Source organism: Ylistrum balloti, unplaced genomic scaffold (genome assembly GCF_031769215.1).
Source record: "Ylistrum balloti isolate Yb309-2 unplaced genomic scaffold, AGI_CSIRO_Ybal_v1 Utg370030, whole genome shotgun sequence".
In the NCBI taxonomy this organism is placed as follows: Eukaryota; Metazoa; Mollusca; class Bivalvia; order Pectinida; family Pectinidae; genus Ylistrum; species Ylistrum balloti.
The window spans coordinates 232,905-304,993 of NW_026782093.1; the positions used below are offsets into that span (position 1 = coordinate 232,905).

The following is a 72,089-nucleotide window of genomic DNA, read 5'->3' on the forward strand; positions in this document are numbered from 1 at the left end:
AACTTTTGAGGCGACGAAAAAAACTCAAAATTGATCGGAAGAAATGACAGTATCTGAATAGGAGATGCTCTTGCACCATAGATTCATAATTGTGACAATTCTCACATGTCTGATTGATTTCAAAAGACCGTGAAGTACTTGTGACAAAGACAAATCCAGTTGACATCCAGTGCCTTTATCAACTGTCTCTGCTAGCAATATGATATCAGTCTAATCAATGTGCATGCCTGTATATTGATGATTGTGCGATACAATGTGTTCTTTTGATCCTTTTCCAATAAAACTTTTAATAGTATTTGACATGATACATATTAAGCATGAAAGCTTGATAATTTTTCATAATTTCAGGTTCATGAAAAGCAAATTTTTTAACACCGGTACATCATCAAAGACAAGGAAGGTTGATGTTTGTAGTTTATGCTGTTAAACCATGTATGTTGTAGGTTTCCTCTCTGACCTGTCCGACGACTCAAGTTCAGTGTTCTACCTGGCTGGTGCTGCGATTGCACTTGGAGACATTCCATGTCTTCCTCTCCGACGAATTTCGCGATGGGAGATATGCAAGCAACACCAATAAACACATGACTCCATTGGCACAGTAGACACAGATATGTAATAAACTTCTGGCATCAATTTTATCGTATAGATATTAATGAAAAATACACGTAACAGGCGTGAGTCAGGTGTTACTTTGTCCATCTGTTTATATAATATTTTATCACTTTTAAAACCAAAACGACTAACTGGTTCATTCAAAAATATTGAAATAAATTATAATGCCACTAAACAACATGTATACCTTTCACTTAACAGACTATGCATGATTGAATTTCTTGTGACAGTGAATTGTATGTTGAAATAAGTAGTGTAAGTACGTATGTATTGGTTACATCTAACGTAGTGTATAAACACATGATCTCAACGATTTGTGTTGTCTTTTCTTTGACCTTCATGCTTACACTTAAACATGGATTCGCTGAGATTTTCGATTAAAAATACGTGTTCTATAATGAAATTAACGACCTTAGCATTCGCTATGAACGTTACTTGTGGTAGCGCAGTAGTTAAACTCCCTGTTTTATGAAAGATGAAAGGGTCAAGTGTTCGAATCCTCATTCACTAGTCCTAGCTAAATAGGTTCCTTAAATAAAACGTTGATCATTTCACATTTTCTTCGGTTACTTTACATATCCGTCAATGTTATTGATTCTGACTAATCATTTTTAATGTTTACTATATATATTTGACAATGATTTTTAAACTTCGACACAAGTGAGTTTTTGACCGTTAATATCTTGCTTCGTATTCTTACATTTCGATTGCCCGCATACAGATCAATAATTCTTATTGATGTCTTCATTAAAAAAAAAAATTCGATGTGATGCCAAAAAAAAAAAAAAAAAAAATGTCTGTGCTTCGAATTTTATTTTTTGTTGTTGTTTCTTACTGATGTACTAGACAATTGTTTTTAAAACTAATAAATCGAACCACCCATAGGCAAGACAGCAAGAGAAGACAATTTGTACTTCAGAGTTTCGAGAGATGCAGGTGATGAAGATTATGAAAAAGATTAACTGTCGTCATAGTGAGAAATGTGCTATTTCTTTGTGTGATATGAAGCTAGAGGAGTTTAATGCTCGTTGGTTTGCCTGTTGTTTCCGTTGTTGCATATCATGTGCTCATTTGGGAACGTGACATTACTTATCGGGATTGACCAGGATTTATATTGTTGATGTCGTCGATGAAGCAGAAGACGCTTACTCTCCCAGAACACATGGTCTTGTTCTTCCAGTACATTCTCGGGAGTCTCCGTACTGGAATTGTGCGTAAAAGGATCACAAAACGAAACTTAAAAGTCTGAACATTAAAAAATTTCAAACAATGCCAATGATCATTTTCGATATGTATCTGCAGGAATTTGCTTAAAGGCATCTCGAAACTTAAAACAAAATCAGTTCAGTGGGTTAGATTATTGAAGTCGCGGTGATGATTGGGACCCCTTTAGCAGGTAATGACTTCTAATTCTAGAAGGCCTTAGACACGAACATCTCGGCCTCTGTTTCTTATTGCGTGGTATTGATAATGTGAATTAATGCTGAAATATATTCCTGGGTATTATATGATCTAAGTGTCTGCCTAAAGGTCCGCTAGAAGAACGGAAGGCCATAATAGTAGACGAAAAATCCGTCAAATATATAGATATATACATACTTTGGGTATAGAGAGATTTCATACTGGACATTGGACAAAAACCAAACGTGAGAGTTACATTTACGGTAAATCTAACGTGTACTCGAGAAAAGATGAAATTAAGCGCCACCGTTACTTAATCTCAAGTAATGTAATGAATTACATGACGCACGTTTATAGTTACGTCAATATCCAGATGACGTCTTGCCGTGTTCAGTGAAATTTGATCTATCTCTGTTTATCGAGGTGGAGCCGGAAGAAATCGCTCTGATCCACGAGAGTCAGAAATCGACACATCCTCAAGCCATCTCTAAACAGTTTAGTTTTATTATTATTTAGGAAGAAGTTGCAAGATAATTTTCCATTATTGTCCATGTTTGATTGACGAAGATTTACATGGCAGGTGTCGTCGATAAAGAAGAAGACGCATACTAGTCCGCGACACCAGGTCTTATTCTTCTTGTGCTTTTTCCAAGAGTCTTCGTGTAAATCTTCGATAAGCCTAAAATACTAGGGTTAATTATTTCTTTTGACAGAATGTTCTGTGCATATTATATAATTCAGTTTAAACTATTTTTAGTACTTCCGACTACTATCTGAGGTAGTACATATTCCTCTATATACATTGTGTTATCTTCAACTAACCGTACATGTTATTCCGATATTGTATCATGGCATCATAAAAAATCATGTTTTGTATATCAAAATTAATTTTTTGTGATACGTGATACAATGTTTATATGACCATTGATCGAATATGCATTTTATTCTGTTGAACGTGCTCATACTCAAATCAAACACTTCCGGTGCATATCATGAATGTGCTATACAGACCAAAACTGTAGACAACCCGAAACGATGGGGAAAGCTTTTATCACAGGTCGAAAATTGCAAGGTTGATTTAATTGTAAAAAGGAAAATTGTTCATTAAATATTTCCCTGTAGTAACAAAACGATCGTGTAAAAGCGGAGTAGTAACCTGTCTAATACAAAAGAAGAATTAAAAGTAAAAACAACAATTACAATACCAAAACAAAGAATCTTTTTGGCTCACCTGGACCGAAGGGCCAAGAGTGCTTTACAATACCAAAACAAAGAATCTTTTTAGCTCACCTGGACCGAAGGACCAAGGGTGCTTTACGGAAACCGCGGCATTCATCGTCCGTCAACTTTTTCTAAAAATCGCTACTAGGCATGACCGACCCAGCAAATTTTGCCCAACTTTGGTCTGAAGCATCCATATGAGAAGCACGAAGGGTCGCGGCCCAAAAGGGGAAAAATCCTGCTTGCGTAGGAATAATTGGATTTTGCCCAAGGTGGGGTTTCAAAATGGCATAAGAAGCAAATACAACGGCTTGTATGAGCTATAAGGTAGCCTCTGTAGTCATTTGTTTATAAATAGACATTTAAGTCCAAACATGTACCTACGCAAGATTATAACGCCCTTTTTGTGCCAAGAATGAAAATTTAAAAAAAGATATGGTTTGAACGAAAATGCTACAACATTATTTCTCTTTTTTTTTCAAAAAGAAAATCAAACATGAACATGCCGATAATAACATGTTAGATATCAGTTATTCAAAGCAAGAAGTCGCAATTTTGAATACATTGGGGACAGGAAATAAATATGATGGAGTTTGAGAAAGAACATTTCATTAGTACTAAGAAACTGTCAAAAATTAAATGTTCTTACAACTGCTTAATCAATATTCTAACAAGAATGCTTAATTTTAAAGTAAAGTTGGTTACACATTAAACCACTGAATCTAGAATCAAATAAGGTTTCTTCATCCTAGCATCTAATTGGCCATATCGCTGTTGGTCTACATCGTACACTATTTATAGCTCATACAGTAATGTAGTTCTAATTGTCCAATTCGATCATACATAAGACCTTGGAGATGGGATGACGGTTGGTAGCGAAATTTGCGTTACTTGAGGTTTGCCTTGATCCTTTTGACTTTTGGATGCAAACCCTTACTTGCTCCCGAATGCATGTAATACCCTACATAGTACAGGATACTGGCTACGTGGGCACATGTCCCCATGGTTCTCTGTCCAGTAGGACACTGGCAATAATAATCCTGTACGGGACTAATGGCTGCGTCGGAACTTTTATGCTGGATCCAAACTCGTGCTTTACACTGCTCTTATGCCTTGAGTGGATCTGGCATCGTACACTGTCTCGTTAGACTCGATAGATCAAGATCTCGTAATCACCATCATCACTGAGGTGCTTACTTATGTAACTAGCTGCCAATGATATTTGATGTGTGCCACAGGATATTTTCTGAAGGTATTATATGTCTAAATTTAGAAAGTCAAAATTATTCGCAGTAGAAGCTAGTTGGACAAAGAGTGACATGGCCCTTCTGAAAAGATCTGGCGCCGTTTTACACGGTCAGCTAAGTTTTGGCAGTAAGCGCCCTATCTTTTGCGTCTCTCTCTGTTCTAACATATATGGGTCCTTGGATTCCATTGAGGCAGGCTGTTATTATTGACATCAATGAAAATGTTGAAGAAAAGTTGTGTTTTGAAAAACAGCCATTGCTTGAAACGTGCGTGCTATGACTTCACTACCTATTTGAATTTAGTTATGGATCTAACAAGGTTAGCTTGTAGGTCGTCATGTTGAGCCTGCACAGATTTTAGATAAGACGGCATATTTGTTGTCGAACCTTGTGATTCCAAATCTGGCAAAGCATCCCGAACAAAACCCTCAATTAACAACGACGTTGTCATATTTTTCCAGCCAGGAGAGACTATCCATGATGGCTTTGTAATATTCGCATCATTATAGCTCCGAGGAAAAGGTCCAGCTGAGTCCAGAATGTAACAATCAGACAGGGCTATGCTCATTAACTTCAACTTGAAGCGTGTGATCAGAACTCTTAAGATAAAGATATATGTACCGTCAAGTATGACAGTCACCCACTGACCGAGAACTGCTTCTGAGAACACAAAGTTGTGCTTCAGAATATTTTCTCCAAGGAACAAAGGAAAAATGGTTATGTCTAATGCTTTTACTATGTAATGAAATATTTTCGATAAACTGGAAAAATGTTAAAAAGAGTTGAACACTGTTTCCGTGTTAAGTCCGTCTTCATTTTTTCCCATAACAAGCATCAACGTGGTCAGGAGTGTAAATACCAGTGCCAATAGAGGATAAACAATAAGAAAGTGTTTTTTAGATACTGTGTTCTAATCCAACCTATCAAGGATTACAATCTGCATCATCCAGAAACGCAGAGTAAAAGAAGACTCCTGCTTTGATAGCATATGTGATATCTCCAAAAGATCAATGATGATTTCTTTTAATTTGGAAGGTAGCTGAAAATTAACAATTCTTTTTCATCAGTTGGGTTAACATCTTTCCCTTATGAAATGATATGAACAAACACGTGAGGACCAATTTTACTACATCTTGTGATGAAAGATGAGTTGATGTTTTAGCGAGCTTGTGCAACAAGGTCGAGTTTTGATTGAAACTTTATACAGAGTGTGCATTTGCTTAAGAGGACATAAATCTGATCTTCTATGAATAATAGTGGGATGTTTCGTAATGTATCATCATCAACACCAACGTTTTGACCTTCACGCTGTGGCTTTCTTTTCGGATATTTCTTAAAACACTTTCATACCTACCGATATCGTTAGCATCAATAAAGTTATTACCATCTACTTTTAAACCATCAAACAAACAAAAATTGTGCAGAAGTCTTACATTTCAAGCAGATTTCTTAGTTTTAATGTCTCTCCTATTTACAACTTTACTACCCGCACATACACATCTACATGTACCTTTCCTTGTTAAAACGGCACTGTTTTAGGTGTTTAAAGTCCTAATGACGAGGATAAACTCACCCATGAACTCCATGACTAGAAGAATCCGGGCTGAACCCCTGAAAGAGGGAATGGGACAGAATCATCTTCAAAGTTTACTCTATGTTTCTTTATCCCTCTAGTATATAAGGATTTTTGAATGCGATATGAAGTTTGATGCGTGGAATAAGATATCTCTATTTTGTATATCATTACAGTTATAACAACCATGTAATAGAACATTAATACTTAGAGACTCAGACATCCAGAAAATAATGTGAAGCAGTTAAGAAAGATTGGTTGCATTCGCACATTGAATAATTCAAATAAGTGATTAAAACGATCATAGTTAAGATTATTGGAATTCTTTCAAAGTTGGTATAGTATAATGTTCAAATCACAATTGATAGATATATTAAGAAATAACATTTGTTGTAGACGTTGTACTTGATTTTTATTAAGTAGTCTTTGTAACTATGCAGTTGAATGTATGTTGTTAATATCTGGAGTGAATCCATTAAAGTCATTTAACATAGATAGGAAAAACCTACCAACGTAATGTATTATACGGTAAGAGGGGGACCAAATAATCTGCTAGAACGGAGAAGGTGTCTATCTTAACTTTCATCATGAACATATTGTTAAATTGTATCTCTTAAATAATCTGGGGTTTCATTGTTCATTATTTTATACATAATGAAAAGCTTATGTTTATACCTCCTGCAACTCAATGTCTCCCATCCTAATTCCTTGAATACTTTTTTCATATACTCAATAACCCATTATGCGAGAATTTAAAGTCATTTCTAGATCACTGTTTGCGAAATAATGTATTTGTGGACTTCAATATCGGTAACCGAATAAGCTTGGATGTCATCAAGAAGTAGTTATATACAAATAGTCACGAGGGAATTGAATTCGCGATTAGCTCAAATTGTAAAATTAACGCGAACATATATCCTGTGCGAAATACAAATGATTTGCAGGATGAAATTCACGTAATCTCTTAGTGACTACACTTAAAATTTGTTTTCACTATTAGTTTTAAGAAGTAAAAGTTGGTATCCAAATAACAAATTCTTCGTTAAACTGATGACATATTATCTAATTCGTGAGTTATATAATCTATGAAATATACAAAATTTTTATCATCAGCTGTTGCATAGATTTAAAATGATATTTTAATTCGTAATAAAATATGCACGTACATAATAGTTCATTGACACATCGGAGAAATATATATCTTAACAATCAATAAAACTCGAGTACATCTATATGTATAGTTAATATGTATGCAATGATATTTCAAATTTAATTCGTAACCATTGAGGTGTAGTGTAACGTTGGAATAAAATTTCATACGGGTAGTTAACATCATAATACATAATTTTAGTGTATCCTTCATACGTAATAGTCTAGTTTGCTTTATGAAGGATCAATTTAATAGTCATTCTATCCTAAAATATCTAGAGAGTTTAACTACATTTACAGTGGTCACCGACGCTCTCTTAATGTGTCGGTCCTCCTTTGAACAGATTTCGCTACCTTGCAGCATGACGATTTGTCTTAGAACATGCAGTCGCATATAAAACTTATGAAGTAGGATACTCCGAAAGGACCCTCAGACAAGTCTGAAATCGGACAAGTGGGGAGTGCAAAAAGGTTAACATCGATCTCGATAGTTTGGCAACATATATCGTACGAGTCAATCCGAGTTTACCAAGTCGAGGCCTTGCTGAAGGGCGGACAACAGACAGCAACATCGTAGACGACACCACTGTTCACAAAAATGGAGACAAAACAGGTAGTAATTATGCAACAGTTACTTGTATGTAGGATTTTGTTGTTTGAGTGGAAACACGTGTGTATGTCTGTGTGCATCGTTCGTTTATGTCATCCTGACTTCAACATTAAAATACATGGGTAAGCTGTGGACATGCGCGGCTGATTTTTAGTATTCTACAACGGACAGGAGCTCTTTATCGTGTGGGAACTTGTGCGTGAAGCCGTTTTAATAACCAAAGCTACTGGATACCGTGAACACACAGCATAAGTGCACATGTACTTGGCGATCAGTTATTTCTATGATAATCATCACATGCTAGCTATAACACTACACATAATATCTAACTCGGCGATAGGATGGTAGTTAAAGCTTTGTTATTAACCGTTTGTGCGAGACTATGCTACTTTTGTGTGCTAATTACCATTACATCATAGCGTATCGTCTTTCACACAGCACCGACATGACACATATAGCGTTTACGGGAAAGCGTTATAAATATATTGTTGTAAGATTCGCATCTAGTAGAGTAATAGATGATTTCGTATATGTCGCCTTCTTTGAGCTACTCTTCATTTGTACATCGTTAATACTGATTCTTGGTTACCTTGTACTAAATCTAATGCCGATAAAATCCTAATGCTACCGGTCTGTCGCGTTAATCAGTGGTATAGCGATCAACTTCTGTCGCATAACGTAAATAAATGTTTACATCACGAGACGATTTTACATGTCATTAGGATGACTCGATCCATATCTTTAAAAATTTTTAAATGATCGAAGCAAATGACTTTTTCATTGAAATTATTGGTCCGTGTGCGATCGACACAAATCAGTCGACTGTAACAAGCATAATTAATGTATGGTGGCTTACCCGGCACTTTGAGTTATAGTCTGTATTACAATTGTCCATAGTGTATAATAATGGTGCCATCGGCATGGAAACTATAGCCCGTATCATAATTCTACCTATACTCTGTAGCATAATGCAGTAAGATCACGAATTATTGAACACATGTTCGTGCCTTAATTTGCAAATTTGGACCATCGTAAAAACATTAATTCCTTCTTACATTGATACCCGTTGACATACTCAACTTTTGCAAGCTCATTTTTTTCAAAGCTTTGGTTCCCCGTCATGATATCGTATATGTGACAGTGTTTAATAATGTTACAACATCTCTCCTGAAAATTACACCGATAACTCTATCTTTACTTGTATCCGATCGTCCATGTATATAGAAAATTATTTGAGTTTCATTTCCATGTTTGCAACAAATTCTATTCAAGGTACATAATACAAGCAGTTTGTTCAAATAAGTGTTTGTTCTACGTGTAGTGAATATTGTATGCCATATTTCAAATGATCTTCCGAAATTGTATCATATTATAGCTGTTAAAGAATACAACAACTATGCAAGTCTTGTAGTATTAGAGAATGGAAGGTGATTTTCGGTCTCTTAAAATTGCTGACTGATAAATTCTCACCAACATATGTAACATTAAGAAAAATGTTAAAAACTAAAGGAAAACATCGTTCCAAACGAAGAATATCAAATATAAGCATCTCCATCATCTGTGTTATATTTCAAAAGTGTTCAATTTTTAAAAATATTTTTGTATATATCTTGAGTAAAATTGAAATAGACTAGTATTGGAGATATGCTCCACCTACACACCTATAGCTAGTCACACATATGATTGCCTGTCAACTCATTGTTGTCTATTTGCATTGCCACTGCATCACACCATATTTATTGAACTTTTTGACGCATGGTTGTCTATGCCCCACCTTGTTAGCGAAGCATATCATTGTCAACACATACTGACGACGGTGCTCATGCATTAGGCGACTGTGATGTTGTTGACCACGGCCTGTCCCAGCAAGGCACTCTACCTATGTTGACTAACATATTAATTTGTTTAAATATATTACTTCATAGCCAGATGGTAACTTATTTCCATAATTTCTATTGTCTTTGACTAGCTATCACACATTCCATTTAAACTGTGTCAGCCATTTAAATAAAGGTGATATGTCCAAAATGTCAAAAAATACATTATTATTATAATTATTATGTGCCACTTGTGTGTCAGTCTGTTCACAATATACGCTTGTGTTAGGGGAACGTAACATCGAGTTCCGTCATTGCTTTACACGGTAAGTGTGATTTTATTTACATAAAGTTATTGTTGTTGATTTGAATATTAATTCATGTAAATCATTGCGATTGTGTAAACACAAGTGTCTCGATTATTTTGTTTGTGGTTTAAAGGGAGTTTTGGATACAGTAATAGCACGTACATGTAATACAGGCGATGTGCAGACCTTGTGCCGAGGTGAAACAGACCATCGTACAAACGACGAAAAATTATCTTAATAGAACTTTTCGATGAAAATGAGAATTATCTACAGTAGAGTCAAGTAATGAAACACTCTTGTTGACGAAAACGTTTATACAAAAAAGTAAGATACGTGTTCGCTGTTCGCTTTCATTCTACAAAGGCTACAGAACGTTACAGCATTCTGAAGGGATTTCATTTCTCAAAATAAGATCCAACATATGATCAAGACTATATCAATTAGAAAACCGGACGGATGGTTGAGCATAAAAACCTAAAAAAAAACATAGTCTTCCCACTGTCTTCCGAGACATAAGTGAGATTTGTTGTTTTTATTGGGCAACATTTGCGAGATAATCTTGTGTTGGAGAACAAACAATGTTAGTTGAATATCTAACACAGTAACATCTCTGAAACAGGAATCCGGATGTAATTAATAATATTTCTGAAACAGGAACCCGGATGTAATTAATAAACAAGATGGAGGACGCATTTATCATATCTGAACAATACTTAATCCTTCTATACATTTGAGTACAAGAAAAGTAATGTTTGTAGAAAGATTGAACCTCCACAGAACTTCTATGAATCATCTACATGAAATTAGACAAATTGAGAAATTGGACAGTTTAACAGGTAGAACGAGAAAGCGATAACAGGAAATGACGGCAGAGAAAAACAAATTTTAAGGTCCTCGTTACGATAGGGGTCATATGGAGACGGAGACAAAAAAAATGGAAAATAGATATCAACAACAAAGACAGTAAGACGGAAATTTACGAATATCGTATTTGTTTTCCTGGATCCTGGAGTTATACGGTTTCCATACACAAATTATAGATTGCATCTTTACCACTGGGCCATATGTAGGATATAAAAGCATGGTTATTAGACGCAGGCAGATCAGTATTTTCATAACAAACATAAATTGCCGATATGTGCAGTTCATGTCATTAATTATTTGTTCAATTAATCGACCGTTTGTGACGTAGCAGTGTTCTTTCAACGTTTTTAGTTTTATTGAAAAGCTGCTGTTGCTGCAATAAAAGTGACCTTTCAAAGGTGACACATTGACGAATTGATACTGACGGAATTTCAATAAATTTTGTTTATTTTTTTTTTTACATATAATGGACATACAGTATGATTAAAAATAACATTGATGTTCTTTTGTATATTGTACAGGAATATACCATGGTACAAACAGATCCCGAAAGGGCAGAAGCCCCAAGGAAAAATAGCCAAGTGTCTAGCAATTTAGACGGTGGATGGGGTTGGATTGTCACGTTCTCCTCCTTCATGCTCAACTTTTTGGTAGATGGAGTCTGCTATACAATTGGTGTTTTCTTACCAGTATTCATCATACACTTCAGGGGTAGTAAAGCAAAGACAATGCTTCTTAGCTCTGTCACCAATGGACTGTCTTTTCTACTAGGTATAATTTAGTTTGCTTTGACACACATTTAATCAGTTAATTGTCACAGGCGACAATATTTTCCTCTACATATATTTAAAAGTTCATATTAAAGTCTAAATGTGTCGCAAAATTCTTTTGTTTTCGTCAGCTTGGAAAAGAAGCTGTGACTCTGCCTTAATATCTAATTAAACCTTGACCGACGTGTCTGAAATTTATTTGGGAATTTTTACTTTTTCGTGTCCTGTTTAATGTTATTTATAAAAACAAGATAACCAAAGCAAATTTTAAATGGATCCGTCCTGTCATTAAGTGACAACCATCACAAGGACATTTTCTTTGTAATGGATTCTATGTGTGGACTGTCAGATTGACGTCAAGTAGTCAACGCTGATAAACTTGGTCAATTCATTGTTATGACACTTAAACAATTTTTGTAGTAAGTAAGTTAAATTGTTTGACAATAGATTTTTTGCGTCATTATCTTATATTTTACATTCTGTGTTGCACTAACATATATTTCATTCTTGCCAATTATATGTTGTAAAACTATTAACTTAAATTAACAGTGATTCGGTTAGGTAGATGTCTCTTGTGTAAACAAAAGTGGGCGTTGGCCACATTCAATATTAATATACAGACATTTCATTATTATCATTATTACTATTACTACATTCTTAACGGCCCGTCAGTTCATAAGTCTGATATCGATTCATTCAGTTGCTCTCATATGTAGTTGTTGTTTGTCTCGGTCCTGTCTTATTTTTATTTTTGACCCTAAGGACCAGTGGCTGGAGTGTCGGTTAATCGGTTTGGATGTCGGAAGACGACGATTTTGGGAATTATGATTGCGAGTAGCGGACTATTCCTGTCCACGTTCTCGCCTAACTTGGACGTCATGATTGTTTTGTACGGTATCATCGGAGGTACGTCATCATTTCTACTGTTGAAAATTATATAATTGAAAATGTTATAAATAAATTCCGTTATTTGTTTGAAACGTATAACATTGTATGTCAATATTACTGCATTTGAAAACTTTTTATTTCGGTTTTCACGTGACGACAATTATGTCTTTCTACTCACGTTGTTTCTGTGACTAATTGTGCCCTTTTTAGATTTTTTTATTCCTATTTTGAGGTAAGAACGACATCTATCTTTTGAATGTTATTTGAACACCTGATATTATTCTCCTTGTACATTTTAGGTGTCTCCGACTAAATTTTTCGTTTGTTAATGTTTTACCCAAGTTTAATTGAATTCGAGTTCGGATTATGAGTATGTTGACATGCAGGTACTTTCTTGTTTTTTTTTTTTTTTTTTTTAAGAGAAGAGAAGAGAGTAAACGATATATTTAATTATTTTATCAGAATATGAATGGCAAAATTTCCTTCTGCATTTAACATTGTTTTGTCTTCAAACCCGATATTTTGACAGTCAATTGACATGATAAGATATCAATGCATCAATAATTCTTTTTATACAAATGTCAGTTTGACCATCATTATTGTGTGATTTAATCTGGGTGATTCTGAGATATCGCAGCAGAATCCAGAATAATTAAATCAGTAACATGTATATTTGTAACCATGTGTTATAGGAATTGGTTTTGGACTTGTATACACACCTACGATAATAATAGTGAGTTACTATTTCGAAAAACGCCGAGCTCTTGCTACTGGGATCGCCACATGCGGATCGGGTATCGGAGGGTTTGTGTTCGCTCCACTTTCCGTACTTCTACTGGAAACGTATGGTTGGCGAGGCGCCATGTGGATCATCACGGGAATTGTGCTGAATGGCATTGTTTTTGCTTCCTTCTATAGATCGGATTATCCACTAACAGTAAAAGATGACACTAAAAATAAACCAAATGGCGAACAGACATTAAAAACCATATTAGCGTCATTCTGGAAGACGTTTGACTGTTCGATGCTGACAAGTCCGTCATTTGTGGTATACACCACGTCATGTTTCTTGGTCTCTGTCGGTAAGATAATCAGCGATATTGTTCTTAAAAAGCATTACTACACGAGTCCATATTTTGTATTTTCATTACCTGTAACAAAACTGAATACCCATTAATCATGCAAGCACATTTAAATAAGTCGACATACTAATAACTATTTAAATGATGTGAAAACCTTACATTCCATATCATAATATCATATCATATTAAAAAAAATAATAACAGGTGCGATGGAATTGATATAATCCAACTGTCCTTATTTCCATGTTTAGTGGTAGTCGAGTGATTTATGAAGCATGACTGATGTATAGGATATATGAAATACATTAGAATATACGCATTTACCTGAAGTTGATTATAGATTAATATATGCTAGTGTACCTCACCTTATAGACTTCCCTTTCCATCACTTTGGAATGTGCTCGGTCTCCCCATGGGCTTCAAAGTTCAGTTCCTCACTATTACTGACTAGAAGGACTAAACAGGCAGGTGATGCAGATTAATTCATTGTCTGTCTCTACTCTATCAAACTTCAACTGGTGTGTCTTTTGTTCAATCTTATTGCAAAAATACGATAAATTATTTGTTGAAAGGTTTCTTTAAAAAAGAAAATATCTTTCAATGTTTCACAAAGACCTGTCGTTGACAGCTGTTTATTTCTGTTTTTCAGGATTTTTTATTCCGTTTAACTGCCTGCCTGCCCTCGCCGGTGACCTTGGTATTTCGGCCAGCAATGGCGCTTTATTAATATCTATCATTGGAATATGCAATACTGTGTCTAATGTTGTGTTTGGCTTCATCATCGACCTTCCCTGTGTTGACAATATTCTAACAAACAATATTGTCCTGATGACTGGAGGAGTGGCTACAATATTGGTGCCTTACTACCATGCATTTGGAATCCTTGTTGTTTATTCCGCCGTGTTTGGAATCATGATAGGTAGGTTTGAATCACCAGATGGAAATTTTTTCACAAAACGAAGGAATACGAAATATTTTTATTGACGTTATACGATAGATATTTTCACATGTAACTTTCGGACATGCTCATTATCCTTATTGTGAACGGTGACATATATACTGTTGATGTTATTAGATATAAATCATATATTTTCGAGGGATTCATTTTTTGTGGTTTAAAAAAAACAATATTTCAGGGCATCTGATTTCGTGAATAAATATCTCTAAATAAATCTACATTTATTGATTTTAACAATTCGAGGGCATATGGATTATTGGATTAAAATTACCCACAAAATCTACAAAAATAAATCCCCCGAAAATAAAGATTTCACAATACACTAAAGAGGCATTTAATTGCAGGTAGTTGGTCAATGATAAGGGGTTTTTTTTTATAGAAATTGCTTTGAAGAATTTTACTGCCAGTAATTAGATACAAATGGTTTTCTTTGCAGTCGAAAAATATCAAAGACACTATGCATTATTAATTTATTAGATTCATCATGTTTCAGTTAAAACGCAATTCTTTGGTCTGGCAATATTAATCATTCTGTGTAGGCATATACAGTTAAATGTTAATTGTATGCAAAACCTTTAAAATGATTTCAATTCGATTATTCCTACGTCGAGTAAGGTCAATATTAAGTAATCTACGTCACTTCCGGTTTGTTCGAACTGATACTTAATATTGAGGACAAATAATAGCATTTATAAAATACTATTCAAAGCCATGCAGTGATTCATAAACAACATAATGTAATCTTATGCTAGGCGTAACATCCAGTGCTTGTGTTATATGTTAATGAATGTGCTAAAAGAAAATAATAACAGTGCCAAACTGCTTAAGTGTGTAGGCTGAAAAAAATAGTGTACTTCTACAAGGCGATTTTTCTTCCACTGCCGTTGTAACCATTGACATTGCAATCGATAAAAAGTGTTAAATGAAAACTATACTGAAATATGAATGAAAAAGAAACCTTGATAAAGATTTCATTTCTTTACGCTACAGGAGCTTTTGAACTGTTGAATTCGATCCTTATGGTGGAAATAAAAGGTATCGAGAGGTTATCTAATGGGTTTGGCCTATTGAACATGTTTATCGGCTTCGCCAGCATAGTAGGTTCGCCTATTGCAGGTAAGTAATTAGCAAATTTCTAATATTTTCTTAAATTACCGTATCAAAATAACTTGCATTGATTCCTTTCTACATGACTCTGTTAATGTCATGTCCTATGTTATGACGTCACAATGTCCTTTTTCCCCACGTAATAATGAATAATGGAAAAGTATTATGATCGCAATTCATAAATATCTTATTAGATATGCCCAAAGGAATTCAAGTCAAGCTATCGAGAATCATATGATATTTTCTTTTGTGAGGGAAGTAATTGTAATATTAGACGATAAAATGATCTAAAGAAACACCCTTTAAGATATTTCAAAGGAAAATATCATAAAGTTTCAAACATTATATTTTTCTTATAATAGTTTTATTATTAGTTGACCAGTATCAAAAAACGCTTCAATATATAACAAAAGTAAGTGAATTCAGTTCCAGTATATATAAAGTATACATATAAGTTGCGAAAAGTATGATTGATTTGTAGGGGCACTGTCAGATGCTTCAGGAAACTATGATGACGCTTTTTACTTTGCTGGAGGTGTGATAACTATAGCTGGTGTTATATGTTTACCGCTTAGACGAATCATCACATGGGAGAAAAAAAGACTCGCGAAAAAATGTAAAATGAAAGAATCTGATTCATCAATAGAAAAATGACGAAGACATTCAAACTGTTTGTTTCATGCCAAACTTTATTTACATCGATCGATATCAATAATATCATATCTTCCACGAAGAGTCAGGCTTGTCAACACTTCCAATACTTTGTGTTGTATAAAGAATATTTTGTAATGTTCAACAAACAATGCTGAAGGACGTATTATTTTTACTACGTGTTTCCATTATCTTCTTAATTTTTCTTCTGATTTCTTTCGCCAAGGATGTTTTCGTCGCTTTTTCTGATAACCATAATGGAACTTGACAATAGTGTGCATAAGAAATATCCGATTTCAATACCATTTGATATCTATATTGAAGTGTGAAGTGTGTATCATGAAAAATATCGAAATCAAAAAAGAAATGTACGGAGAACTACACCATGGCAGAAATTCTGGTTGACAATATCTTGATGGAGTTTGGTGGTTAATTCTTCCTACAGACTACAGGTATACCTATGTGAAAACTTGTGACCCATCTCCTGACTGACTTGTTTTTTTTTTTTTTTTTGTTTTCATATGAGGCTAAAGTCATCTAATACTTAACAAAAGAAGGTCACAATGACCTGGCAAAGTCCTTCAATCTCATTTTCAGATATAATGACGGCTTTAAACAAGGAGAGATTTATTGACCATATCCATTATATGCGTCCTCCAGAATTTGAAATCAAGGACAAGATAGACTCTTCTTCAACGGCGGATTACCTCAGTTGTTTTCTATCAAGCTGTATGATCATCGTGATGATTTCAAATTGAGTTCAAATTAAGATTGTGTTAATATATCAGTTACTGCTATGTTGTGGCACTTTGAACACAGCCGTAACGGCCGTAGAGCTCTTTTAAGACTACATGGAGAGTTTATGCTTCTTGTTGTAATCACTATTTGTCTTTCTCTTCTCTTTTCGATATGCTATCATTTTCATTTTTATGTGTTGATTGATAGTATATCCATAATGATAGCTATTATTTGATAATGTATGTAAACTTCCTTTCGTGACTGAATTTGGTATTTTTCAAATAGCATATATGGGACCTGAAACTCTGTTACTATATAAAAACTGTTAAATGATATATTTTCGATTTTTTCAAATAAAATAGATAAATTTATAAAATAAAATAAATAACCACCAAAATTGCGTGGACACATCATTTTCTTATAGCTTCTTATAGCTTTTTATAGCTTCAGTACCTTGATATAGTTACTTATAAAAATCACAGTTCTTGGACATACGAGTTCCCATGAAATTGATGAAAATAAATTCCACAATAAAATTGGTTTTATATTTCCGCTTTAGTACAATACACGAGACTTGCATTTGAAGTCTACTGATTATATCGTTTATTGTAGAACACAGATCAAAATTTAAGCGATGTCACAAGTAAGACTATATTAATGGCACCACATATCGTCGCATTGTGAATTAAACCCTCGAAGTTGATGTTTCAGTTTACCCTGCATAATGCTGATTTTTTTATTAATCAAAATACAGAATATAACGTCTGTGGTGCTTTTGATATAGCTCCTCGCACTAAAACGAGTGTAAATCACACACATACATTCCTTTTTGTTCGTATTTTTTATGTACATGTACAAGTATATGAAACACATTTTATCGTGTGAACTATGGACATTGGTTATGCTATTTGAATATTATTGAATACATCTATCCAAATCCAACATATGTCCTTTTGAATGGGAATGCGCATACAGATTCCTTCATAAACTAACAGATCATCTATTTGTTATCATCGAAAAGAATTAACCATTTCATGTTACAGTTAATAACTTGAAAGTTAATAACAATTTTTGCAAAGCCATGACTTAAAATAATTATTTAGGTATGACAATTTGGTTATTCTGGAAAATGATTGTTCTAATCCAGGAACATGATGTAATATATTCGTATGATTTAGATTATATTTCAAAACGTTTATTACACAACTAGATACATATAACTGTATTATTAACCATGAACGTGTGATGTCCTTGTATACAATATCGTTACTCGCCAGTTTCTTACATGTACTTAGGCATCGTCTCTCTCTTGTAATGGTTTAAGTTTCCTGATGAGCTTGTTGCATCGAGAATTACCTCCTCTCAAACCAAACTCTATTTTGTGATATTCTAATGTTAAAATCACAGAAAGTCGGGAATGTCTTCATTGAAAAAATTTAGACAATATATGTCGATTGACATTACTTTGCAGCACAAGAAGAACAACGAAGTCCTTTGTGTCAAATCAATGCAGGATACGTTGACAATGACCCAAGGTGTGTAACGTATATGAAGCGTAAATCTCCTCTAGTTTCAGTTAGCCTTTTGATCAGCCTAAACGCTTGGATCTTTGTTGGAGTTTTCACATTTTGCAATTAGGCGTAGCGGGAACGAAACAATCCCAGCGATGGTGATGGTAGCTCCAGCGAAGTAGAATGCTGCGTCATAGCCCGCTGTGACGTCGGAGAGAATTCCTGAAATCGATTGATACAGTATTACATAAAGTATACGATTAATTCATGTTAAATCGACATAGTCACTAGCACAAGCATGGCACGATGTGTACATGACATTTGTACGATGTCTGAAGGTAAAAAAACCGAGGCGTCCGAACACGATGGATTAACGGTGTGCAATATTTTTAATATTTAATTCTATGTCGCCCATCGCATATTATCTGAGGTAAAAAAGGGGTGTGGAAAAAGTCCAAATACGTAATCAACTATCAACACTATTCTCTATCAACAGTTTTGTTATCAGATTGCATGATACTTTCGTGATTCACTATCATGATCCTGTAATCAAAGAATGATATGCTCTACATTTTGGACGACTTACCAATAAGCTGGGTGGTAAGGGTGTGTAGGTGTGTGGATTAGCTTTTTCTTGATAATAAAATTCCAGTTTCTGTCAAACAAAATTCTATATATCAATGCCATTCTTTGATCATAAATGATGGCATTATCATATCTGCATCTTTTTATTTTGTAAACATGATATTCTTTATCTTGTATTTTCACATCACATCTCGTCAATGAAACGGAAGACGCTTACGCACCTGCAACGCCATGTCTACATTCTGCTTTTGTCATTGTTTTCCTCACTACTTACAAGTGTTTTAGTTGATTCGTGGGTACTATGTTTCATATGATGAAATCACTCACCTGCAATTGGTGATCCAATGATGGAAGCAATCCCGATAAACAAGTTGAGTAGTCCAAATCCATTGGACAACTTCTCGATACCTTTCAAATCTATAATAATAATGGAATTTAGTGGTTGGAAAGCTCCTGAAAGTAACAGAAAGTGGTAAGTGTCAGTTTTGTTGAATTGATATCTAAAATGTAGACGATCTTTATTAGGTGAATGATGCTTTTTTAAGACGTAGTTTAAAATGTCCGCTGGGGTTAGTGCCGAATGCGTTTAATGAGTATTTTACTACATGTTAAGCCTAGAAAGAAATTTAAAAATCCACAACTCTTGTCAATACTACTTACAGGTTCAATTATTCCTAAAATGAAAAAAATCAATGTTACCTCCGACCGCGCCAAATAAAGCTGAATAAGTGGCTAAAATTGCGAACTCTCGACAATAGGGAACGAGACACGTGGTCACTCCTCCAATTACAAGCACGACACTGTTCAGGAGAATACTGTCGACACAAGGAAGGTCGATGATGAAACCAAACACAACATTTGAGGCGGTGTTAGATATCCCTATGATGGAGATAAGAAGAGCTCCTTCATTTGCAGACAGATTGAGATCATCCGCCAGCACAGGTAGAAAATTGAACGGAATATACCAACCTATAATGATAGCGTTGTCCTATGTAATTCAACGTCGTGCCATTTCAGGATGAGATAATTAAAAGTTTTTATCCTTAAATAACAATATATTTGTTTTACATCTATCTTTAATTAGCTCTTTTATTTCAAAATTAATATATAAACAATATCAAACTTCTACATGCCTGTTGACATCAGGAAACACGACAAGGAAAAAACAGCAAAACATGGACTTTTAAGCAAGGAACAGTCGAACTTCAACGAAACAGAAGAACAGGTTCTTCTACAGTTCGATTCATTATTCGTCCCTGCTCTGTCTACGTTATTAAGCTCTTTTCCTGCTCTTGGTGATTTCAGCTCTCTGTAAAATGCTGCAAACACGACACCATTTAACACGATGCCTGTGATTACCCAAAACGCTCCTCGCCAACCGTACATTTCCAGTAGAAGTACGCAAAGTGGAGCGAACACAAACCCTCCGATACCCGATCCGCATGCGGCGATCCCAGTAGCAAGAGCTCGGCGTTTTTCGAAGTAGTAACTTACTATTACTATGCTGGGTGTGTACACCAATCCGAATCCAATACCTGCCATATGCAAGTTATAACCATTAAACAATTATCTTATAAACAAATAATTCAGTCATTGTATCTTTTATCAGCGAACGTGAAATTGGATATTTAAAGAAATTTCTGATATCGATTAATTAAAATGCTATCCATATCGGCACAATATCACTCAACAAAATATAGATAAGTTCTGGGATATACTGGCTGCGTCAATATATGATTATATTATTATTCACTGACCTCCCATAACGCCGTATAGTAAAATCATGACGTCAAGACTAGGGGAGAAGGTGGAGAAAAAGATTCCGACGCTGGCTATGATAATCCCAAGACCGGTTGCTGTCCGACATCCGAATCGGTTAGCAAACGAACCAGATATTGGACCTTCAGAAAAGTAATGAACGTATATAAGAAGAAATGATAACAAGTAGGGGGATTGGAATTGTATGATCATGCGAATTAACACATTAAGTTAAAAAATCTTCTAATTCAATGTCTTTAATAACCAAACATTATTTGCATGAAGAGGGAACTACGCTCCTCTTCTGTTAAAAAACATTGGACATGATTTTTCGCAATTCTACATTTTTAGCTCATGCGATGCCACGGTAGCTGTAATTCACAAGACGCCGCTATTCCCCGTGTCTACGTGAATTAATGACTTAAGAGGTAAACCACAATAAAACTGTGTGCTCTGAATATGATATTGCATGAGCGAAAATGAGGCTGATCGACTTGTGACTTCACTGGTGCACTCCTGTCGATATTCGGCTGCTATAATGTCAGTACATATAGCCATGTATCAGATTAAACGTCCAGTTTACTCCATATTTTTCAAACATTAAATGTATTTTTCGATCATCACTGAACCAGTAAGATCGATTCTTGAGATGGAAAACTGAAACAAAAGAATACAATTGTAATTGTCTGCTTGCGGATGTAAAAGGTCCCCATACTATGATGCATGTGGTTCCTAACTAACTCACGTATATATATTATATGGTACATTTATAGATAATTAGGGCACCAGTAACATCACAGTGTCACGTGACCTCGCATGCTGAATAAAATTTTAACTGGTAACATTGAAGGCCTGAAATAGGTAACGGGGTATTTAGGAATAACCACAAGCACCGATATTGTTTTTAAAAACGAAACCTGAATTTTATTTTTAGAAAAAGTTTAAAATCATGTCCCCTGTCCTTTTAAATAGTAATGCATTTGTTGTTTTAACACATTTTAAAAGTACATAACCCTGCGGTCATAACTATTTGAAAACACATATTTGGTACAAATGCTTCATTAAGCAAACAAACTGTTGCAAGACAGAAGGCGGAAATTAAAATTCATACCAACTATGTATGCCACGCCATTGATAACAGAGCTCAGTAACTGTGTTTTCCCTTTGCTTTCTCCAAACGTTGTCAAAAATGTATTGAAAAAGATGCCAACAGATAAACTAACGCCGTCCACCAAAAAGTTGAGCATGAAGGAAGAAAACGTGATAACCCATCCCCATCCACCATCCGGTGCTGTTGGAGGCTTGTTTTGGGAACGTGTAGATGAGATGGTCACGTGATCAATGCTCTGCTGCTGAGCACCATTAGACACCACAAAGACATCACCATTGGTTTCCATTTTGCTGAAAATACAACACCTGTTGAAAGAGTGCAATCAAAATAGAATTTGTTTACAAAGCTCCATTGAGAACTAGTATTAGGCATTATAGACAAAATATGCAGTTTTTTTTTACAACGATCAAACATATTTATTACAATCTGTATTGTCCGAGCTCAGTGTGCTGATGGACCAGCGTTTCCCTGTAATTAGTACTCATATGGGCGATCAGGTTGCGCAAAGGTAACACATTCGCCTTTCAGCTAGACGTTAAGGGTTTGATTCCCGGAGCGCACGTGAAATGACATGAGGGTCCCGATTATGTGAGTTTTCTCTGGGTACACCGCTTTCCTCCTACAATAAGACCCCACGGGCACCAAATAGAGTGATTAACATAAGCTGCTAGCTTTTTCAACCCTTGTAGCGAAATAAAGTCTATATTTATATATTTCGTCTGAACTTGAAACATCGTTGTACATGTAAGTCATATTCACAATTCCTGAACTACAATCGTAGGTTTTCAAATACTTTTAAAAGTTTAGATATGCCTAATTTAGTTACAATTTCAAAAATATACATAACGCAGTTTCTTCCAATGCGCAGTCACAGAATTAATATACTCAGGTAAGTTGATTTATTTTTAGATTCGTTTTCATTGAGTAATATTATGATTTTTTAATTGAAGTAAAAAACGAATGAGCGTTATGATATAGACTTTACAGTCTGTAAATGCGGAAAAAATATACAGTATTTTACTTACCTGTATACCAACGAGTTCAAAGCCAGCTTTCGACAGTTTTTGCTTTCCAACCCCACCCATCATCCCAACCCATCATCCCCCCACATTTGTGTTCAGTTTAGATAATAGAAAATATGTCCTGCGTGTGATCACTAATATAGATACATATGTACAACAATATATTTTTTTCTGTAGTTGATATCGTCAAGCTAACCCAGCCGCATTCCGCAGAAAGAAAACAATGATAATGATTAAATGGAGATCGTAATAAATAGACTTATAATTGGCGAGCATCTTGCCTACCTGTTTTTCTGACAGACAATCATTGTTACATTTGTATCAATGGCAAGACTGAGTAGTATACTTTATCAATTTATATAAAACAAATCTGACGAATATTTCTTCGAAAATTTTGTTCCCAATTTTTTTCAAATTATGACCGCCATTGACTTCTCAGCCTATAAAAGAGAAAATGATATTTTGTATTTTATAAAGCAGTTGATGACCTACCTCCAAAAGTAATGTAAGTAAATTCACCCTTTATTTTGTCCAAGTTTCCGTTAATCGTGGTCGGTTTTGATATAAAGATATCCTCCACGTATATTCCGGTAAAAGAATAACAGTGAAACTGGAAATGAAGATTCGGCGTCCTGAGAACCTACTATCAACATTGAGAATGTGTTTACCGATCCGTGCTGTTCTGAAGGTAACTTTAGGTATATGTCACCGTTTGTATCTGTGGATAAAGAGGTAATAAATAACGTGACAATGCCAAAAAACCATCTCAGGTTAAGATTACGTAAGAATAGGTTAACATGTTATTGCAGTTTATATAATTCGTACGTTGATCTTTCATTTTCACATTCAGCGACCAACAATTGTAACAGGTCTTTTTCTGGCACTCAGAGAAAAGCAACAATATAGATTTAATGCTTTGAACAGTTTTAACTCTTTGTTGGTGTTTTTCGCGCACTAGCAAAATTGATGTTGTCATTGGTAGGGAAAGTTGATCGGAGCGATATAAGTTACCCTTACTTGTTTTCAGGTCTAATTTGTTTTGAGTACTTATTTGTTATGTTTACAACATGTTCAAAATAGTATTGAAATAAAGTTGATATCAAACTAACAATTAAAGTGTTATTCAAAAATGTTTTATGGAATGTCAATACTAAAAGACCATATGAAGTAGCCCTTTAATCATCATTTATGTTTGCATCGCATTATATTTTCAGTCACAAATGGTAGTATTGAAAAAGAAATTTAATGACCATGTCCTTCGTATATATACCCACAGGAATTCAAAATCAAGGACACAGCTGACTCTCCTTCGCCAGCAGCTTTCCACGTACATACATTGAAACAAGTAGCATGCTTTTGATTACCAGAATATGAACCCTCCTTTTCTAGATAGTAATTAATCTTCCCCAGCAATGTTTTCGAAATCTTAATAAAATTTATTCCGATGTTGTGAATTGAATTTCTGTTTGATGAATTTCAAATATTTTTATCATGTATTCCTTTATTCATAGACTCATACCAAACAGACGATCACGAAAAAAAAATGAACAAAATAAGTAGTGAAATAAATACGAAAATGACGATATAACCAGTGTATTTCTCATAGTGGCAGTCCCATTAAGTCAGCGTTGAAATACGAATCGCCATGATGGTTTCCCTGGTTGCTGATAGTATATCGAATATGTGGTTACCCCAGTACTATCTTGTAGTTTTTTTATCAATAAGGCATCGCTGAGAAAAAACCGACAACGTTACTTAGTGTTTTCCTTACCGACTCCAAATCCGATCAAAAATGTCCGAGGGAAAATATCACTAGATGTACAAGCACTTTCTACAATGAAGTAAGAGACTTTGACAGCCATTCACAAAACACAAGACAGTGATTATTGGTTTGTGTAGAGTAAGTCAGAGCGCAGGTCCCTGGATACTTATGAGACGTTTATGAGTAGTATTCTATTCAGTTCTAATTAAATATTCTTATAAAGCTTCGTTGAAGAGTGGACGAAAACTCTTTGAAGTTCATTAAAATCTACATACTTATTCCACTTCTTTCGTAAACAAAGTATCACAATACGACTGAAACCTAGATTTGATAATACTTAATAGAATGATAAATAAAGACATACATATGTGATTTCAGTTACATTCCTCTTCATTGCCTGCCACAAGCATTTCAGAACTAAGACTGATTAGTTCCAGAACGGTGCAAAACCGATTGCGTAGGCCTGCATCCGCCCGCGTTAGCCCGCTGTTAGTCCAGATTTATTATCGATTCACAAATAGTGCCTGTCCTAAGGTACTGTTAACAGTCACATATGAACCCAGATTTCACCTTGCTTGTAGTGACGGTCGAGTGCTGGAGAATACATGGAATAGTCCTTTTGATTATAATGGAAGTCACCTTTACCAATGTACGCTACAGAGACGAAATTATTCATCATCACATTCTTTCATTCATCCCGAATTATTTTGTAGCATGACATGTTTAACGCTTAGCATATATATATATATATATATACACCCAAGGGATAAAGAAACACAGGGTGACATTATTTGCAATATCATGCGAACGTGTTGTTCAAACCAATGAAAATCGGTCAAGCATCTTTCTAGATTACAGTGCACGTAGTCCTGTAATGAATGTTGCATTATGGTATTACATGAAGATGTCTTCCGCAGAAAACACGAAACGTAAACATCTCTTTCACAGCAGTGTTGTTACATTAAGTTACACTGCTCGTCGTACCATTAAGTAGTTTTCATAGAGACACATCATTTTCCGATATTTTGGTTACTTTCTGATAGCAAATACAGGTTGCCAGACATTTCGGTGTCCATATTAACACTCTAGAATGTCGTCTTAGACGCATAATGGTAACTGGGCAGATTGCTAACAGATCTGGGTTTGGGGGTCCGCGCGTGACGTCACAAAATCAGGACAGGTTTATTCGTCTCGCGCATTAGTGAAATCGTCACCTTACTGTCACAGAATCTGCACTTCATACCATTGGTACTCATCGCCGTCCTATTTATGGAAAAACTGTAAGGAAACCGATTGTGGGAATTTGATCTGCGGGCTCGTCACCGGTTTGTAGGTCTGCTCCTTACCGCTGCTCGTCGCCAGAGTCGTAAGGTTTGCTTACTGATGAGTCCCGTTTTACCCTGTTTCACCCCGAGCAAACGTTCGACGTCGTGTATACCGACGTCATGGAGAATGTTATGCCGACTGCTGCGTAGTAGAGACAGGTAGATTTTGGGGTGGATCGGTTTTGGTGTTGGGGAGGAATCTCACATAGAGTTAAATCACTATTGGCTGTGGCAGCGGGTAGTTTAACTTCCGCTAGGTATAGAGATGAGAGATGTTATATGTTTACCGGTTAGACGAATCATCACATGGGAGGAAAAAAGACTCGCGAAAAAATGTAAAATGAAAGAATCTGATCCAACAGCAGAAAGTTGACAAAGAAATTTAAATTGTTTGTTTCATGCAAAACTTTATTTACATCGATCAATATCAATAATATCATTTCTCTCATATCCCGCCATATTGGATAGAGTTTGCCCATGTAAGATAGCTATGTAAGAAAATTCTATCTTACATGGGCAAACACGTGCGCGGATTAATCTGTGTTCAGGAGAGACAACTCTTACAGTGTCATTTTTTATGTCACGGGTCATAAAAACACACAGTCGCTGAATACTTACAAGACACTGAATGACAGACAGAAGTACATAATTTCCAATATCTTGTCAAACACAAAAAGCTCCGAATTAATTCCATCAAACCGAACACCATCCTCTGCCACCATTTCATCAACTTCAACAGTTACTAGGCCTACATCTGATGTCACAGTGTGTTTACCATCGTCATCACAAGAAAACACGGTTAACACCTTCAATCCTGTATCACGGAAACAATCTGAAACTCGCATCGAATCCTTGTTTGCTGGTTCTCACATTGAAAATTGCCAAATCACCGTAAATATCACCACAAATGTTCCACCACCCAAACGTCGTCGAATCATGGTGATCGAGAGCGACAGCGACTCGGAATAGGAGATCGTGTGACGTCACGCCTTGAATTTATGAATGGAATTCCTTTGATTATGGTGACGTCATGTCAGCGTCACAGTAGTTTGAAAAAATGTCAAAACAGTAAAAAGATACATTGATTTATTTCTTAAAATGGTCAAATATGTGATTTTGATCATACACATACTATATAATCACACAGAGCATTTTTGTTTTTTTTTCATCTGCGAATAATATATTCATCCTGCAATATACCGAAAAATGGTTCGAAATTTGACAGCAAACTGAAAGTTTGCAAAATATGGGTATGCTCGTTAAGAATATCCACTTCGTTTTTTTTTTATAAAAACCTCGGATAAAAAAAATGAAAAAAAAAACAAATGAAGATAATAGCCGACCGACTGTCCTTTTCCCAAAGTTTTGGTAAAGATATGAGAGAAAAAGACTCTTTCATTATGTGTGTATGTAAAATAGGGATATTCCACCCGAGGCTCTGCCGAGGGTTTTACCATATTTTGTAACCCCGAGGGTGAAATATCCACGCATATGAAAGAGTCTAATAATCTTCCACGATGAGTAAGGTTTGTCAACACTAAAGTATATTTTGTTATGTTCAACAAACAATGCTGAAGGACGTATTATTTTTACTACGTGTTTCCATTATCTTCTTAATTTTTCTTCTGATTTCTTTCGCCAAGGATGTTTTCGTCACTTTTTCCGATAACCATAATGGAGCTTGACAATAGTGTGCATAAGAAATATCCGATTTCAATACCATTTGATATCTATATTGAAGTGTGAAGTGTGTATCATGAAAAATATCGAAATCAAAAAAGAAATGTACGGAGAACTACACCATGGCAGAAATTCTGGTTGACAATATCTGATGGAGTATGGTGGTTAATTCTTTCCACAGACTACAGGTATACCTATGTGAAAAAATTGTGACCCATCTCCTGGCTGACTTGTTTTTGTTGTTTTCATACGAGGCTAAAGTCATCTAAGACTTAACAAAAAAGGTCACAATGACCTTGCAAAGTCCTTCAGTCTCATTTTCAGATATAATGACGGCTTTAAACAAGGAGAGATTTATTGACCATATCCATTATATGCGTCCTCCAGAATTTGAAATCAAGGACAAGATAGACTCTTCTTTAACGGCGGCTTACCTCAATTATTTTCTACAATAAAACCAACAGGAGTTGATTTCTATGAAGCTGTATCATAAACGTGATAATTTCGAATTCCCTATTGTGGATTTGCTATGTTTAGAAAGCAACATCATTGCATCTAGTTTCATCGAGCTTTTAGTTTTATTTAATATTATGTTAACATATCAGTAATGCCTTTGTAGTGGTACCTTGAACACAGCCGTTACGGTCGTAGAACTCTTTTGAGACTGTATGGAGAGTTTGAAAAACCTAGGTTATGCTTTCTATTGTAATAAGTACTTGTCTGTCTCTTCTCTTTTCGATATGCTATCATTTTCATTTTGATGTGTTGATTTATAGTATATCCATAATGATAGCTATTATTTGATAATGTATGTAAACTTCCTTTCGTGACTGAATTTGGTATTTTTCAAATAGCATATATGGGACCTGAAACTCTGTTCCTGTATCAAAACTGTTAAATGATATATTTTCAATTTTTCAAATAAAATAGATAAATTTATAAAATAAAATAAATAACCACCAAAATTGCGTGGACACATCATTTTCTTATAGCTTCTTATAGCTTTTTATAGCTTCAGTACCTTGATATAGTTACTTATAAAAATCACAGTTCTTGGACATACGAGTTCCCATGAAATTGATGAAAATAAATTCCACAATAAAATTGGTTTTATATTTCCGCTTTAGTACAATACACGAGACTTGCATTTGAAGTCTACTGATTATATCGTTTATTGTAGAACACAGATCAAAATTTAAGCGATGTCACAAGTAAGACTATATTAATGGCACCACATATCGTCGCATTGTGAATTAAACCCTCGAAGTTGATGTTTCAGTTTACCCTGCATAATGCTGATTTTTTTATTAATCAAAATACAGAATATAACGTCTGTGGTGCTTTTGATATAGCTCCTCGCACTAAAACGAGTGTAAATCACACACATACATTCCTTTTTGTTCGTATTTTTTATGTACATGTACAAGTATATGAAACACATTTTATCGTGTGAACTATGGACATTGGTTATGCTATTTGAATATTATTAAGAAAATGACACACATCTATCCAAATCCAACATATGTCCTTTTGAATGGGAATGCGCATACAGATTCCTTCATAAACTAACAGATCATCTATTTGTTATCATCGAAAAGAATTAACCATTTCATGTTACAGTTAATAACATGAAAGTTAATAACAATTTTTGCAAAGCCATGACTTAAAATAATTATTTAGGTATGACAATTTGGTTATTCTGGAAAATGATTGTTCTAATCCAGGAACATGATGTAATATATTCGTATGATTTAGATTATATTTCAAAACGTTTATTACACAACTAGATACATATAACTGTATTATTAACCATGAACGTGTGATGTCCTTGTATACAATATCGTTACTCGCCAGTTTCTTACATGTACTTAGGCATCGTCTCTCTCTTGTAATGGTTTAAGTTTCCTGATGAGCTTGTTGCATCGAGAATTACCTCCTCTCAAACCAAACTCTATTTTGTGATATTCTAATGTTAAAATCACAGAAAGTCGGGAATGTCTTCATTGAAAAAATTTAGACAATATATGTCGATTGACATTACTTTGCAGCACAAGAAGAACAACGAAGTCCTTTGTGTCAAATCAATGCAGGATACGTTGACAATGACCCAAGGTGTGTAACGTATATGAAGCGTAAATCTCCTCTAGTTTCAGTTAGCCTTTTGATCAGCCTAAACGCTTGGATCTTTGTTGGAGTTTTCACATTTTGCAATTAGGCGTAGCGGAAACGAAACAATCCCAGCGATGGTGATGGTAGCTCCAGCGAAGTAGAATGCTGCGTCATAGCCCGCTGTGACGTCGGAGAGAATTCCTGAAATCGATTGATACAGTATTACATAAAGTATACGATTAATTCATGTTAAATCGACATAGTCACTAGCACAAGCATGGCACGATGTGTACATGACTTTTGTACGATGTCTGAAGGTAAAAAAAACCGAGGCGTCCGTTCATTCGCGAACACGATGGATTAACGGTGTGCAAATATTTTAATATTTAATTCTATGTCGCCCATCGCATATTATCTGAGGTAAAAAAGGGGTGTGGAAAAAGTCCAAATACGTAATTAACTATCAACACTATTCTCTATCAACAGTTTTGTTATCAGGTTGCATGATACTTTCGTGATTCACTTTCATGATCCTGTAATCAAAGAATGATATGCTCTACATTTTTACCTTACCTCAATACCAATTTTCAACATAACCAACGTGGACGACTTACCAATAAGCTGGGTGGTAAGGGTGTGTAGGTGTGTGGATTAGCTTTTTCTTGATAATAAAATTCCAGTTTCTGTCAAACAAAATTCTATATATCAATGCCATTCTTTGATCATAAATGATGGCATTATCATATCTGCATCTTTTTATTTTGTAAACATGATATTCTTTATCTTGTATATTCACATCTCATCTCGTCAATGAAACGGAAGACGCTTACGCACCTGCAACGCCATGTCTACATTCTGCTTTTGTCATTGTTTTCCTCACTACTTACAAGTGTTTTAGTTGATTCGTGGGTACTATGTTTCATATGATGAAATCACTCACCTGCAATTGGTGATCCAATGATGGAAGCAATCCCGATAAACAAGTTGAGTAGTCCAAATCCATTGGACAACTTCTCGATACCATTTAACTCTACAATAATAAGGGAATTTAGTGGCTCGAACGCTCCTGAAAGTAACAGAAAGTGGTAAGTGTCAGTTTTGTTGAATTGATATCTAAAATGTAGACGATCTGTATTAGGTGAATGATGCTTTTTTAAGACATAGTTTAAAATGTCCGCTGGGGTTAGTGCCGAATGCGTTTGATGAGTATTTTACTACATGTTAAGCCTAGAAAGAAATTTAAAAATCCACAACTCTTGTCAATACTACTTACAGGTTCAATTATTCTTAAAATGAAAAATCAGCAATTTGAGATATATTCTTTACCTCCGACCACGCCAAATAAAGCTGAATAAGTGGCTAAAATTGCAAACTCTCGACAAAAGGGAACAAGACACGTGGTCACTCCTCCAATTACAAGCACGACACTGTTCAGGAGAATACTGTCGACACAAGGAAGGTCGATGATAAAACCAAACACAACATTGGAAGCGGTGTTAGATATCCCTATGATGGAGATAAGAAGAGCTCCTTCATTTGCAGACAGATTGAGATCATCCGCCAGCACAGGTAGAAAATTGAACGGAATATACCAACCTATAATGATAGCGTTGTCTTATGTAATTCAACGTCGTGTCATTTCAGGATGAGATAATTAAAAGTTTTTATCCTTAAATAACAATATATTTGTTTTACATATATCTTTAATTAGCTCTTTTATTTCAAAATTAATATATAAACAATATCAAACTGCTACATGCCTGTTGACATCAGGAAACACGACAAGGAAAAAACAGCAAAACATGGACTTTTAAGCAAGGAACAGTCGAACTTCAACGAAACAGAAGAACAGGTTCTTCTACAGTTCGATTCATTATTCGTCCCTGCTCTGTCTACGTTATTAAGCTCTTTTCCTGCTCTTGGTGATTTCAGCTCTCTGTAAAATGCTGCAAACACGACACCATTTAACACGATGCCTGTGATTACCCAAAACGCTCCTCGCCAACCGTACATTTCCAGTAGAAGTACGGAAAGTGGAGCGAACACAAACCCTCCGATACCCGATCCGCATGTGGCGATCCCAGTAGCAAGAGCTCGGCGTTTTTCGAAGTAGTAACTTACTATTACTATGGTGGGCGTGTACACCAATCCGAATCCAATACCTGCCATATGCAAGTTATAACCATTAAACAATTATCTTATAAACAAATAATTCAGTCATTGTATCTTTTATCAGCGAACGTGAAATTGGATATTTAAAGAAATTTCTGATATCGATTAATTAAAATGCTATCCATATCGGCACAATATCACTCAACAAAATATAGATAAGTTCTGGGATATACTGGCTGCGTCAATATATGATTATATTATTATTCACTGACCTCCAATAATGCCGTATAGTAAAATCATGACGTCAAGACTAGGGGAGAAGGTGGAGAAAAAGATCCCGACGCTGGCTATGATAATCCCAAGACCGGTTGCTGTCCGACACCCGAATCGGTTAGCAAACGAACCAGATATTGGACCTTCAGAAAAGTAATGAACTTATATAAGAAGAAATGATAACAAGTAGGGGGATTGAAATTGTATGATCATGCGAATTAACACATTAAGTTTAAAGAATCTCCTATTCAATGTCTTTAATAACCAAACATTATTTGCATGAAGAGGGAACTACGCTCCTCTTCTGTTAAAAAACATTGGACATGATTTTTCGCAATTCTACATTTTTAGCTCATGCGATGCCACGGTAGCTGTAATTCACAAGACGCCGCTATTCCCCGTGTCTACTTGAATTAATGACTTAAGAGGTAAACCACAATAAAACTGTGTGCTCTGAATATGATATTGCATGAGCGAAAATGAGGCTGATCGACTTGTGACTTCACTGGTGCACTCCTGTCGATATTCGGCTGCTATAATGTCAGTACATATAGCCATGTATCAGATTAAACGTCCAGTTTACTCCATATTTTTCAAACATTAAATGTATTTTTCGATCATCACTGAACCAGTAAGATCGATTCTTGAGATGGAAAACTGAAACAAAAGAATACAATTGTAATTGTCTGCTTGCGGATGTAAAAGGTCCCCATACTATGATGCATGTGGTTCCTAACTAACTCACGTATATATATTATATGGTACATTTATAGATAATTAGGGCACCAGTGACATCACAGTGTCACGTGACCTCGCATGCTGAATAAAATTTTAACTGGTAACATTGATGGCCTGAAATAGGTAACGGGGTATTTAGGAATAACCACAAGCACCGGTATTGTTTTTAAAAACGAAACCTGAATTTTATTTTTAGAAAAAGTTTAAAATCATGTCCCCTATCCTTTTAAATAGTAATGCATTTGTTGTTTTAACACATTTTAAAAGTACATAACCCTGCGGTCATAACTATTTGAAAACACATATTTGGTACAAATGCTTCATTAAGCAAACAAACTGTTGCAAGACAGAAGGCGGAAATTAAAATTCATACCAACTATGTATGCCACGCCATTGATAACAGAGCTCAGTAACTGTGTTTTCCCTTTGCTTTCTCCAAACGTTGTCAAAAATGTATTGAAAAAGATGCCAACAGATAAACTAACGCCGTCCACCAAAAAGTTGAGCATGAAGGATGAAAACGTGATAACCCATCCCCATCCACCATCCGGTGCTGTTGGAGGCTTGTTTTGGGAACGTGTAGATGAGATGGTCACGTGATCAATGCTCTGCTGCTGAGCACCATTAGACACCACAAAGACATCACCATTGGTTTCCATTTTGCTGAAAATACAACACCTGTTGAAAGAGTGCAATCAAAATAGAATTTGTTTACAAAGCTCCATTGAGAACTAGTATTAGGCATTATAGACAAAATATGCAGTTTTTTTACAACGATCAAACATATTTATTACAATCGTTTTAGATACAAAGTGGCAGGATCTGCGCCGTATTGTCCGAGCTCAGTGTGCTGATGGACCAGCGTTTCCCTGTAATTAGTACTCATATGGGCGATCAGGTTGCGCAAAGGTAACACATTCGCCTTTCAGCTAGACGTTAAGGGTTTGATTCCCGGAGCGCACGTGAAATGACATGAGGGTCCCGATTATGTGAGTTTTCTCTGGGTACACCGCTTTCCTCCTACAATAAGACCCCACGGGCACCAAATAGAGTGATTAACATAAGCTGCTAGCTTTTTCAACCCTTGTAGCGAAATAAAGTCTATATTTATATATTTCGTCTGAACTTGAAACATCGTTGTACATGTAAGTCATATTCACAATTCCTGAACTACAATCGTAGGTTTTCAAATACTTTTAAAAGTTTAGATATGCCTAATTTATTTACAATTTCAAAAATATACATAACGCAGTTTCTTCCAATGCGCAGTCACAGAATTAATATACTCAGGTAAGTTGATTTATTTTTAGATTCGTTTTCATTGAGTAATATTATGATTTTTTAATTGAAGTAAAAAACGAATGAGCGTTATGATATAGACTTTACAGTCTGTAAATGCGGAAAAAATATACAGTATTTTTACTTACCTGTATACCAACGAGTTCAAAGCCAGCTTTCGACAGTTTTTGCTTTCCAACCCCACCCATCATCCCCACCCATCATCCCAACCCATCATCCCCCCTCATTTGTGTTCAGTTTAGATAATAGAAAACATGTCCTGCGTGTGATCACTAATATAGATACATTTATACAACAATATATTTTTTCTGTAGTTGATATCGTCAAGCTAACCCAGCCGCATTCCGCAGAAAGAAAACAATGATAATGATTAAATGGGGATCGTAATAAACAGACTTATAATTGGCGAGCATCTTGCCTACCTGTTTTTCTGACAGACAATCATTGTTACATTTGTATCAATGGCAAGACTGAGTAGTATACTTTATCAATTTATATAAAACAAATCTGACGAATATTTCTGCGAAAATTTTGTTCCCAATTTTTTTTCAAATTATGATCGCCATTGACTTCTCAGCCTATAAAAGAGAAAATAATATTTTGTATTTTATAAAGCAGTTGATGACCTACCTGCAGAAGTAATATGAGTAAATTCACCCTTTATTTTGTCCAAGTTTCCGTTAATCGTGGTCGGTTTTGAAAAAAAGATATCCTCCACGTATATTCCGGTAAAAGAATAACAGTGAAACTGGAAATGAAGATTCGGCGTCCTGAGAACCTGCTATCAACATTGAGAATGTGTTTACCGATCCGTGCTGTTCTGAAGGTAACTTTAGGTATATGACACCGTTTGTATCTGTGGATAAAGAGGTAATAAATAACGTGATATTGTCAAATAACCATCTCAGGTTAATATTACGTAAGAAGTAGGTTAACATGTTATTGCAGTTTATATAATTCGTACGTTGATCTTTCATGTTCACATTCAGCGACCAACAGTTGTAACAGGTCTTTTTCTGGCACTCAGAGAAAAGCAACAACATAGATTTAATACTTTGAACAGTTTTAACTCTTTGTTGGTGTTTTTCTCGCGCGCTCTAGCAAAATTGATGTTGTCATTGTTAGGGAAAGTTGATCGGAGTGATATAAGTTACCCTTACTTGTTTTCAGACCTAATTTGTTTTGAGTACTTATTTGTTATGTTTACAACATGTTCAAAATGGTATTGAAATAAAGTTGATATCAAATTAACAATTAAAGTGTTATTCAAAAATGTTTTATGGAATGTCAACACTAAAAGACCATATGTAGTAACCCTTTAATCATCATTTATGTTTGCATCGCATTATATTTTCAGTCACAAATGGTAGTATTGAAAAAAAAAATTAAATACCATGTCCTTCGTATTTATACCCACAGGAATTCAAAATCAAGGACACAGCTGACTCTCCTTCGCCAGCAGCTTTCCACGAACATACATCGAAACAAGTAGCATGCTTTTGATTACCAGAATATGAATCCTCCTTTTCTAGATAGTAATTAACCTTCTTCACCAGCAATGTTTAGAAATCTTAATAAAATTTATTCCGATTTTCTGAATTGAATTTCTGTTTGATGAATTTCAAATATTTTTATTATGTATTCCTTTATTCATAGACTCATACCAAACAGACGATTGTGGAAAAAGTTATCGAACAAAAAAAGTAGTGAAATAAATACGAAAATGACGATATAACCAGTGTATTTCTCATAGTGGCAGTCCCATTAAGTCGGCGTTGAAATACGAATCGCCATGATGGTTTCCCTGGTTGCTGATAAGAGATCGAATATTTGGTTACCTCAGTACTCTCTTGTAGTTTTTTTTTATCAATAAGGCATCGCGGAGAAACAATTGACAACGTTACTTAGTGTTTTCCTTACCGACTCCAAATCCGATCAAAAACGTCCGAGGGAAAATATCACTAGATGTACAAGCACTTTCTACAATGAAGTAAGAGACTTTGACAGCCATTCACAAAACACAAGACAGTGATTATTGGTTTGTGTAGAGTAAGTCAGAGCGCAGGCCCCTGGATACTTATGAGACGTTTATGAGTAGTATTCTATTCAGTTCTAATTAAATATTCTTATAAAGCTTCGTTGAAGAGTGGACGAAAACTCTTTGAAGTTCATTAAAATCTACATACTTATTCCACTTCTTTCGTAAACAAAGTATCACAATACGACTGAAACCTAGATTTGATAATACTTAATAGAATGATAAATAAAGACATACATATGTGATTTCAGTTACATTCCTCTTCATTGCCTGCCACAAGCATTTCTGAACTAAGACTGATTAGTTACAGAACGGTGCAAAACCGATTGCGTAGGCCTGCATCCGCCCGCGTTAGCCCGCTGTTAGTCGATTTATTATCGATTCACAAATAGTGCCTGTCCTAAGGTACTGTTAACAGTCACAGATGAGCCCAGATTTCACCTTGCTTGTAATGAGCGTCATCTGTTCTCAGGTACTGTTAACAGTCACAGATGAGCCCAGATTTCACCTTGCTTGTAATGAGCGTCATCTGTTCTCAGGTACTGTTAACAGTCACAGATGAGTCCAGAGTTCACCTTGTTTGTAGTGACGGACATCTGTACTCAGGTACTGTTAACAGTCACAGATGAGTCCAGATTTCACCTTGCTTGTAATGAGGGTCATCTGTTCTCAGGTACTGTTAACAGTCACAGATGAGTCCAGATTTCACCTTGCTTGTAGTGACGGACATCTGTTCTCAGGTACTGTTAACAGTCACAGATGAGTCCAGATTTCACCTTGCTTGTAGTGACGGTCGATTGCTCGAGAACTGAAGGCCCGGAGAATACATGGAATAGTCCTTTTGATTATAATGGAAGTCAACTTTACCAATGTACGCTACCGTGACGACATTATTCATCATCACATTCTTTCATTCATCCCGAATTATTTTGTAGCAGGATATTATACTGAACATGCTAAGGTGGCAGCAGAACGTGTTACTTTTGCCTGCTATGTCAATAGTTTTATCTCTAATCGAGAATATTTGGGATAAAATGAAGTGATGTCTACATCAGGAACCAAACTCAACGCAACGCAATGAGTATATAAATCTCGTGTGATAAGCAGTAAATGGTACAAATTATCCCAATATTTCGTACATAAGATTACATGTATACTGTCTCGCATGTTTAACGCTTAGCAGATAATACATTCTTGGCTATTTACCTACATCATCCTATATATATATACCCAAGGGATAAAGAAACACAGGGTGACATTATTTGCAATATCTTGCAAGCGTTGATCACAAACAATGAAAATCGGTCAAGCAACTCTCTAGATTACAGTGCACGTGGTCCTGAATCGAATGTTGCATTATTGTATTGCGTGACGATGTCTTCCTAAGAAAGCACGAAACGGGAAAATCTCTTTCACAGCAGTGTTGTGACATTAAGTTACACTGCTCGTCATACCATTAAGTAGTCTTCATAGAGACACATCATTTTCCGATATTTTGGTTACTTTCAGATAGCATTAAACAATGGCACGGCTGACGGAAGTTCAGGGGGTCAGGTCATTGCGATGTGGTCAGGCCAGGTCAAAGGCTAATATAAGTTGCCAGACATTTCGGTGTCCATATTTACAAACTAGAACGTCTTGTTAGATGTCTAAGGGAAACTGATAAGGTTGCTGACAGACCGTACTGTCACTGAATCTGCCCTTCATACCATTGGTACTCATCACCGTCCTATCCATACAGAAACCGTAAGGAAACGATAACGGGAAGTTGATCTGCGGGCACGTCAACCGTTTGTATGCCTGCTCCTTACCGCTGCTCGTCGCAAACGACGTCTGGCTTTGGTGGCGGTAATAATAATTCCATTTATGCAGTGGAGGCGAGTCTTGTTTACGGACGAGTCCCGGTTTACCCTGTTTCGAGCAGACGTTCGACGTCGTGTATACTGATGTCGTGAAGAACGTTATGCCGACTGCTGCGTAATAGAGACGGGGAGATTTTGGGGTGGATCGGGTATGGTGTGGGGAGGAATCTCACATAGAGTAAAATCACTATTGGCTGTGGCAGCGGGTAGATTAATTTCCGCTAGGTATAGAGATGCTCGGCCCCATATAGCGAGGATCTGTCGCGACTTTCTCACAAACAACAATATCCACCCACTAGACTGACCGCCATACAGTCCCAACCTATCCCCTATTGAGCACTTGTGGGACAAGCTGGATAGACAGCTTCGAAGACGCCGACCTCCCCTGTTACCCTGGCCCAACTGAGAGCAGTCAGTTTTTTCTTCTCGTGAGTTACCTCCCTTGTCACTACAATACATATGAAACCAAAATAATAATAAAAACTACTTAAAGAAATACATATGGGAGCTTATCGAACCAAAATTGTTAAATTATATCATTAACTCACATACGTATTACATATGGGAGCTTATCGAACCAAAATTGTTAAATTATATCATTAACTCACATACGTATTACATATGGGAGCTTATCGAAACAAAATTGTTAAATTATATCTTTAACTCACATACGCACTATATATACCTATATTGTTTAAAGATATATTTTAATCACGCTATACATATGTAATTTTATTGAACCAAAATTATCAAAATATATCTTATATATTTACTACATATGTGAGCTTATGGAACCGAAACAGCAAAAAAGATATATTTTACTCAAATACGTAATACATTGGGAGCATATGGAACCAAAACTATCAGAAGATCTTTTTATTGCTTGCATTCATAATATAAACGGGAACAGTTAGTCATGGACATCAACAGTATGTAATCTTCGTGCCATAATGGTATATTTATGTATTACAATATTACCTAACACACAACAAATATTTAATTGAGCATACAGTTTAAACCATTCCGGCTAGTGACAGGTGATTGACTCTGCATTTATAGTATATATATGTAATGTGATACTTCATTTGTATTTCTTTTAAATATTGAACATGTAGGCGTTTCCTCATCGCACGTTTAATTGAAATGACACCCTGTTAAGGATGTATGGTTGAATAAAAGCACTGATGACCTATTGGTGTCCCTAGATATAACAGCCTACGTAGTGTTTGATGCAGGCATTTTCGGAAGAACTTTGCAGTCTTTCATTGATACAGCTTTCTTGTATCTTCTTCAAGTAAAACTTTTTTAAACTTAAAGTTGGCATCAATAGACACTCACATAAAAATTAAGAGTGAAAAGAGGAATTTCCACTTCATGAATAAAACCAGATAAAAGCTTCAAAGTTATTCATTTTTTTTCCTTTTGCACTATTATTCCAGGTGTACAATCCTGTTCTGAGGTGGAATCTGTTGACAACACAACTGTGATACCTGCACGTGACCAAGAGGAGGCGACTGGTCACGTGGATGTACCACCTGCACGTGTTACCATTGAGTCGATAAAGTCCCCGGCTGGGTTGCCATAATTTTGTCATTTATGATCAATTTTATGGTGGTTTTTGTTACTGCTTCTGTTGGAGTTTTCTTCGAGACGTTCATGGCTGAATTTGGAGGCGGTAAGGGGGGCGACACAGCTACTCAGCTCCGTGATTAATGAAGTCGGATATCAAACTGGTAGGGATCTTGTCTTTTTTCGTCTAATCATTAGAAATAACCCTACAGCTTGATTTTATTCTCCGAATTGTCCGTGGGTGGTAGGGGAAAAGTTCAATCTGTGTTAAAATGTATGGCAAAATGCAACTCGCATACATCTTTTATCTGAAACGTAAGCACTCACAAAAGTTTCGTACTCAGTTTAGAAGAGTAACCATATCACAATTGAATTAATTTCGATGCACACACATTTTATGTATCTTTCTGTTCGCGAATTGGTGTAAGTTCCCAGTTAATTTGAAAGATGTACAGCTGTGGGATCGCACAGCGTTAATCGATGTGAGCACAATGTATGCAAGATGTGCGTACGATAGGAAAATTGGACGAAATAAGCTATTGCACATTTGTGCGCACGTTGTGCGGTTCTGTCGCACAAATATGCGATTCTATCGTGGTTGATATAAATTTAGAAATGACCTATAAATAAGTGTGGAAAAGTGTTTATTTATTTCCTATATGTATAAGAATACAACTAAGTATATTAAGCCATTAATATATAGGTTGAACTTGTAGATTTATCAGATACAAACTTACCTGTATCAGTGATCACTAAAACAACACAGGTACTTTATTAAATACTAGTTCAAAGAACAACAGTCTCTGTTCAAAACCATAAGAATGTACATAAGTGATATATTTGAGACAAAAGCATGACTACATAAAACATGAGAATTCTCTCTAAGTCAAGTATTAGAACTATCATATTGATATTTTGTACATTTTTCTATCTCGCCAAAAAATCAAATAAAACCATTTTCTATTTCAAATCTATTTCAATGTTTCTCTATAAGTACATGCTTTTGTTAGTTTTCGCTTCTCCGATAAAATAATTAACTTTATTATTGTAAAGAGTTCTGACATCTGTCACTTAGCTAAATATTTATGTAAGAGTCCAAATTATGTTAATGCACAAATTAAGTATCACCTATATCATGCCACATTATTTGAATACTAAAAAGGTCTTGCAAACAGCTTTCTTACCAGTCCAGTAATTTGTTCACTGCAGTCAGTCTTTTTGATCACGTTAATCGCAGCTGTCATATCAATTTAGAACTCAGGTGTAGGCTTTACTCTATCGTTTATCCTTTGTTAAGGAATTATTAGCCGTGTCACAGTCAATTAGGACTCAGGTAGGCTTTATGTAACAAACTTCTGAACCCTATCTATGTCTTGACCAATCAACTTGAAAGGTCCCAAGATCTGACCAATTAAATTTATGGAGACTCCTGAGTAAGTTTGGTAGTATCGCGTCACACTGGTCACTTGAAGCTGTGACGCCAATAAAGAACAACGAACTTAACAGGCTGTCTCCATTATATTTTTAGGTGAGACACTTTTTGATTTCATTTCATTTAACAAATATACCATTATGAAAGTGTTCCAGGACATTCAAGCCGCCAACGAAATCAACAGGATACAGCGTGATGCAGGAGGAGTAAGAAAACCACGTGCGAAGAGATATCGAAGCATCGACAACAGACTGGCCCAACATAAGGAGCGATTCCAGACTCAGAGGATCAACATCATGGAGTACGCCGACGCAGCATCACATCTTCTACACCTGGGATGAATTCCTCAGTTTTATAATGTGCAATGTGCTTGACTGATAATAATGTGCAATGTGCTGGACTGTCAAACATCCTTTAAAATACTGTTTTATTTTATTTATATGTACGTAATGACAAACGTTCTACTTTTTGTATGTTTAATTGTATTTATATGTATAAGAAATGACGAACTTTCTGCTTTGGTATTATAATAAAATGAACGAAACAAAATAAAATAAAATGTAAAGTACTTAGTGAAGACTACAGGTAGAATCTCAGGTAATAGCTCACACAGGTAAAACACAGGTAAATGAACTTTATAGTTAATCTGAAACTGAATATAATTGGTTTTCTATTTTCTTCCTAAAACAACACTTTTCTTTTGTTTAAAAAAAGGTGGGCAAATCGGGAACACCTCGATGCAACATCACTGACGAGTCCTAGAAGGACGAAACAGCTGTGTTGTGCATTTTATTGTATCTAACTCTAAATTTTGAACAACTCATGTGTCTATTCAATATTCTTATGCTGTTAAGCCTATCATTTTTGATATAATGAATACTTTGACAACAATGCCAACAGAAAACAAACATTTTTTTTAACTTTCATGCAATACATAAGATCATTTTGAGTGGAATCCTAATAATATTTACATATATACCAGGATATTGATCTAGTATGAATATTTATCATATCGTATGTTTTTTAATAAATAGTCAAATGAAATAGTTCCCTTTTGAAGAGTTTAAGGCTACTGTTCGTCAATGCTATTCTTTCAATTTGAGTATAGATCTGGTATTTCTGCCATTCAATCTGACCTAGAATTTACATCTCTCTATTTCAAATTTCGGCCAGATTTTTATTTTATCGTCATACCTAGTTTCAGAGTCCTTAATATGAATTAATTCCTTGTTGTTTTGTATTACTTGTTAGCTTTTCATTCTGACGTTCCTACTGCGTTTTGTAGACTTAGCATGTCTCGGCCTGATGTTCGCGAGCTTTTTTTCATCTACTGGGATTTGGTGGTTTTATTCACCACTCTAGACAGTTTTGTAGGCACATATCTGTCAACGTCTAAAAATCCTGTTCTCAGATATTTATTAATTTGAACCCGTGTTGCTCGTTCATTAAGCCTCTCTTATATATTCTCTGTGTTCGGAATTCGCTTTGGCATCGTGTGTACGTTGGTCACTCTTTGCTGTTTTGTTGATGAAACAGTGTTTTCTTGTTTGTTATCAGAAGATCCAAAACACTGGTTGTGTCGTTTTTAAAGACATTTTCTAGGCTTTATATTTTCCACGTAAAAAAGTTGTCTGTTAAACAATTATGTTTCATGCTTTCAATCTATGTACTCAATATTTGAAAGTTTCTATAAGGATAGTTAAAGCCTTCCATAATTACGTGTGTAGTTTTTATTAAGGTGCTATTGTTTTCATTCGTTACGCTCTCCGATTAATATATCATTCTAGTAGTATAAGACAATTAATGTTTATTTACACAACTTTCTGCAAATAAAACTATTTTTGAAATCTGTGTCTAGTTTGATTTCTTTTGCAGAAAGTAGATTATGTGTAGCATTGAAAATTCAATTTGAATGAAACTTAATTAATTAATCAATTAATTAATTAAAAAACTTCATTACTTAGATATGTTTAAAATTTTAAGTTTTAAAAACATTAAAATTATATTGCATGTTCGTTAGTAATTAAGTTAGATTGTCACGTGAATGATATATCCAGTTATCAACCAGTAAACAACTTGTTTGGGTATCTGACAAACCGGACGATAAGAGGCAAGGCGATTACATAACAAGAGTTACCTCCCCTGCAACATCTTTCTCACTTACTAATCTTTCGCCATGGAAACGGAACTTTTCCCTTCAATATTTAGACATTTGGAAATAACCCAGCTCTTCCCATATTCAACATCTTTCAAAATATGGTATATATGGTTCGGGGAGCTTTTCTCCAGTCTCCCTGAATATTTCAGAGCGACAAAAAATATCTCTGATCTCTGAAAAAACAAACTTATATTGAAAGACCAGACCCATTTATGTGCGTTTAATCGACTTTGTTTTTATATTACTGGAACAAGAATATCCAGCTTATTCATTAAAAATGTCTGGGAAGTAGGACTAAAATCTACCGATTAGTATTAATAGAGTGGAGAATGTGGATAGGATTATAAATTTCTTGTTCCAGTGTTTTATTACTAAATTTCCCTTTTATTAAAGTTTTCCTTAAAAGTCTGTTTTTAAAACTTGACTGCACTTTTCGGAAATCACAGTGTACACAGTTATGTGATAAAATAAGTGTGTGATTGTTCACTTCGGCCTTTCTACTTGAACATCTTGATGTTGAGTCTTTAGGGTATTTCCTTTACCCCCGCATTTCCGTTGACCTCGAGGTCGTCTAATCATGATATCGGAGTCTGCGTCCAACAAATGCTCTTTTAATTCCGGTGAATTAAAATATCGTGCTGGACTCTCCTATCATCTCCGCGTCAAAGTATGGTAACTTCTCGCAACTACTGCAAGCCAAGTCGAAATACAATGCATAACATATTTGGCGAATTTCTCATAATTAGTGTTAGGCTACTAAAGAATCTTGCCCCAATGGAGATGATGAGATCCCCTTCGTCACCCATTCATTATTTGGGATGATTTTAGGCTCAAAATAACTTGCCTTGGGTTTGTTCAACGGTAATTTTTTAAGGATGAGATCCCCTTCGTCACCCACTCATTATTTGGGATGATTTTAGGCTCAAAATAACTTGCCTTGGGTTTGTTCAACCGTAATTTTGTATATATTGGTATTCGAATAAGTAACAAAATCATTAATACTTATTGGGTTCTTTTATTTGGTTTTTATAATATTCAGGTATCCATGTTGGGTGCTTACAAAAGGTTGTCATAGCAACATTATAAAATACAGCTACATAAACATGCACACACGTGTATACATCATGACACGATGAAGAAACAATATGTCACAAAAATCTAACAAATTAAATATCATATTTAGATTGAAATGCTTGTTATTTTCATGACTGACCTATCTAAGTTCAAAAGTTCAGAATAGCACATGAACTGGAAACTGACATACCTGGTAATGGTCATGTAAGTTTCTATAGGTCATAAGGTCATTCAGTCAGGCGTCCATACTCTGTTAAAATTAATTTCAATAACAGACTGATTTTGTAGATTTCAATTCATATTTTCGGATCGGTCTTACAACATGCTTTGTGATTTTTGTATTATTTCTGTATCAAAGAACCATGTAAAGTGGTAAGGCCTCTGATTTAAACACAATTAAGAAAGTATTACATGTCACACACAGCAATAACATGACGTTTTTTTCCAATAGTTACTGATATTACATGTGTCTACTTTCAGTATTTTTTATATATTGAGTTGTTATCAGTTCCATACAAATGAACATATGACGTTTCTCAGTGTGTTTGTCTGCAGTAAAATTGAAATAACTTGCTTGATATACATATGAGGGAAGTTTGTATTTCATAATTTTTATAAAAATTTTTTTCATCCAAGAAATGGTTTTGAGCATATGTATATTTTTTAAAATTCAATCCCTACATATTTAAAACAAAGTGTATAACCTTAATGAGTCAAATTCCTCTTGAATAGAGTTAATAAATTAACCAATGTAGATCACCTGAACAATGATACTGCACTGAGGAAGTAAAAGTAGCAATAGAAGAAACATTGGCGATATTTGGTTATTTTTGGCACCACCAATGAACACTAAAGTTGATGTACCAAAATCATACAATAATCTTTTATAATAGCAAATAATTTGAGTTCAAATCCATATATAATTTTTTTATGTTAACTAAACATACTACTGTGTTTTTATCCTTTTGTCTATAAACAATACACAATAAATAACAAGGCCTAGTAAGTAAGACTTTCTCCTGCTCAACCTACTGTAGAACAACATAGTGAGATTTTATAAATGTACATGATAATGTATCAGAGACAGACCATACATATCATCACAGACACTCTATACAATTCTCTCTCCAACAATAACTTAATCTAAAATCTATAATAATTAAATTCAACATATTCACATGAAAGATTACATAACAGCAAACCTCTTTAAAAGGTAATTACTGATTATCTCCCTTTATTAAAAACTAGTCATCCCTCTGTCTAAGACAGGTTACAGTTGTGTTACATGTTATAAAAGAACTCTAAAAGGGCAAAAAATATGTCCTGAAGATCTTGACTTTTACTACGTTAAAAAATGGAGTTATCTCCCTTGATAGTTTTCATGCTGTTTAGTTTGATAGAATATAATGCTGCATTCTTATATAAACTAAAATTGTTAAGCATTGTCAGTAATGATTTGCTCTTTAGAACATATAACCAATGAAAGATTATATGAAATTCCTCATTTCAGAAAGGTGAAATTTGTGATTTAAAACTGATCAAATACACTTCATTCTATTGATCAAAAAGGACATATTTCATTTGAGATATGGTAAGACAGGGAGTCATTTACATGATCAAGTGGGTATTCTCCTCCTGAATAATTCCATTCCACCTATGACAGTGATTCATATATGATAAGATGATATATATCAGATTTTGGATATGAGACAATGAATAATCATTTCCATGAAAATTCCAAATGTTGATTTTTTGAAATTTCATTTAGGCTAAAAATGTAAATCTCAGGAATATTTGTGACTATTTTTAACAATTAGATAAAAATACTCTTAATTACTTTCATTTTCATATCGCAGGTGATACTAATTAATCACAGGTTCTTGCAATTCTATACATTAGGAAGAACAGCAACTTGGCTTTGATTATCAATGTATGGAAATGGGAAGAACTGCTTTCAGGAGTTGCCAAGGTTACAGAAAACAATTTATTATGTAATAGATGACTCATGCATTCACAAAATACATTCCTGGTTACCACAACATCAAGACATAAATATATACGTCTATACATATATATATCTCTCAATAAAATTTTATATACCACACGCCACTGTCAACAATTAACAACACTGCAATCAACCATCACATAATTCTTATTAATTACCTTTTTGTTAATTAATAACAAAACATTTCTGGGAGTTACCAATTACTGGAAAACAAAATTTGTTCTGTAACTGTGATTGACTGCAGTGTTTGTCTCCCTTCTTCATCCATTACAGTTGTATATAACTTATAAGGGCAATGATATTGCTTGGCAAAGGAATGATGGAATTATGGACAAATTGTTAAAAAGGAAATACTTTTGCATAGATTGCAATAAAATGCTTCAAAAATGTTATAAAATCAGTGTGGTGTATATGTAGGTATAAAAATGATTCTCCAAAACGGTGTCGTACAAAATTTATACTCAATTGTTCTTACAATATGGCACGTACATCATGAAAAATGGTGTTTTTTTTTTTTTATAAAATATTAGCGGTCCCATATGGAAAATGGAAGTGTTTTCATAATCAGCTATACATATGTAATACCGCACACAACAATTTGTCATACAAGTTTTGTATTCTAAATGAATTTTCTTTTGGTCACAAAATAAACACGATACAAGATAATGCAGGATTTTGACATTAATGCAGATTCATTTGAGACTGATCGAGTTTGTGCTCCGGTATGTGTACCTGAGGAACCAAACAATGCTTTTTGTATCGTCTTTATTCAGCTTACGCAAGTCAGACATGAATAATATTCTATTTTCTAACTATTGGAGTCACAATAACAGTACATGTTCTACTCATACCATGTACCTTGATATCAAGATCAAGCGAAAGATTCACTCCCTCTATATAATTAACAACTCTTAAAATGTGTTAAAAGATTACAGTTCTAGAACCAGTAGTTGTTTTTAAGATATAAACATTTTGGCATTCTTATTTATTTTTTCCATGCAAACCTAAACTATTTCAATTTTACTCAACTTTTTAACCACAGACATTTAATCATTAAAACTTCTGCATATATTAAGGAATCAATCACCAAGACCAAAAAAAAACGTTAACGCCAGGTTTAAGGAGGTACAGTACCTCCTGCATCACAAGATCTTAACTGACGAACCTGTGTTCTCTATCTAGCAAAATCTTGTTTGCAAATATGTTTATTGTAAATACCAACTCTGGTAGGAGGTACAGTACCTCCTGCATCACAAGATCTTAACTGACGAACCTGTGTTCTCTATCTAGCAAAATCTTGTTTGCAAATATGTTTATTGTAAATACCAACTCTGGTAGGAGGTACAGTACCTCCTGCATCACAAGATCTTAACTGACGAACCTGTGTTCTCTATCTAGCATAAACTTGTTTGCAAATATGTTTATTATAAATACCAACTCTGGTACACATGCAACACACAGCACAAAAAGTGTAACATTGTTTGTTACAGTGACCCTTTGCACTGATCCTTTTTCGAAAAACACAAAAGAGTACAAAGTTGAAAAGAAAATTACCTGGTGCTCCATCTTACAACAGTTCTTCCTTTGTTTTAAAAGAAAAACAAAATATCAGCAAAATAAAGAAATAATTTGCAAAATATTTGTCACGATGTGAAAATGTATCAGAACGAAAAACTAAAGAACAAATTGGAAGAACTCGAAACAATTGTTGAAGATGAAGCAAGGTATATAATCACATATATTTTTTTTTTCAAAGTTTTTATTTTTCATAAAAAATTGCCCTAAATCCAGTTGACTTAATTAAATGTTACATGAGTATTTATAATCCACATGAATGTAATGAAATACTTTAATGTGTAAATATCTTGTACGAAAATGTTCCTGATTCTTTTTTGTTTTTTTAAATCCCTGCCCTAGTTATCTCCCTTGGACCCTTGAGTAACCTCCCTTTATTGATTTTACTTGTGGCTGGGGGAGGAAGATATATTTGTAACAGATGAGGATTTTCCACTAGAGCGTAAAAACCTACGTGTAGGTTTATTTTGTGTTTGTTCCTGTTTCACAGCTTTAGGAATTTTGGATTTATCTTTTTCCTTCTCTTTTTCTTTTTCCTTTGAATTTTGAGAAAACTTCTTCGGTAGTTTTGAAGGCTTTTCTTCTGAACTTGTTTTCTTATCAGAACTAGAATTTTTCCGTCGGAAGAACCCCATGCGGGTAGGTTTAGGAGAAGAAACACTTGCACTGGTCCCTGTTTGGTTCTTATCTGAAACAGAAGCATGTAATTTGTCTGTTTTCTGGAGATTGTTCTTCGAATCTGTGGCATTAGGCACTGTGGCAGTTGATTCCTGATGTTGGGATGAAGGCACAGACTTGTGAACAACCAATCCCATTGTATGCTTTTGAGCACCAGCTGACCCCGCAGCCGGTCCATGTCCATGCTTTGTAGAACATTTCTCAGACGATCCATGGTCCTGTTTGTGAACAACTTTAGAATCGTTTTTATGTGCATGTATTCCAATCGCTGTTGGTGAACCTGCAGCAAATCTCTGGGCTTGCTTAAGAGCAGGAGTGACCTTTCCTGTTGATGTCTGGGTTGGCTTTGGTGAACCTGTTACCTGAGATTTTGATTTTACCAGAGGAACAGATTCTTTGTGCTCGACACTAGGTTTAACAGATGGCGACATTGATTCAGCTTTTGTCAGAGATTCCTCCAGAGATCCTGTTCTGTCAGTCTTCTCCTGTCTCTCCTCAGAGCTGGCTGATTGGTCAGGTGGTGGAGGATGACGCGGGTTCGGAGAAGGTGTCATATCATTGAGAAAGTCAAACGCTGCCATTGCCTCCATCTCCTTGTCACCAAATCGTAGGAAGAACTTTGACAAATCCATGGCAGGACGATTCACTTTGGTTGGAGACCTCAGGGCTTCCATTTTATCTGAAAAAAAATTTAGATTTTTAAAATTCTCAGGGATTAGAAAATAGAAAGTAATAATAGTTAATTAAGTGTTGAAAAGATCTAAAGCCTGATTACGATATTAATAGAAAATACAAATTGAATAATAAATATATTTACATAATTTGAGTACGTTCTGTATAGGCATACTGCTAATAGTCTTGATATATATTGGAAAAACAGTTCTTTTTAACAGAAATACCTTATCAACCTTTAATTTATCATTATGTACAGAATATAGACATCTGACATCTTGACGTCTAAGAAATGATATATACATATAGATATATGTAAAGCATTGTTCAAGTTAAATCAAGTTTTACAATCTAAAATCTAATGAAATTACCTCCCCTGCCCATGAGACGTGAGCACATAACATGGTCAACTCCGATGTTATCATCCAAGCTATCCATACTGCCTCCACTCAACTGAATCATTGAATCCAGCATGGCTGCCCGCGTCTGTTAAATGAAAATTATAAAAATTGGAAAGGAATAAAAAAGAAAAAGTAAAAATTTAACAAACGCAAGAGATACGTCTATGGCTGTTCTCTCAGGAAACAGACATCTATGAAAATCTTAGAAGGATTTCTTTTGATTTCGAAAATTCCTGATATACTTAAGACAAAATCTGAGGAGATCAACATTTCAGTGGTTGATATATACGTACAAGTAAATACAGTGATAACTGACCAATTATTGTATCAAGATTTTCCTGACACAATTTGGAAATAGTTTATCTATTCCTCCTATAGTGAACAGTTCTGAAATTATGCCAAAATTTCAAAGCCAATGATAAAAATACATATAAGAAATTAGTTTGTATACTGTGTTCATATCTCAAGACTTTAAAAATATAAACATGTATAAAGAACAATGTGGTATAAATTCAATACTTGTGAGGGCAATATTTTTTTGTACTATATTGAAAAAATGAAAATTTGATTTTAAGGTTAACCTTGAAATTATCTTTGTAGAGCAAGTGATATTCAATATCTAGAATCTTATCTTATCCTTACCTGAGGGTCAAGCACAACCGAACTTTCAGATTGTGTTCGCTCCAATTGATGATCTAACATTGTTGGCCTTTTGACTTTTGGAGAGTTCTCTCCCTTGGCCCCAGCAGGTGGAGCTGGTATAGAAGTGTCTACGTCTTTTTCTTCCTCAGTAATTGTAGGATATACAGACTTAACATCACCCAATCCACCAATATCAGCTGACGAAAAATTGCCATAGAACTCAAATTCATCATTACAGGAAGTATCATCAGCATATTCATTTACCCAATCACAACATGCTCCGGTCTCGGAAAATGGAGAGTTTCCCATAATCAATTCTCCCCCACAGGGAGTGAGGTAGAATTCATCTTCCACCCACTGGTAGCCTTCAGTGTCTTTGTAATTCTCAGCTGGTGTGTTAAACAACTCAGAATGATCCTCGTTTGAATCGTTGTCTGTATTACAGCTATTGAGGCTCGTCAAACTCTGATGCAGTGCATTAACTGTCTTAGACAGGCTTTCTAACTGTCGCGAAATCTCGTCAAACTCCTGATTGTTACCACTGATACAACACTGTTCACAATTTGCATTGTCTCCATTTTGGCAGGTATGAGGAAGAGGCTCGCTGTTTGGTTGAACATCTATGTCACCTTCATTTCCACTTGAGAGCAGACTACGATTTGATCCAACATTACAGAGACTATAATAGTCACTTCGAAACTTGCCTTGTTGTTCAATGTCAGGAGCTGGGCTGGCCTCTTTGCTACTAAATTGTCTCCCTTGTTCACTAATCATCTCCTCACCAGAGGGCAGCACTAATGCTTCCATGGACCCATTACCTGTCGCATGATCATGCTGGGAACTATTGCTTTGGGGATCTGAGAAATCAGAGGGGCCAGCATATTTGCTTGATGATCTTGATGGACAAGAGACCTGAATAATAAGAAAAAATAAATAAAATAAAGAGTCAGTATTTGATTGACAAAGAGATACATTTTTGCCAAAATCATTTAGCTGAATTAATAATTTCTTTTTATAATTATTACAAATCAGATTAATCTTGACATGTATATATAATAAATTTTTTTAATTACAAATATATAGCATGTCCCTTTTTTTGGTCCTACCTGTTGGGTGCTTCGTACATGGTTCTGTATCAACAATGAATGAAATTGGTGAATAGAGTTGTCCTCATCCGATTCGCTCTCTACCTCGCGGGCCAGCTGTGAAAGATTGACAATTCGTTTGATTAAGTATGTTGAAATAAGCAAGATATTTAATAGAATTTTTCAAACTAAGTAAACAACTTCTTATTAATACCGATACATACATACTACCATGATCATTTTCTTGAATTTCCTTAGTATGATTATTATTCCCAGAATTGAACAGAGGTTAAGATTGTTTGCCAGTTTTACCACCCATCTGGCATCATTTTGAAGTGGAGTCTCCTTTCAGTATCTGGTGGCTACTTCAATGAACAATATACTGGAGGCCCATTGCATGCCAACCTGAACAATTAGGGTTACTTAATGCCCTGTAGGTCAGCACAGATGGGTTGGGCAATGGGTACAGAGTGTAGAACCACACACCTTGGATCTTTACATGACTCAGCGTAGTCTAAATCTCCAATTGACTGAACCTCCACCCAATAGTTATGCTAATCTTATTATTTCTCTAAAACTGTTGTTAACAATTAAATGTTGTGTATTACACTTACCTGTTGCAGTATTTGCTTTCTCATGGTGTTCTTTTCCTGTCTATCACTCTTCAATGGCTTCCTACCCAGTTTAGGTATGACCTTCATTTTGGAGACCATTTTTGTTCTCTTGGTGTACATGTCAGATAATGACACTGACCTTTCTAGAGGCTTGGTGACTTTGCTTTCAACCACAAGGTCATCAAATATATTGATGTCCTTGACCTTTGACAATGAAGAAAGGTCACTGTCAGAGAGAACCCGTGCTAAACCTTCAGTTGAGCACCAGTACCGTTTTAAACTGAATGTCTGAAGGAGTTGAAGGTGAGCGTAATACTTTGTCGATGACTCGAGATTTCGGAGTGAATCATCCAGCAGTTTGTCACAGGAATTGGTTGAAGCTTCCCATTCATCCTTCTCCTCAGGAATATCAGAAAGGAAATTCTCCTCACTGATATTAAGTGTTTGTACATGATGAAAAACAGGAAGTGATGGGAGAGAACTCCGTTCATCAGTTTCCTCCTCTTCGTCCACGTCCAATCCTGGAATATCCATACTATTATCAGGCATCGGAGGATCACACTCCTCTGGTACCTCTTCTGAGTTGACCTTATTGACCTCTCCACTCCAGTGATTTTGATGTATTTCTGGAACAAACATTTTAAAATCATCACCAAGTGACCTGCGATTGAGATTTCTCCGTTCCTGCGTGTCCTTGCTACTAAGCTTACTATCCATGGACGGAGATTTTCTCAGGGGAAATTTCATGAATTTGCTATCATTTTGCTTTTGGTTTTCAGCCTCGAAAAGGATTTTCATGGCCTTGACTCGTCCCAAGGACCCACACACTGCTGCACGATCTTCACTTGAATTAGAATTCTGTGAAGAAAGACTGTGGGTGGAATTTCTCATTTCTGTGCTGTGAGTTGAACTATCCATTGCTGAATCAGGGTCAGAGGTCAAATCTGGCTTACTAACTTTCACCACTGTCACAGGTGCAGGCGGTGGTTCATTAACCTTAGCTATTGTCTCTTTTTTGACACCCAAATCCTTATTTTGTATGGAGGCGTCGTTGAACTTCTCCATAGCTTCTGGTTGAATATCACTTGACATTGTGGAATATCCATCGTCCTTACTACCTGATCTTTCAACTTTTTCAGCCTTGTCAAAACTCAACTCGGCCGACACAATGATTTTCTGGTTCATTTGAACCTCTATCTGAGGTTCTGTAGCCGTTGTTGTGTAATCCACATGTTGTTGATGGTGGTAAGCATCGGTTTTAATTTCCTGACATTTTGGTAACACATCTTTTAAATCCTGCACAATCGTTGTTTCCTTTTTGTTATGTCTGAATCCAGGGGATTGCAGCCCCATACGAATTCCAGGTGACCTCCTGCCTGTGGAAGGTTTGCTTGGAACAGGGGGTGGTGGCCCCTTTCTCTTTGTGAGAGAATTTGTCAGGTTAGGAACAGTTTCAGACGAACTTGTCATCACAGCAGCAGGCCTATCTGGAGATATGAAATCACGATTTTCTAATGGAGTTGTTTCCCCTGAATGAACTCCTCTTGAAGAAACGTTAGGTGGAGAAGGCGTGCTTTCTGATGAAGTTTGACTCACATGAGATCTTGGTTTAACTCGACCCTGTTTGATTTGATGATACTTCCTTGCGAACCTCGGCGACCAGGTTTCATCACTATCAGAACTGTCTAAACTTGAAGAAGAAGAACTATATCGTTGATGCATGAACTGTTTTTCACGAGGAGCTAAGATAAGTGAGCTAGGGCGCTGCGTGCTGTGTTTTCGTTTACTATGTTGCAGGGAATTACGTTTCTTTGGAATGTATGGACTTCTTGGACATTTGCCTTGGTTCTGAAGTTCACTGTTTTCAGTGTCTTGTATAATATCAGGTTTACCATGAAGTCTAGCACCTGGAACTCCTTTGTCATGGATTTCTACATTCTTTGAATCAACCCTCGACTTTTGGCGGTCACAATGCCTGTGGTATTTTTTCACGAAAGATGGTGACTCAAAGAAAGCAAAGTTTTCTGTTGTAAAATCTTCTTCCAATAAGGTATCTGTGTCATCACTATTGTCTAGGATTTCATTTAATGATATTGTAGAGGTATTGCTGAAGTCTGCGGACACAGGTCTATTGAAGTCACTATCCTCGTCACTGTAATCATAGAAGTACTGGCCATTTGGCAGCAACGGAACTCGAGGAGGACTTCCAAATGTTTGGCGTAAAGCTGCCATCTTATCTTTCACTTCAGCCCCTGCACTTGAAGTCATGACCTTAAGGTCCATTTCTTTTCTAATTCTGTGGCCTTGAACTTTGCCACAACTACTAGATTTCACATTGTCTGAGAATTTCTTGTTTCTTAACAAATTATCATTTGATTCCTGAGATTTTAAGGGTAGTTTGGAGTGGGAAGATACTTGAGGAATGGACTTTTGCATTTTTCCACATCCTGAGTTACTTCCCCTTTTAATAGGTATTGATGAAGCAGAGGAAGACCGTTCTCGTTGTTGGAATTGGCTGAATTTGCCAACTGAGCCACCTTGTGGATTTCGGACAGATTTCGGAGCATGAGTGTTTGTCACCCCTTTGTCAATGTGGTCTGGGTGTGACACACTCCGCTTTCCTGACATTGCATCACTCTGCATACAGAGTTCACGTTGACTCCCTGACAGGGAAGTTTTTGATCCGTTAGACCCTGCTTGACCTAATTTGCTCTTATTGAGTGAAGCTGTTGACCTTGTTTTTGCTGACCTTGAGTTTGAATTTGATTGTAAAGAGGAAGTTGATGAGCTTCGTTGCCGTTTTTGATTGGCTCGTTCCATAATGTTGACATGTTTCATTTTCGGACTTGAATTATTAGCAGGAAACTCAGTTTCTATTTTTGTCCTACAGTTAAATTCGTTGTTTTGTTCACCACCAGAGGGCACTTTGGTTGAACCAGCAGAAGACGCAAGTCCATGTTGTTTCTTTTGCGGACCACTGTGCTCTGCAGACCAGACAGGCAAACTCATTTGGGGTTTTCCAAGACTGTCATCACAGGTCTACAAAACAAAGAAGAAAGATGAAATTTTCAATATTTTAAAATAACTCGTCATTAGAATCATAATTTTTTCCTTATTTCATTTATTAGGCAGAGTTAGTTTGTAATTAAAAAACATAAATTTTCATCAACTGTCTTTTTTACGACTTTATTTTTCTAGCAAATCAAGAATTTCTAAAACTGGAAATATTTTGAAATTACGATGTATTAATATCTTAATGATAGAGGGTACAGTATACAGCACTTTTTAATTAAGTCTTCAGCTTTTATAAAGTTGGTTAATAATAGATTAATAAATTAAAAAAACATGCAAAATTTGAAAAATTAATCAAAGAAGGTTTAGATTATCTACAGGAGAAAAATATGAAACCAGGATTTTAACGGGAACCTTTATTTGTTGATTTCATGGAAAATCTACTAATGTATATGTCCATGAAATAACAACTCAAAGTTGACAAGGATTTGACTATGAGTTAGTTTTAACCCTGAAATCAGCGCTGATGAAAATGTTTATTTTTAGAAGAAAAAAAAAACAACATTTGAACCCCACAAAAACACCTGATTTTAAAGTAATTGTATCACAATAGATAAAAGAAGTATACAAAAAAAATTTATTTAAGAGGTTAAAGAAATGCACACGTACATAATTACTACATATACTGTGTAGAGAATCGGTACACTCCCCAGGCATGTACTGGCCAAGGCATTTCTGGGCCACTTTGGTCTGTAGAACGTACTGGGACATAGGGGAGAGATGCTGAAAGATGAAGATATTTCTACTAAGACTCTATAAACTTTCTAAAGATCATGCAAAATCTATCAAGATTGGGAGAAAAATGTAAAAAATGGCAACAAGTCCAAACATAAACACTGATGACTTCAGTCACTGTAAACAGAAGAATTGAATTCGTTGTGAACACCTTCATATCACAAATAATAACATAATTAAAGTTCACAAACATAATACATCATTTACATATTTCAAGTGCTTTTAAGAGATAAGTATATTTCAAGAATATTTCATCTCTTGAAACAATTAAGTAGAAAAAATCCTTGATGAAGAAACCATACACCTTATTTTTATCATTATCTAGCTTAAAATGATTAAGCATGTGATTTTCAGAAGTGCCGGACATTTTCTATTTGCCTACCATAGTCTGTGTGAGGGCCATGGCCGTGGAAGAAATCTGTTCAGGTGTGGATGTGGAGGTCACACTTGCGCTCACTGTTGCCATGGATACGCTTGGTAAGACAGCGTCCTGAATAGAGGGGTCGTACTTAACCTTTTGCTGGAACATGCTGTTCAGTTCATGATTCTGGTATTCGAGGTCTTGGACTCGTCCTTGTAGCTTCACACACTCCTCTCGCAGGGTCTGTAAGGTACATAAATCAAGGTCCAATAAGGTCTTCAAAAAAGTCTTCTCTATCTGGCTCTTGAAATTCTTAATGACAATTCTGAACCATGTTACAATCAGAAAGACTCATTTTTACAATCTGAACACAAAGATATCAATTACTTTTCAAATCTCCACAAAGTACTTATACTTAGATTTATTTCAGAAGTCAATTTCAGTGATATTAATATAAGTAAAAAATACTCTCCTTAGAACTTCATAAAGTTTAACAAAACAATAGTATAACTGTCTTAAAAAAAATAGCAATTTGAAAAAAAAACATACAAAAATGTTTGAAAACCTTGTATTACACATGCCATGTCTATTTCCTAATTGATCTAGCCTATCGCAATTTGCATGGGTCAACATGTTTATTCCCAAGTTAGACAATAAAAAAAAACTCTCATGAAAATCTCTTCTGCCATCAACAGTTGGCAATTCAACAGTTAGCTACCATTGAAAATGTGAAGATATCAAATATCCAATCAGCTGGAAGCTAACATAATGGATCGATAGCCATCATTTATTTGAAACAGAATATTTGATTAGTTAGATTATATCTGAATAATTTCCACTCCAAAAAGATGGCAGAAATAAATAAATTGAATAAAAGAGCTGAAGTCTGATTGGTCAATTGACAATCTCCACTGATTATAACCGATCAATATGTTATGAATGCAATAATTTGATTGGTCGGAGACTGTCATCTCACAATTTTCTCACCAAGTTTGTATACATGGTCGTGTAACCATATGGAATTAATCAAACATTCATCTTGACATCCGGTTACCAATACTTCAGCCCTAACTAAATCAAATTTTATCAATATAATTTGATGAATAATTGAATGTGACTGAACATTTAAATTTGAAACGGATTATTTTACTTCTGTCCATCAAGTCGCCAAACTAGGAGGCACCACTGAAATAAATGTGGCTCACGAGGGGTGACCATGCAGAGGTATTAATGCTGCAGCTTCCTAACCTGATTATATATAGGTCTGTTATTTTATCCGCTGTCTGATAATTCACCAAAAATGTGCCCTATCATACATAAAATGCTTTATATCTACAATCACGAGTCACGAAGGACATCGTATGTCTGCGGTCTTTTCTGTAAAATCTGATCAAAAACAGACATATTACCTAGCTGTCGGAGAAATTGTGACAATTAGAGGAACAAGCTGATTACTGTCACATGTCACAATATAAAATTTACAACAAATAAATATTCAGTTTCTAAAATTTCTTTAAACAAACATCTGAACGTTTCACCTAATTATGATTGAACTCTGACCTTTTGAGCCAGTAAGGCCTGAACAACTTGATTAGCGATCTCGTCGAGACACTTCTCATACTGTTGTCGTTGTTGTTCATTCTCCATCACCAATGCTGAGTTCTCCGATTCAAGCATTTTGAGTCGACCGAGTAACAGTTTTGTACGATCGTCCATCTTTCCGCTGATCGGCTGCAAGTATTTCATTATAAAACTGACTGACTCAAACCAGATCAAATATCAAATTCTTGAAATGAATAAACAATTTGATGAAAAGTGTTTTCAAAAAATGGAAAAATTAACAACAATTTAATTTAATCTCAAAAATTACTGACATCCTAATTTACTTGCGAATGTTTACTTTTGATACAAAAACTGAAAAAGCTGAAACTAACCTGAGACTCAAATCGCTTGACATCATTGAGAAGCATGATATTTTCCCGTTCCAGCGTGCTGATGTGGTTACGGTACTTGTGCATGTTGTTCTGTGGGAGAAAATGATATCAATTTAAAATGAATATATATATCTATCACCTGATGTTAGGAATTAATGAAACATGAATGGTATTTATTAAACGATTGATAATTGATGTAAACAATTTGCAGTTGTTATCGGTCTAACATGAGTCGATTTCTACAGAGTTAATATTGCTCCTTACCTCATAAGTGATGGATAGACTGGACTTTTCTTGCTTCAGCTGGTCAATCTTAGATTTATACTGCATCATATTTCTCACAGTCTCCTCCATCCTGTCAATGACAAAAGAAAGCCACACATAAAATACTAGGAAATGCAAAGTAGAAGAAAAAGATATTCTATTTCAATATTAACCATAGATAAAGTGAAAGCATAATATAAAAACAAAACAAATTTTGTGATGCACACATGACAGCACCAGGAATCTCATTACTGATGTCACGCAATCCATTTGACGAAACTTCCACCGTCACACTGCCACAATTTATGGAATATCTCTTCCATTTTGATCTGATATGCAATATATCTTACTAAATTTTCTATCTCACAAAATCAAATCTTGCCAAGAAATCTACTATCAAAAGTCCCAATCAAGTAAGTATATATGTAACGTCCAAATTATCCACACAACCTGTTTGTTATCCGATACGGAGCCTGGGTTGTTCGTGTTCCATTGTTAGAAATCTCACACAGAAAAACACTTGGCCTTTCATACCAAAACTTTCACATGGTGTAAATTTAATAATTTGAAAATTTAGAAGTGTTTTTACTGAAAAACAAAACCAAATGCAGATGAAAACCAGCTAAAAAAACCTGACATTTACCAGGCTTGAAACCAGCATGACTGGTATACATTTTCAATTAACTGAATAACCCTAGTCAGTGTGGGCAGTCATCGTAAAAAACACACTGGGTAAATCAGATGTTTATTTTAAAACTTTATGGACGAACTGGATCACATCAATGCTAGATTTTACCTCTACACCAACAGAACTCATTCTGTAATCAACGTTAAATGAAGGAGTACAAATTGGATCATAAGAGTGAAATTAAATGACGGCTGCCAACAAAATCTCTGTGAATCCATGTCGGACAGAAAAAAAAAAAAAAAAACGAAAAAAAAAAATTTATAGTCGAGCAAATGCCACCAAGTGACTATTGGATTAGCGCATAGGGAGATTGAGCTGTACGGATAAGGTTAATCTCTGTTTCTCATTACATGTGCATTGCATGGTTAATGCATGTCATTAATAGTTAGCAGCGTGGAGACATTACGATGTGGCATGTTTATACAGGATGATAATGAATTAACACAACCTAGCCAAACCTTACATTTATCCATTAAGTCTTCTGCTATTTCTGTGTAAAACTGAATTCCTATTTCGTGTAGCATATTTATTCACCTGTTTTTGTTAGTGTCATAAGCTACCTACATGTTTTTTTTGCCAGTGTCATGTGACTTAATCAACATATGATTTTGCAGCGTCATGTGACTCTGCTATTAAAGTTTTGTATGCCTCAGAGTCATGTATTTTTATTTTTTTTTTTAAACTTTGACCAAATGGATTGGCTGCTCTGCTATTTCTGTATTTATATGTATAGTGAACTGTTTGAAGATACTGCATATTTTTTAAACATTAGCTTTAAATATTTTTTTTTTTTTTACAAACTCTTGTACTTTTGTTTTTTAAGTGTAGGATGGAATTCCAAGAATGTCATGAAAGAAACGCATGATAGAAAATAGTTCACCGCAGTTACTTCATTTACGATTCCAGTCTAACAGGATTCATTGTGTAGGAGTTCAATTTAACATTCAAGGCAGCACTTAATTGTCTCAAATTGAATCAAAGCATGTACTTTACACGTCTTCTATCTTACTTTATAACCTTCTGAAGACTGACACAAAATTCAACTTTTAATTCCATATTGATTGGCTGAAATCTCATCGCGACACACGAGTGATTGGCAGATCCATCAGAATGTGATTTGACCCATTAAAACAAGCGGACATCTTAAAACACAATGACTGTGATGATGAAACAAGACAAAAAATAAAATCACAATAGCTACACTATAGTTTCTTATGTCACTGCAAACATCTTTTCACATCAAAATACTATCATTTAATTTGTATGTTGTCATAATAAATCCACTGACACTTTCAACATCAGAATTCATTTTTTTAGTTGAAATAAACAGTATAAATGTTATATTTTAAAAGAAAACAATGAAAAAGAGATAAAAAAAATCTACAGATATTAAAAAACATTCTGTGCAATCCAAGTCCTACTTTTGACACGACAGAATAAATGTTGCTGTGACAATCTGATAGTGACCCAAGCTCCCAAGTGACAAAGATTAATCTTGGTTGTCTGATTGTTTTTATGAGATAGATCCACACCATTCATTTTGGCTAAAACGTTTTTAAAATTAACAATGAGTCATATGAATTAGGTCAAATTTTATTTATAACCTTTACTTGTGATTTTTTAAAAAAAATTCTATGGTAAAGTTTTTGACTTCTGATCCCTATTCCCTGCAGTGCTTTGCAAATCCCACTGTGGAACTGCGGTCATAACAAACGGCTGTGAAAAATTCACAGGGAAAAAAACCACTAATGTGCTTTATGCCCTGATGAAATCTCAAGCTTCAATTAAACTTCTATTAATTATTCAAAGAATTTATAACTTTCTCAAGTACTTCTTTGAAGTGTTGATTCAAATACATTTGTGTATTAAATTAGTTCCCTTAATTCTGACTGTGGGAGCGAATTCCTTTCCTTTGCGATTTTATCAACATCTCACCATACTCACAGTAAGAGGAGGTTAAAATTCTCTATTATAACAGTTATTATGATGCAAGAATTTCACATTATTCCTTTGATCCTCAAAATGAAGGACTGTAATGTAGTTATGACAGTTTACAGACTGTACTATGAGTTACCATACAGTTCCTTCCATCCGAACCTTTGATTTTCTGAATCTCCCCTCTTGAGCTGTAGAATTATAGGATTCTCTTTACAATTCATTTGATAAGTTCCCTCCCACAACTTATTAAGGTATATTAAGGAAATTCCTTTGTATTCAAAATCTTAAAAATTTTCTTTGTGAAACAAAATTATGGTTGACCTATGTTATGTATACAAATGTCAAAGTCTTGAATTTCAATTTTGCCAGTGTACTGTCAAATTCAACCTAATGATTCAGCACACTGTGAATGATGACAATTAAGTCAGAAAGACAGCACTCCTTATTTGGTCAACATCTAAATAATTGATATGGCTTAAATGTTGCAAAAAAATATTCACATGTGGATGTATAGTTGAGAGAAATAAGATTATACAACTCCTGTTTCTTATAAAGAAACACGTCAGAGAGTCAGGGAGTCAGGGACCCTGGTATAAGGCTTGCAGTACAGTTTTCTTCCGATAGAATTTGGTTTAAAGACAGTTAAATTTATCTGAATTTTGCTTTTTTTAAAAAATCTTTTTCATTGTAAATGTTCGATACTGCCTCCTTACTTAAGAGAAAAATGAAATTGAAAAAAAAATCCAAATAAAACAGTTACAATAATAAATAAAAATACATATATATATCTTTAATTATGTCATTAATTGGAAATTACACTCAAGTTTTCTATTGTTTTCAATGTAAAGTGACCTTATCAGACACAACAGGTGTCTACAGAGAGGGTGGGTGTGTGGAAGTCTATTTCAGACAACAGAAAATGATCATTATTGCAGGAGTCTGCATGTGTGCATTCCACATCTCCACGTGTCAGATAAGGGAGATAAAGCACCACATTTCACCATAAAATTGTGAAGTTATCTCCCGTTATCACCTCAAGAATTACTCATTGTCCGTGAGAGCTGAACATGAATCCCATCAAACCATTTGGGAGATCAACCTTTACTTGCCTATCATGAAAAACAATTGTAACATGAACCATTTTTCAAGTGATCTATTTAAGATGTAAAATGGTAGCTCTGTGAATTAATACAGACCAACAAAACTAATCAGAATCAGGCAGATAACTGCAATTTGAACCTAACGTGTCACTATTGACTGCTGTGTTTAACCTTCTATGCAGGTTTCAACCCCCACCCCCCCCCCCAACCTCCCCTGGAAACTGCCCTTACAACTCCCTTCATACAAATATCATTATACTTGTATTGTAAGCTACTTTCAGAACTTTTATGTCCTTTACATTGTTTCTTTACCCTCCCCACCATTTCATCCTTTCCTGTTCCTTTATAGCCCTCCCCCATGATTTTTTTTTTCTGTCCCTTAAATTCATAACCCTCTCCAATGTTTCACCCTTTCTAACCATCTCCTATGTTTCAAGCTTTTTCCTTCCTTTCTAACCCTCTCCCATGATTCAAGCTTTCTCCTTCCTTTCTAACCCTCCCTCATGTTTCTCATCCCTTTCTAACAATCCCTCATGTTTCCCATCGCTTTATAACCCTCCCTCATGTTTCCCATCCCTTTCTAACCCTCCCTCATGTTTCCCATCACTTTATAACCCTCCCTCATGTTTTCGCATCCCTTAAAACACTCCCTCATGTTTCCCATCCCTTTATAACACTCCCTCATGTTTCCCATCCCTTTATAACCCTCCCTCATGTTTCCCATCCCTTTATAAACCTCCCTCATGTTTTCCATCCCTTTATAACCCTCCCTCATGTTTCCCATCCCTTTATAACCTTCCCTCATGTTTCCCATCCCTTTCTAACCCTCCCTCATGTTTCCCATCACTTTATAACCCTCCCTCATGTTTCCCATCCCTTTATAACACTCCCTCATGTTTCCCATCCCTTTATAACACTCCCTCATGTTTCCCATCCCTTTCTAACCCTCCCTCATGTTTCCCATCCCTTTCTAACCCTCCCTCATGTTTCCCATCACTTTCTAACCCTCCCTCATGTTTCCCATCCCTTTATAACCCTCCCTCATGTTTTCCATCCCTTTATAACCCTCCCTCATGTTTTCCATCCCTTTATAACCCTCCCTCATGTTTCCAATCCCTTTATAACCCTCCCTCATGTTTCCCATCCCTTTATAAACCTCCCTCATGTTTTCCATCCCTTTATAACACTCCCTCATGTTTCCCATCCCTTTATAACCTCCCTCATGTTTCCCATCCCTTTATAACCCTCCCTCATGTTTCCCATCCCTTTATAACCCTCCCTCATGTTTCCCATCCCTTTATAACCCTCCCTCATGTTTTCCATCCCTTTATAACCCTCCCTCATGTTTCCCATCCCTTTATAACACTCCCTCATTTTTCCCATCCCTTTATAACCCTCCCTCATGTTTCCCATCACTTTATAACACTCCCTCATGTTTTCGCATCCCTTAAAACACTCCCTCATGTTTCCCATCCCTTTATAACACTCCCTCATGTTTCCCATCCCTTTCTAACCCTCCCTCATGTTTCCCATCCCTTTCTAACCCTCCCTCATGTTTCCTATCCCTTTCTAACCCTCCCTCATGTTTCCCATCCCTTTATAAACCTCCCTCATGTTTTCCATCCCTTTATAACCCTCCCTCATGTTTTCCATCCCTTTATAACCCTCCCTCATGTTTCCCATCCCTTTATAACCCTCCCTCATGTATTCCATCCCTTTATAACCCTCCCTCATGTTTCCCATCCCTTTATAACCCTCCCATGTTTCATCCCTTTATAACCCTCCCTCATGTTTCCCATCCCTTTATAACTCCCTCATGTTTTCCATCCCTTTATTCCATTGTTTTCCATCCCTTATATAATCCCCCTCCCTCATGTTTTCCATCCCACCCTCCCTCATGTTTTCCCTTTATAACCCTCCCTCATGTTTCCCATCCCTTTATAACCCTCCCTCATGTTTCCCATCCCTTTATAACCCTCCCTCATGTTTCCCATCCCTTTATAACCCTCCCTCATGTTTCCCATCCCTTTATAACCCTCCCTCATGTTTCCCATACCTTTCTAACTCTCCCTCATGTTTCCCATCCCATTATGACTGCCCTTACATTTCATTCTATGTTGTCCCTTGACTATAACATGCCATATTTCACCCCTTTCCTTCCCTTAATTTCCCCCATGTTTCAGCCTTTTTTGTCCCTATATAACCCCTGTGATCCCTCATATTTCACCCGTTCCCTCCCATTTAGAACTCTCTCCTATGTTTCGTTCTCTTCTCCCCTTTTATTACAAGTTTACAAGTAGCAGTCCGATACCAGCATGACCTGTTGTAAATACTGGCAGTGTTAGAAAGGGAAGGCTGCTGTATCACTGCTGACTCCATGTGAAGTAGCTTTAGTGAACTGTAAAGAGCTCCTGTATACAATATAACAGGAGGGGTCAAGTGTGATATAGATATAGGGTGGACTCTGTACACACAGCATGTACAAACATCCATATAAAATGTACATGCTTTCCAAATCAGCACCCATAAAATACCTGAAACATGAACCAGATACATATCAAGCCAGCAGACACCACAAAAGTTAGAAGAAAATTTCAAATTCCAGAAAAAATCTTACAACGATTTACAAATGTGAAACAGACTTGGACACTAGGACAAAGAAATTTTTTTTCTAAATAATTTTGCAGGCTTTAGTTTAAACCAATTAACTTGTTGAAAGAGTTGAGACTACTGAAAGTTCTCTGCAGGCCTATGAAAAACAGTAGTTAATCAGTGGTCACCACAAGATTAACTACACTTGTGTTTTTTAAATACCTCATGTCTGGGGCTGCGTCACAAGTCTTTACCAGCTAGACAAGACTTTGATGTATAACAGGCATATCATTTGTCTGCCAGGTCAAACATCAATCAATATTCAAACTCACCTGCCATCAAATCTCAAGTCCACACCTCTGACATCAGTAGATGACTGAACAGTTATTTTGCATGAACACATGTTTTACCTGTACATCAAGACATTAAACACTTGTCTATAAATGTCCTGTATCTACCTTCTGTCAATAAACAATATCGAGTAAACACACTACAAATCTATCAGAAACACTAACAAACCCTGGGGTAGTGATCTACACCAGACTGATCCATTGAAAAGATATTGTAGATCACAAAGTCAGTCACATATTACAGGAGTTGACAACAGTAGGCTGTATATAACCTGCATAATTAGCCAAGTGCTCCAGGGAAAGGCTGACAATTTTACCAGTATGTGAAAGGTTAATTGATCTGATTAGAAACAGGTCACAAAGTTTGATCTATTCAAACTAATTCACAAAACTCTCCACAGGCCTTGCTCTGAAATTCTTGTCAATGTTGAGATCTCGGACAAATTGCTTTCACACCATTTCAGTAAACTTATTCTATACCACATGATATTCTGATCATAAGATTAGTGTAAGGACTTTCTATTTAGAAACAGTACCTGGTATGTCCACATAAATCATGTCTTGAATTAGAATTCAAAGTCCCTATAAACATAACATTGGTACCACATGCTCAGCATTAAGCCCACCCTCGGCTTTAGAACTGACCTAAAAAGAAAGAATCTACTATTTCGTCACAGTAAAACCTCCTGAACTAGTTGTCACTTGTCTCAATGATATCTGCTTACCTTTAAAGTTCACTGTCTTTTAAGCAAATCTTATTATATATTCCCCTATTAAAATTGCTATAACTTCTTCAAATGAAGACATTTTTTAAGAAGGGTATTCTCTCATGAACAAAAAATGTGCCTGCAACCTACAATATTTATCGCCACAAAATTACCTCCCACTCTGCAGAGTACGCAAATTACAGAATAGCGTCATAGTACATGTTGTTAGCTTTCTAAACAGCAGCAGATTTTGGTGAAATTATAAACAGGCCTGGGCTTATTTCTGGAAAATTACGGCATACGATGCAAAACACCAAAGGGAGGTAATTTCTTGACGTCCCCATTCTTGAATTTGCAATATTTAACTTTGAAATGGCTCTGTATAACTACAAAAGAGACTTTACCCTGTGTGTCATTGTGTGATGATATTCTGTAAAAATTAGGACTGTGATGCCTATTTGTCCTCCATTACTTCTTCGAAGACGTTCGAGAGTTTATCAACCTAACACATGAATTATCTGGCATGTTTGATTGACACAGTTATCACTGCAGTGATGCAGTCAATCATGTAGATATGGGTATTTGTAAATAGAAATGTTTCTACGTTTATGACAGCTTTTACTAGAATATAAAATAAAAAACCTCCGTGAATTGTGAGATCTGATGCTCATTTGAATTTTAAGTATATAAACTTTTTTTTATTGCAGTGTAATAAAAACCCTATCGGATATTCTGTTCTCCTTAGCTGTATTATGAATGCATACAAATGCTACAGTGTGACTTTAAATATATGTATAATTTGTTTTTCAGGTTTTCCCACACTGCTGTCTGACCAGCTTGACTTATTAATTGTATAGAAAACTTAACATACAATTAAAACATCATGTGACATATCTCATATATATTCCTTACTAAGGCATTTGTCAAGGACTCTTGTCCCACCTATATATCATATGTAAAAATATAGACAAGTTATCTTAAAGATGTCACTCTGTTTACCTGGCAATTTCCCAAGGCCTTTTAATAAGCCCACCCATTTATATTGCAGTGTAGTATCAGTATGTAATTACTAGTATATATTATCCTATATAATATGCAAATTCCCTGACTTCAAGTCAGTGGTACGATTAATATAGTGAACATCACAACTGCATATTGTCCCTTCTCCTCATCACAAATTTTTAAAAGCATTCTATACGTATAAGTCAATCACATTCTTTACCTTAATTTGAAAATTTTAAGAAATTATATTACCAGCGTATTCCCATTGACCCATATATTCCTGCATTAGTCAGAATATTTCAGTGACACTTCAAGTAAAATCTTGTTCCAGCCGTTTCAATAATAAAATTTGACAGAGATTTGTATATGTTTTGAAGGTACAGATGTAAGATGTGACTCGTCGGAGAATTTTTTGTGATGGAAGGTCTGTATAGCGGACATATTAGTTATAAACGCTGTCAGAATTTTTAATATTTATATTACGGCAGTTTTTTTTTTTTACATCCGTAACACGTATATTAGTGACATGTCTGTCAACAACATTTACGTATGTCAAATATCTGACCTGTTGTTTATCTTTTGTCAAATGGAAAATGTGAAATGTATATTTCTTGCCTTGGGTTTTGCAACATTTCACTGTCAATTCTGACACTTTGTGTGCTATCTGCAAAGTCAATACTCAAATCTGAGAAGACTATGTCATTATGATTGTGAACACTTCAATAGTTCACTGTTGAAGAAAACTTTGATGCATTCGTAAGAAGACCTTATGAACAAATTTGGACACAATTTAATCCCCAAAGTGCCTTTTTGTAGCAAAAACTTCAAGATAAATGTTATACACACCTTAAATGACACATAAATTAAATTTTTTAACTTCAAATATTTTAAGAATTACCTCATTTAGAACCATGACCGAGTCCACTTCTATGTCCGAACATACATCCTATGTTACATTTTTCCTTCCTGAATGGCAGCGAATCATGACTTTTTCGTAGCACACAATTCTAACATTCCAACAAAACATCTATGACATCTAACCATATTCTGTCTCTCTTTATCGCAACTCTGACTGTCAAATTCACAGTATCTTATATCTCTCCGCTCTATCCTGGTAGCTCCTGGTGATACACTGCGACAGCCTGTAATTACCTGTAACTTCCATCTGGCTACAGGTAGACACACCCTGTCTCCTCAACTATTACAGACAATATGTGGCCGAGTTCCCCCTCCCCACCATGACTAGGCACTCTCCCTAGTAAGTTCCCAGGATCCCCATCACAGCTGCTACTGCTGCTGCTGTGTTTGGGGCATGACAGTAAATATCGCCTAGACAGCTTGGGCTCAAGGGATACAATGCATGCACACTCTAGGTTTGGGGATAAAACATTGGAATAATTTCATAAGAATTCTTGGCTATCCATCTATATATTTTTCTGAGGATGATTTCTTTAACTACAGAATTTCTTCTGAAAAACCCAGTAAAAAGGAGACAAGAATAACCTGAACATGTCTGAGGGCTGATATAACATCCAGCAGTTTCCTCTTGTTAATATACATCAGTAAAATGTGTGGGTGTTTTTATCAGAAAATGTTGAAAAGAAACTTTGAATTACCTTGAATAACCTGACATGGTTACCACATGAAAGCATGCCTTTGCTATAAAAAAATAAACTTGTTAGATGTTTTCACATGAAACTGGTGACATTTAACTGCTTGGCAACTGTATAATAACCTTTGATCTGTGTCCTAATTTTAAAATACTCTAAGTTAAATAACTTGTGTAATGGAATCATTAGATTAGTTCAGATCCAGTCCATACTTTGAACAAAAAAGTCAAACCAGGAAGCCTACCCATCAATTCCTGAACCTAACACCGAACTGGGAGCTCAACTGGACCGGCTCCTCATCCTAACATAGAACTCGGACAGAGCTTAACTGGACCCTTCCTCATCCTAACATAGAACTCGGACAGAGCTTAACTGGACCCTTCCTCATCCTAATATAGAACTCAGACAGAGCTTAACTGGACCCACTTCTCATCCTAACATAGAACTTAGACAGAGCTTAGCTGGACCCTTCCTCATCCTAACATAGAACTCGGACAGAGCTTAGCTGCACCCTTCCTCATCCTAACATAGAACTCGGACAGAGCTTAACTGTACCCTTCCTCATCCTAACATAGAACTTAGACAGAGCTTAGCTGGACCCTTCCTCATCCTAACATAGAACTCGGACAGAGCTTAGCTGCACCCTTCCTCATCCTAACATAGAACTCAGGCAGAGCTTAACTGCACCCTTCCTCATCCTAACATAGAACTCAGGCAGAGCTTAACTGTACCCTTCCTCATCCTAACATAGAACTCAGACAGAGCTTAACTGGACCCTTCCTCATCCTAATATAGAACTCAGACAGAGCTTAACTGTACCCTTCCTCATCCTAACATAGAACTCGGACAGAGCTTAACTGTACCCTTCCTCATCCTAACATAGAACTCGGACAGAGCTTAACTGTAACCCCCCCCCTCCATCCTTATCCTAACACAGAACTAGGACAGAGCTTAATTCCCCATCTTCATCACAACAGTGCCCACCCAAACATCTGATCTAACCCCTTCCCTAGCTCGCCCCCTCTAACCAACTTCCTCCCCCCCCCCTAGCTCACACTCACAGCACCCCCTCTAACCAACTTCCTCTCCCCCCACCCCCTTTCCTACTCTCCTCTACACATACAGAAAGCAGTCGATCCCTCCCCACCCTAATTTCTGATCTAACCAGTTTTCTGTGTAGTTGATAACATCTGTCAGCACATAATACCTGGCTCTATCTGCCTGCTGATTTTTTCTCCATCAGGAAAACAAGATGGCTGACTAATTTTAAACAGATACTCTTTTTAACAACAGCTTAGTTTCCTTAATTCTTGTTTCATGCTCATTTCCCATGGATTCTGTCGCAATTCTGTATCGACAATTGACCGTGTATGTAGATATCTCACTATAACAAACAACTTTACAAGTAAACAATCTTACAGTATATCTTTTCTACAATCAACAAAGCCTTTTTTAAAAAGCTTTTTGTTAGCTTTTTCAATAGTTCTCCTTAGTCATTTCATATATTTCTTCATGTTTTAATATTTTGTCAAAATTTTTGAACAAAATTGTAAATTCTTTACAAATATGTTAAACATCTTTCATTCAGAAGTTCCTATCATTTTTGTCCTCGTAAATATGCAGGCCTGGGTCATTATGAATTCCAAGGTAATGAGATATTAGAAATAATTTTATGTAAAATATGTTTTTGAGAAAACAAAATCTGTTTTCAACCTCTTTCATTAAGCTGACAAGCCGTATGGGAGGCCAGCACTGTAATGTGTGAGTGAAAACACAGACTCTATTTGTAAAACGAAAACTTTATCAAATCATAGAAATGAATGACCACCTCGTATTATAAACAAAGTCTTTAAAAAAAGTTCAATTCAACTGAATTTCACAAATCATTCACATTTTGAAGCTGACAAATCATTAAATAAAAGTCAAGTACACTTACCAGCTTGGCACTGTCAACTTAATTAAAAGTCAGCTAAATTTATTAACCAAAAAAGTTTTTAATTTTCACTGAAATCTATGATTAGAGATGTGTAAAAATTTATAACGGCTCTCAAAAAGAAAAAATTCAATGTACTACAACATTATACATATCAAAAGTTATGAGTAGGACCTCTCTGTAAGTTAACCATACTTGGAGCACAGATCTATGTGAGAATGTTTACTACACATTTATGTATTAACACAGCTAATGAAAATGTTCTGACATCAACTCTCTTACTTTCACATAATAATGTCTGTCTGACCTCATGAAACATACCGAAAAAATCAACAATAAATGATTCGATAAGGCAGTATCACTCTATGTAAAAAGATCCACAATTAAATCAACGGAGATATACACAGCACCTAACTCAATTTTTATAAATTACACAAAATTCTGTCTTCTATCTTCATACCTCCCATTTGAGTCACAAGTATATTTTATTTATCTGTTTTATTTCTTGATAATAATGACAAACAAATTGAAAAATGTAAGCTAACATCTCTTATATCCTGTCTTAGAATTGAATTATTTTTTCAAGGGCAACTTATCAGAGAATTTGCAATGAATATGAGGACTGGTACTTCCCATTCTTACGCATACTACTAATTTTTATCTAAATTGAAACCATTTAGGGTACAATTTTTAAAAGCATTTTCAAAAGTTGTTATGCCAATGAAAAACATATAAGCATTTTTAAGAGTCGTCCAATCAAAAACAAGTTAATGAAAGTAGAGCGTTTGCACTGACTTGAAGTTATAGGTTACCACACACATTAAAACCCTGCAGATAGCCCTGAATATAGTGACAAATTGTAATGAACTTTAAGGAAGGCCCTTCCTTTTAATGCAAGGTATTGAAATTCATTTAAATTCTATTTATATGGCACTTTTCTACTACTATCTATCAAATCACATCTTTTGATACCATCTTTTAATGCAAATTTCATATTTAACATACATCATCTAAGTGTCAGAAAGAGAGTTCTCTCCAGTTCAAACCACAAAGTACAACTCAGTGCTCATATACCACACACTTTTCACATAGAGATGTAGGTAGAATCATGAAAGGCTTAAACATTGTTGTAAAACTCTCTGATTTTGAAGTACAGGTTACCAGATCCACATGTGGTGCAGACCACCTTCTGAGTAGTTAGCTTATCTAGGATTTCAGGAAATATTTATTTTCTAAAAGAGCAATCATCTCCTTATACTTTCACTTCTGTTCTGCAAGATGAATTGCAGGTATCTGTGTTAGATTGACCTTGACCTTTGATGTCTGTATTAAACTGACCTTGACCTCTGATATCTGTATTACCTTGCCTTTGTTGACATTGGTATTAAATTGTCATTGACATTTGTTAGATATCTATTTTACATTGACCTTGACCTTTAATGACTTTGGTATCTGTATTACCTAGATCTTGATCTATGGTGTATATTGCAGATCTCTCTATTAGAGTGACCTTGAACTTTTTCATCTGTATTACATTGACCTTGACCTTGAAACCTTAAAGTAGATCTGTTTTTATGTCGGCCTTGAAAACATACACAAACTGATTTCACAGACTTTTCTTACAGAGATTCTAAATCAAGTGAGTTCATATAGCTTTGCTGTTGATATTTGCTTCAGAGACATTGTCAAATGCTTTACAAATGATACCATTTAAGAC

General features: G+C 35.5%; 4 protein-coding genes across 4 annotated transcripts in view; 1 reads left to right on the plus strand and 3 right to left on the minus strand.

Annotated features, from left to right (window-relative positions):
• The first annotated feature begins 7,801 nt into the window (after window positions 1-7,801).
• LOC132548872 (monocarboxylate transporter 12-like) lies at window positions 7,802-16,331 on the plus strand. The gene is made up of 7 exons (XM_060212769.1): window positions 7,802-7,816; window positions 11,324-11,573; window positions 12,335-12,478; window positions 13,153-13,542; window positions 14,192-14,461; window positions 15,491-15,616; window positions 16,089-16,331. Exons 1-7 carry the CDS (start codon window positions 7,802-7,804, stop codon window positions 16,259-16,261), a joined length of 1,368 nt encoding a protein of 455 aa, XP_060068752.1. The 3' UTR covers window positions 16,262-16,331.
• A 2,258-nt stretch (window positions 16,332-18,589) lies between these two features.
• On the minus strand, window positions 18,590-22,247 carry LOC132548868 (monocarboxylate transporter 12-like). The gene is made up of 6 exons (XM_060212765.1): window positions 21,962-22,247; window positions 20,850-20,993; window positions 20,226-20,627; window positions 19,792-20,061; window positions 19,420-19,545; window positions 18,590-18,729 (listed from the first exon to the last, which is right to left on the minus strand). Exons 1-6 carry the CDS (start codon window positions 22,245-22,247, stop codon window positions 18,590-18,592), a joined length of 1,368 nt encoding a protein of 455 aa, XP_060068748.1.
• Window positions 22,248-29,920: 7,673 nt separating this feature from the next.
• On the minus strand, window positions 29,921-33,641 carry LOC132548869 (monocarboxylate transporter 9-like). The gene is made up of 6 exons (XM_060212766.1): window positions 33,356-33,641; window positions 32,244-32,387; window positions 31,620-32,021; window positions 31,186-31,455; window positions 30,800-30,925; window positions 29,921-30,060 (listed from the first exon to the last, which is right to left on the minus strand). Exons 1-6 carry the CDS (start codon window positions 33,639-33,641, stop codon window positions 29,921-29,923), a joined length of 1,368 nt encoding a protein of 455 aa, XP_060068749.1.
• A 14,479-nt stretch (window positions 33,642-48,120) lies between these two features.
• The window catches only part of LOC132548870 (uncharacterized), a 62,726-nt gene continuing 38,757 nt past the window's right edge, over window positions 48,121-72,089 (minus strand). The window contains exons 3-12 of the mRNA XM_060212767.1: window positions 58,453-58,543; window positions 58,189-58,278; window positions 57,815-57,985; window positions 56,276-56,497; window positions 55,762-55,881; window positions 52,087-55,050; window positions 51,494-51,589; window positions 50,388-51,299; window positions 49,716-49,830; window positions 48,121-49,351 (exon numbers count right to left, since the gene is read on the minus strand). Coding sequence (XP_060068750.1) covers window positions 48,378-49,351; window positions 49,716-49,830; window positions 50,388-51,299; window positions 51,494-51,589; window positions 52,087-55,050; window positions 55,762-55,881; window positions 56,276-56,497; window positions 57,815-57,985; window positions 58,189-58,278; window positions 58,453-58,543 — 5,755 coding nt within the window. The 3' untranslated portion in view covers window positions 48,121-48,377. The remainder of the gene's footprint in view (window positions 49,352-49,715; window positions 49,831-50,387; window positions 51,300-51,493; window positions 51,590-52,086; window positions 55,051-55,761; window positions 55,882-56,275; window positions 56,498-57,814; window positions 57,986-58,188; window positions 58,279-58,452; window positions 58,544-72,089) is intronic.

Bases quoted from the DNA above. Each gene is read 5' to 3' on its own strand.
- LOC132548872 (XM_060212769.1), top strand. The intron at 11,574-12,334 runs GTATAATTTAGT...TTTGACCCTAAG, and splicing joins TGGACTGTCTTTTCTACTAG to GACCAGTGGCTGGAGTGTCG. The intron at 12,479-13,152 runs GTACGTCATCAT...CATGTGTTATAG, and splicing joins TTTGTACGGTATCATCGGAG to GAATTGGTTTTGGACTTGTA.
- LOC132548868 (XM_060212765.1), bottom strand. From the start codon at position 22,247: ATGGAAACCAATGGTGATGTCTTTGTGGTGTCTAATGGTGCTCAGCAG. The intron at 20,062-20,225 runs GCATGTAGAAGT...CTATCATTATAG, and splicing joins GTGTTTCCTGATGTCAACAG to GTTGGTATATTCCGTTCAAT. The intron at 19,546-19,791 runs GTAACATTGATT...TGTTACTTTCAG, and splicing joins TTTATTTGGCGCGGTCGGAG to GAGCTTTCCAACCACTAAAT.
- LOC132548869 (XM_060212766.1), bottom strand. From the start codon at position 33,641: ATGGAAACCAATGGTGATGTCTTTGTGGTGTCTAATGGTGCTCAGCAG. The intron at 32,388-33,355 runs GTATGAATTTTA...ACTTTTCTGAAG, and splicing joins TGGCGTGGCATACATAGTTG to GTCCAATATCTGGTTCGTTT. The intron at 32,022-32,243 runs GTCAGTGAATAA...TGCATATGGCAG, and splicing joins ACTATACGGCATTATTGGAG to GTATTGGATTCGGATTGGTG.